Source organism: Triturus cristatus, chromosome 2_2, assembly GCF_964204655.1.
Source record: "Triturus cristatus chromosome 2_2, aTriCri1.1, whole genome shotgun sequence".
NCBI classification, from domain to species: domain Eukaryota; kingdom Metazoa; phylum Chordata; class Amphibia; order Caudata; family Salamandridae; genus Triturus; species Triturus cristatus.
In genome coordinates this window covers 38,421,644-38,493,732 of record NC_140582.1, presented here as the reverse complement: position 1 = coordinate 38,493,732, position 72,089 = coordinate 38,421,644, and positions in this window count along the sequence as shown.

The window sequence follows — 72,089 nt, the reverse complement described above, 5'->3', positions numbered from 1 at the left end:
AGGTGTCAGCATGTGTTCTCTTCCTAAGAAGTACTCACGTCAAGTGGGTCTGATAGCTTAAAGCTATGGAGCTTGCTCTAAGATTCTCCTCCTCCTCCGAAAATAAGCAGAAGACACTCGAATCAGTCCCTGCGCATCATACAAAAAGACAATGATCAACCCACAATACGTCACATGGTGAACTTTTTCAATTGCAGCGTTTTCAGTAGCTTTCCACAGAAGCTTTATTTAATTTTTCTTAGTCTTCCAGTGGCCTTGGGTTTCAGATAGGCCAGGCACGAAAGGAGTCCTCCCTTCTCGACTTCCAGACTTCTTCAAAGACATTCCAGGTATCTCCTTAAATCTAAGAATAACGTGAAGTACTGGGTATTTTAGACCCAGCGGTGCAGGGGCACACACCCTATGACTTCGGGGTTTCACCCTGTTCCGGACCTACAGAAACACAGAGTCTTCTGGGTGAAGTCAAAGAATCGTTTATTGGCTGCAGACCAATGACAGATATCCTAGAAGTACACCAGCGTGTATGTTCTCAGGAGACTGCTGAAAATCATAGGGACGGACTTCTCCTTAAGTACAAAATATCATGCTCCAGGCACACATTCCTTGGTTTACGATATGGTCATATAAAGGCATACATTACAAACGAAAAAGCAGAGTCATGATGACCATCCCACATTCCAGTTCGGCCAGCCCACAATGATTTACACCGGAAGGTTCAGATCCCATGTTTGAAGTAAATAGACCCCCCAATAAACATGAGCATCTCCTGTTTTGGGAAACAAGTCATAAAGCAAGAACAAGCAGGTGTGGAAGAGATTAGCCGGGGGATTGTGTAGAATGAAAGGGTTTTATGACGGGTTAAGCCCTGATACGAATCACAGGTGGACGGAGGAAGGGGAGCTCGTGAGACCGGTTTGACCCGGGGCAGCAGAGCCAGCTGCCCAGGTCACAGAGAAGTCAGAGGGAAAGCCCGTGTACTGTGAGGCCCGTATTAACTCCATCATAGCCTATGTGAGGGCAATGACAAGATGGCCACTGCTTCCAAAATGGAACCCGCGTAGTTGAGCAGAATACGTGTACACAGTGCATTCGTAGCTAGAACGGCACACAAAGCACTCGTACGTGCCGCATTTACCATTTGCGGTTCGCTAATACCAAGATAGACAGGGGTAGGGCCCTGTTCCCTACGCGGTCCCCGAAGATCAAAGTACGACAGACCCTCCTTTTGCCCTTACATAGGCAATCACTATACTCATCTTAATCCGAGTCTAGGTCAATGTTCACGAAGTCATGGAGATGTTGCTGTAGCATCATCCTATTACTTAGCTCGTCCCTCGATACAGGCTTCCTTACACATAAGGTAGTACAGAGGCCACATATCGTAGGAGCACACTGTATACATAGACAGAACAGGAAAAGAATGGCTAAGATCATTCCAATGACCATCAGAACTTTCCAACCCCAGGCAGATATCAATTCCCAGAACCATCCCATCAGTGACCAATCTCCCTTATCCACGTGTATGGCTTCAGATATTTTATGGAGTTTGGAGATGGCTTGATACACTGTTGGAGCATTATCTGGTATGAAAATGCAGCAGCTGGATTGGATAACCCTGCATACCCCACCGCGGTCTGCAAGAATAACGTCTAGGACCATGCGGTTCTGCAAAGTCATAAGGCGATCCGCTTGGAGCTCAGCTGTCAGATTACTAAGGGCACCAGCCGTTACATTGACGGTGGATTCAACCACACAAGTCAGCTGTCTCAGGTTCCTACTATTGACCATAGGTCCCCAAAACGGCAGGAAACCCAAGAAGAAGTCTCCTGCTTCTTGACCGGCAGTGTCCTCCTTACTAATCACACCTCTCACAACTCTGGTCTTGTGATAGTCAGAGGCGGCAGTAAATGTCGGCGGTAGCAAGTTCGCAATATAACATGTGCCCGAGAAATCAGGGGGCAACCATGTATATGCTCGGTCATGACAGATGAAATATGTGCCCTTAGCAGCCAAAAACGCAGGGGAAAACTGTGACGGGAAAGTGTACGTTTCAGTACAGTCACTTCTTCCCAGTTGAGCCCTAGGGTTCTGACCATTACCCTGTAAGCAGAACCGACCCATGTGGGGTACGACCCAGATTGGAGATGAGATTTTTCGCTGTCTTTCACCCAGACTAATACTATACCCCGTCGCGTTCCATCCTACATAAGGTCTCAGCTCTTCTTTGGGAATGGATGAGTATGCATCAATATCTCTACTCATATCGGCAACTCCTTTCATCAAAGCCTTATTATTGGTGATGGGTCTGATGGAACGCGGTGGGCGAGGGGAGTACGTATCTAGAGCATAGAGAAACATGGTCTGGAATGCCCATGACGATCCATTGTAACTGTACGGTAGCACCAGGTAGGGAATACCCTTGTTAGTGGTATGGGGCATTAACCCACAGACCCAGCAATTGGTCGTATTCATTACCAGTTGGTGCTGGTGCAAGAGTTGGATAAACGAGTTATTTACGAACTCTGATCGCCTAGTCTGTTCGTGCTCAGGCAAAGGGTGAAAAGAGTGAGAGGAGGCAGTAGAAAGAAGTATAGGCTGTTGAGTGGGTGCAATGGGTTTTGGAGCAGAGAAAAACACACATCCTACAATAAACATCATGATACTACACAGTGTAAAAAGGCACAAAAAGACAAAACATTTACTTTTTACAATTCTACACATCCTGGCTTGAAAGTTCATTTCCTCAATCGGTCTCTCCATCTTACAAAACTCCATCCTCTACTCGGGCCGCTCGCGGTGGATGAGTTTCTTCTGCTAAGGAGTACGCCTGTCAGTCCAGGGAAACGCCCTAGACCAACCAGAACCGTCGACCTAGCGTCTTCGGCCTGTACCCCAAAGTCTTGGCACCGCGACCCTGCGGCAGAACCCGGATGGTGGTTCGAAAAACAAAAATCAAGAAAGTCCTTCAGATGGGAGAGCAAAAAATGTCAAAAGGGAAATAATGAGGAAATCTTTATTTGTCCATGGGCCTAGGTCTCAAGTTATAACGTAGACGGCCAGGTGCTGTTTGATCTCGAAACAAAAGTTCAGGCTCAGTGGTGTCCAGTCGACCCGATGGCGGCACAGCTTCCTGCAGAATATTGTCACTCTCTTGGACTGAAGCTGTGTCTCTTAGGCGTGCGTCACTGAATGGTACAAAGCGAGGTACAATGTCTGTCTCTGAGTCGGCGATACCTTCTTTGACCCACTGGTCATATGGCAGAGGCAAGGGAACTACCTTGCAGTGAGTACCATGAATCCAGTGCTTCTTCCCTTTCACTCGCACTGCTGATCTTGTCGAAAGAAGAACAAGATGAGGGCCAATCCAGCGAGGGTCCTCGTTGCCCTTACGCTGAAAATTCCGTACCAGGACCCACGAGCCAGGGTTGATGGGGTGTCCAGGAGGTTCAGAGGCTTGGGGAAGAGTATCATGTACCTGTTGGTGCAAAACACGCAGTTTAACAGTCAAATCATACAGGTAATCGAGCAGTACTGGATGCTCTATTTCACTGAACTTCGTAGGCCTTGGCACACCCCATACGTTGGCCGGGCAGCCAAAGACTACTTCATAAGGACTAAGTCCCACTCGTGAGTGTATCGTCATTCTGGTGGACAAGAGTGCTAGGGGCAGAGCGTCAGGCCATTTAAGACCAGTGCTCGCTTGGATTTTGGCCAACTTGAGCTTTAAGGCTCCATTGTAGCGTTCAACTAGTCCAGCTGATTGGGGGTGATTTGCAGCGTGAAATTTCTGCCTTATGCCTAAACCTTCACATACATTCTTCATCACTTTACCCACAAACTCACTTCCATTATCACACCATACCATTCTCGGCATCCCAAACCTGGGGAAAAACTCCTTCACAAGGGCTTTGGCTGTGGATAGGGCAGTGTTATCTTTCAGAGGATAAGCCTCTACCCATTTGGAGAAAGCACAAACAACCACCAATACATATTTCAGGTTGTTGCATCTTTCCATGTGAATAAAGTCCAGCTGCAAAACTTCGAATGGACATGATGGGGGTGCAAAGTGACCGGCCGGAGTTGGGGTTCCCCTACCAGGGTTGTATTTCAAACATACCATACAATTCTTGACCACATTCTCTGCACACTTGGGAATCCCAACATTCTGCCATACTGGAGCCAACAACTTACAGATACCTTTCGTACTGATATGTGCCATTCCATGCGCCATAGTAACCACTGGAAGCACATATGCATCAGGCAACAACCATCGCCTATGTTCTGTCAGGTCGATCCAACAACCATTCTCATCTAACTTACCCATACTCTCTCTCCACTTGCTTAACTCTTCTTCTGTAGCTTCAGCCTGAAGCGACTTCACACTCTCTATTGTGTTCTCACACATTCCCACATCATTAACCCATCTTGCGGGGCCTGCAACATACATTCTAGTCTTCACATTCTGTGCGGTTTCTCTCGCGGTCTCATCAGCAAACGCATTCCCACGTCCAACATCATCTGTGACTTTCCTGTGCGCACTGCATTTCATGATCGCAACTTGCAAAGGTAGGGTCAGTGACTCAAGGAGATCATTCACCAATTTGCCATTTTGAATTTTAGCTCCATGCGACGTCAGGAACCCACGCTCTTTCCACAAACGCCCAAAATTATGAGCCACGCCAAAGGCGTACTGGCTATCTGTGTATATGTTCACTCTCATTCCTTCAGACAACACACATGCTCTCGTGAGGGCGATCAATTCCGCTGCTCCTTGGGCCGAATTATGTGGCACTCGTGCAGTTTCCACGACCGTGTGCAAAGTCGTGATAGCATATGCAGCAGTCGTGTCACCATTAGGGAGCTTGAAACATGACCCATCTACCCATAAAGTGCCATCACATTCAGTTAGGGGAGTATCTTTGAGATCTACTCTCCCTTTCGTCTCTTCTTCTGTTCTGAACAGACAGTCATGTTGCTCAATCTCATCTGAGTCTGCTGGAATCGGCAATAATGTGGCTGGATTCAGCGTATTGCATCTTTTTATGTGTATATGATTAGCTAACAGTGTGAGTTCATACCCTGATAATCGCGCACTAGTCAAGTGTTGTGTCTTGGTTCTATTTAATAATGTGTCTACAGCATGTGGAACCATAACGATCAATGTGTTGTCCATTACCAGACCAGCAGACTGTCGGATAGACATCGCTGCAGCAGCTGTCGCTCTCAGACAGCTTGGCAATGCCCTTGCTACAGGGTCCAAGGTGGATGAAAAATATGCGCATGGGCGCGGTCTGTCGCCAAAAGGCTGTGTTAACACTGACAACGCACAACCATCTTTCTCGTGAACATACAATGTAAAAGGCTTGCTGTAATCAGGAGTGCCCAACACAGGAGCTGAACACAACGCATTGCGCAATTCCACAAAACTTTTCTGGCACTCTTCAGACCATGGGATAGGATTCGGTGTGTCCTTGCATGTTAAAGCTAACAAAGGTTTTGCCAATAAAGAAAAACTTGGGATCCAATGCCTACAGTATGAGGTAATACCCAAGAAAGCACGCACTTCTCTCTGTGTCTTTGGCACACTCAACTGTGCAATGGCTTGAATTCTTTCTGGGGTCAGTCTCCTTCCCTCCTTCGATAAGAGATGACCTAAGTAGGTCACTTCTTGTCGACAATATTGCAGCTTTGAGAGAGACACTTTGTGATGGTAAGCGGATAAATGGCGCAACAGTGACAATGTGGCTTCTTTACAGATCTTCTCAGTATCCGCGGCGATCAGTAAATCGTCCACGTACTGAATCAGGATAGCGCCACTAGGTAAAACAAGTGCATCAAGCTGCGCTTTCAGAGCCTGACTGTATATGGATGGACTCTCGCAATAGCCCTGGGGAGCGCGTTTGAAGCGGAAGCTTCGGCCTCCCAGACTAAAACCAAAAATGTCTCTGCTCTCTTCTGCAATTGGGATACTAAAGAAAGCATTCTTTAAATCGATTACTGAAAACCATGCAGCAGAGGCTGGAATCATCGTTAACAAGGCAGTTATATCGGGGACAACCGGAAACTGAGGCACAACAATCTTATTAACCTCTCTAAGATCAATCACAAATCTGTAAACAGGTGGCTGTGAAGGGTCAGTTCGCTTTAAGACAGGTAAAATCGGGCTATTGCAGACGTTGCCTCTTGTCTCTTCAATCACACCCTTATTAATCAAGTCGCTGACGATGTCTAACAATGCTTTCTGCCCTTCATTAGAGATCTTGTACTGGGGAATACGTGGCAGTCTGACATTAGCCTTTAGAGTCACCACATATGGTGGTATTTCCAAGAGGCCCACATCATTGGGACCAGTAGCCCAAAGGGCATCCGGAAGGGATGACAATTCAGGTGGCATCGTGTTTTTAGACAAATACATTGGGGAAACCACTTTCTTGCCTAATGTAAGTTGTACCCCTGAAGGAGAACAATACAGTGTAGCGTGCAATCTTTTCAACAAATCTAATCCCAGCAAATTCTCACCACAACCTGTTGTCAGGATTAGGGGCGCTTTCAGCTCGCAAGGTCCAACAGAAAGTGACATGGGACTGGAGATCGGGTTCCTAACTGGGGCGCCAGAAAAACCTACTGAAATATTTATATCGCCAGACAAAGGTGCGCCAGGGAGTTTTGAATGCATGATTGAACTCTTTGCAGCACCAGTGTCTAGCAGAAAAGGCTCCGTTACATTTGCTGTAGTCACCTCAACATACGGTCCACTCTGATCCACTGGCACTGAAACAACTCCCTCTCTCTGTCTATGGCTGTCCTAGTAACCATTATTCTCTGCATCACCATCCTCCACATAATAATCATTATTGTAATACTGTGCCGTATTACCAGTCGCGTTAGCTTGCTGATCAAAGCTATTAATTGCGCTTTGGGGCGGAAGAGGACGCGCGTTTTGGGGAACACTTCCACGCCCTCTGCCTCTAGGAGCTTGCTGACCACCTCTACCTCTGGTGCCATACGTATTACCGTTCCGTTGCATTAATTTAGGGCAACTATATTTAAAATGACCTTCCTCTTTGCAGTATGAACATTGGTTGGGACCTACAGGGACACGTGGTTGGTAATACCCGTTCATTTGCTGGTTTGTCTGAAATTGTTGAGGTTGGTGATAGACACCTTGGGGTTGTCTATAATTATTACCACCTCCACGTGGTGGATAGGCCTGCTGTAAAAGGACCTTTGTCTTTAGTTCCTTCGTTTTCTTCTCCGTCCTATCTTTCTCGTCTTTATCTCTATTTTCATAATACTGTGCAGTAGCCAGTATTTGCGCTGACGAGGAAACGGCCCAAGAACTCTCTGAGTCTTTCAACTTTTTACACAGGTCAGGGAGTAAATTCTGCACAAACTTATCCACAAACAACCGTTGGCCACCCTCAGTACTCATATCTTGCCCACTGTGGTCAATAAACGTTTCTTCAAACCTAGTAAAGAAGTCTGACACTGTCTCATCTTTCTTCTGCTTGCATGCAGATAACTTGTCCCAATTTACGCGCATCGCAGGCATTATTGTCTTCATATACGTGATGATTCTACCAGGCAGTTCAGCTACTAAAGGTTCTGGTTTCGCACCACCCGTTTGTCTAGCATCAGCAGCAACAATGTTAGCCCATGTATCCCCTAGTTCTGCATTGTGATCTACATTACGAATTGATCCCCATAAAGGCTGTGGAACAACATTACCAAACAACATGTCTATGTCGGCCAGATTCATAACGCATGACCCTGCCGTCTGTGACAACTCTTTATAATAACCTGCTGGGTTTTTACGGGGATCAGGCAAGGACTGCTTAAGTGCTAATACTTCAGAGCGCTTCCATGGAACATGCACCCAAACACGTTGGAAATGCGCTGGCACAGCAGGGTTATTGCCGACAGCTGCAACTGCTTCTTTCCATACCGGGGGAACTTCTCTCATAGGGTATTGTCGCGCTTTTGTCTTTTTCCCCACAAGGACCTCGTGTTCAAACAATGACTGTTGGCAATCGTCATTCCTTAAGGACAATACAATCGCAACTGCTTTATCTACTTCGCGGTCCACAATTATACCAGTTCCAAAATCGCACCTCACTCTACACAATTCCTGCGGATTCGGATTTCTACCACTATCCTCCAATTCTTCACAGAGAATTTCGCACATTTTCTCAAATACATATCTCTGTTTCGGGGCATCCCATTGATGGAAAGTGTTAACAACCGATTCCACATCATACAGTGAAGGAAAAACGATCCATCTACGCGCCATGTGATCTATTACCTTTTTCTCATCGGGGTTAGGCAATTGGCTGCGCAACTGCTTACGCTGTACACCAGGAGTTGCACCAGATGACCCAAAGAGAGGCGACATTAATGTAGTAACCACATTAGCTAAACGCTGTCGCGCTGAAGGAGAAGCTGAGGCGAGAACAGGGGGAAAAACAAGAGGGAAGAAAAGAGGATGTAGAGACAGGTACTGGAGTGGTGGAAGGAAGAGTATTAGGGGAGGCAGTTACTGGATTAAGCAAAGTCGCAGGAAGTGCGGGGACAGTTGGAAGCACAACTGGAGGCGCTTGAGAGGACTGCGCTACAGGAATAGGAACTGGTTGCAAAGCAACTGGCGGTTGCGGCAAGGCTTGCAGTATATGCACTGGAGGTGGCATATTTACAAGCTGGGGAGGCGCCGTGGCAGTTTGAGCATACGGGGGTGGCGAACTCAACAAATGTGACATCAAGGGATCTTTCTCCTTTTCTTCTGACTCATCCTGCTTAGAATATGGCAAAGCTGGGTAACATTTGTCAATCCCTAACTTACGCTGCCTGTGCATTTGCTCATTCATTTGCTCCTCTTCATTGTCTTTAAATTGTACAGCTGCTTGCATTACTGACATACCTCTCTCTCTCTTATTCTTTTTCGCTAGCTTAATTTCCTTCTGTTTGGCTTCCTTTCGCCATAAGCGGAAAGAGTCAAACATCGCCGGCCGGGCTTTCTTCTTAAACAATTTAATTTCCAGATTATCTAAAATATCAGTATCAAAACTACCATTTTGGGGCCATTTTAAAACACCGTCTTTCCTGGTGTAGTGGATCCACACTTCGTTATATGCAATTGGGCCTACGCCATGTTTTACATAGAGCTCATAAGTTGGAGTTCCAACCGGAGGAACCGGACATGATTCCTCTAGCTGGAAATCTTTTCCACAACCCAAACAGAATAACTTACCAAATAGTCCAGAACCGGGCATCTTCGCTCACTAGTCTAGATCCAAACGTCAAAGGATTATCGATTACGATATTCTCGTGAATACACGAGTCCTCTGGTTTTGGGGTTTGCAAACACCAAATCACCAATTACCAAATCAAACCAAACGATCCCGAGGGATACCAAAACAAATGGGAGACGCTCCACTTATACTTAACTGAATATTGCTGATCGATGACGTCACCAGAAGACTCTCTCGATTGTTTCGCTCTCTCAAACTCGTCAAGGGTCCAAAACAGGTCGATTAATCAGGGCAGCAGTCCTTCGTAGCCGTCGGGACGCGGAGAACCTCGCAGAAAAGACTTTCGGACCACGTCGACATGCAGGGGTCGATGAAGTGGCGGCCTTCCTCCGGAATTTCCACACGAAGCTCCTCACGAACCTCTGGCTTGGACTGGTACCGCTGAAATCGGCCCGAGTTGGGCGCCAAACTGAAGTACTGGGTATTTTAGACCCAGCGGTGCAGGGGCACACACCCTATGACTTCGGGGTTTCACCCTGTTCCGGACCTACAGAAACACAGAGTCTTCTGGGTGAAGTCAAAGAATCGTTTATTGGCTGCAGACCAATGACAGATATCCTAGAAGTACACCAGCGTGTATGTTCTCAGGAGACTGCTGAAAATCATAGGGACGGACTTCTCCTTAAGTACAAAATATCATGCTCCAGGCACACATTCCTTGGTTTACGATATGGTCATATAAAGGCATACATTACAAACGAAAAAGCAGAGTCATGATGACCATCCCACATTCCAGTTCGGCCAGCCCACAATGATTTACACCGGAAGGTTCAGATCCCATGTTTGAAGTAAATAGACCCCCCAATAAACATGAGCATCTCCTGTTTTGGGAAACAAGTCATAAAGCAAGAACAAGCAGGTGTGGAAGAGATTAGCCGGGGGATTGTGTAGAATGAAAGGGTTTTATGACGGGTTAAGCCCTGATACGAATCACAGGTGGACGGAGGAAGGGGAGCTCGTGAGACCGGTTTGACCCGGGGCAGCAGAGCCAGCTGCCCAGGTCACAGAGAAGTCAGAGGGAAAGCCCGTGTACTGTGAGGCCCGTATTAACTCCATCATAGCCTATGTGAGGGCAATGACAAGGTGGCCACTGCTTCCAAAATGGAACCCGCGTAGTTGAGCAGAATACGTGTACACAGTGCATTCGTAGCTAGAACGGCACACAAAGCACTCGTACGTGCCGCATTTACCATTTGCGGTTCGCTAATACCAAGATAGACAGGGGTAGGGCCCTGTTCCCTACGCGGTCCCCGAAGATCAAAGTACGACAAACGAGGCCGAATTCCTGCACCTGCAGTAGGATGAGAACACACTGTCTTCGAGCACAAAAGGTATTCATTTAATTATTTCTTGAGCAACCAAGGAGAAACTAGCCTCAAAACAACTTACAGTTTGGGCCTATAATTCAGGCAACTTAAACTAAACAGAATATACACTGCACGAATATAATGTCATTCTGGTCATTACACATACAGGAATTATAAGTGTCTCTAATACATATAAAATCGCACTTGAATGTGCACACTGCAATTTAGTGCTACTATAACGTGAATAAATGCATCTTAATAATTATGAAGCACTGTAAACGACAAAATACATGTGAGTGCGTTTCAACCATGGGTAAATTGTATGGTGCACCCATTCAATTTAGAGTGCTATAAGCGCTCTATCAATTCCTTAGGTGGTAAACGGGAAAATGATTTTGTGCATTTGCAATGTGGCATTTTGTTGTAAATGGTAATAGGTTCAATTGTATTTTTGTGCCGCTCTGCTGCTGTGTTGTATTATTGCAATGTGACCTTGTTTTGTTTAACCGTGGTTATTGTGCTAAGTTCTGTTTCAACGCTTTTGTTACGATGTGCCCTGTTATCGTTTAATTATGTTGTTTTGTGTATGGTATTGTGTTATGTTCAGTTGTTTCACTTTCACTATGTCAACAACTGGTGCTATATTTCCAGCCAACAGCAGCACAAGCTTTAAAGTTCCTTGCCATAAAATCCAATTCTAGAAGCCACTGAATAGCTTACTAGTTTTAAATATAGAATGGATCTGAGAGAGAAAAATGAATCTGTTCTGGAATGTAGCTGGTTTCGGTGAGCTAGCTGAAGGATCCTTGTGGGAATGATTCGGTAAAACAGTACCATATCGTGTGCATTCAGGGGATCCGGGTCTGCAACACAGAACATATTGATAGTTTTGTTTCTGTAGCAACACCAGCAGCCCTTTCTAGATTGAGTCACCATAAGGAAGGGTTGTTAACTCTGGTCTTTGTTTCATTATGTAGTAGGGTCGTCAGTGTGATTCACCACACTGTCCAATTGGGTCTCCTCTGTCTTGTGCAGACAATTGGGAACTTGTTTTTACCAATTTTTAGCTTAAAATTTTCATTTGCTGCAACACAGAAATAGTTAATTTATTTGATCAAACATTGAGCTAAGTGTTGGGTGAGCTAAAAGGTGAACAAGTGGCAATATGGGGGGAGTTGGGCAGGGGATTTTAACAGCAAACTTTGCTCAATATCGAGTAATTCATATTGCTGAATGACGAGGACTGAGAATGCAAAGTATCTGCATTTTGAAAATAACCTAGGTGGTGATGTTCTGAGTGCAGTTATGTTTTAAGAAAAACAAGGGTACCCCAATACCTGAACCTGGGGTGAAATATGCGGTAAAAAAACAATGGTTCGGGTGTGGCCAAAAAGTCCAATAATAAAGTGATCCTAAGGAGAGCACTTATGGTTAGAGAGTTGAAGATTAATTATTTTAAAGGAGCAAAACAATTAATAATGTACATAGGGACATAAGTCAGTTCATGCGAAACATTTATTTCCACAACAATAGAATTCAGGTGCTCACACAATAAGTGAAAGAGGCGTGACGTGCAGAGTGATGGTGAAGTTTAAAATAACGGCATTGCATTGACAACAATAGTGTAAAACTCCTCAAGCAACTTTATAGAATAGGAAGAGTTTTGTTGTAAAGGGTCAACGGCGTTTCGATCTCAACTGTTCGAGATCATCATCAGGACATATAACGGGTGAGCAAGTTGAATTGATGCAATTATTCGTAGCGCAAGGAAGAGCAATTGAGGGCTTCAGAAAACAGCTGAGGGTAGACGAGTTCACCCAGATTAATTCGCTGAAGGTACGAACGAGAGAATATCACGTGTGTGTAAACTTGAAAGGCAGGGTCAGCTGTATAAATTGCGCTTAATGATTTGCTGCCAATAAGTTTAGTTAAAGTCACTCCCAGTTCATATTTGGAAAGTCTTGGGAGAGGAGCTCAGCACGTCCAGCTGCTTGGGCTGTTCAGGTTTAGTGCAATTATGAGCAAGTATTCCCTTGTGTTTACACTAGACCTTGCACCAGCCCCAGCTCACAAGCAAATCACATTTTCAGGGAAGTGGAATGAGATATTCCATTATGGATTGTTGTGATAACTTTGTATGCGTTGAGTCAATTTATGAAATACTTACATTTCTTGCCGTAATTTTTCTTGATCTGTTTTAATGTTTTTTGTGTTGTGTTCTTTTATTGTTTTAACAAGCCGAATAAAGATTATTAGAGAAAGAAAGAATGACACAAAGACAAAAAGAGATGGGAAAAAGCTATGCCGTTATACGGACTTGCAATGTTATTACCTAAGACTACCATTAGAATACTGACGTTTTTTAATCTAAAAAAAAGTTCTGTACACAAATGTCTCAAATAAACAAGGCACTAACCAATCGTTCGACGGGGACAGTATCAGAAGTTCGGTAAACAGGTGTTCTGGGGCCAACAACTAACTTCTCGAACCGTTCATCCTGTTCTCTTGCCTCCTTCAATGTCTTTTTTACCCTTATGAATTTGTCGTAATGTCTAGGTAGAAATTAAAGAGAAGTAAAAACAAAAATCGATAATGATCGTTTTGCATGGCTGAAAACAAAGACTTAAACACTTGCATTAAAACACGTTTTGTTTTCACTGGACTTATGTGGGAGCAGGGAAAACCAATCTGCATGGACTGACTTTTAAACATTTCATGGGAGTTGCTATAGACAAAAAATACAATATAATGTACAACATACGATTTTATAATAATACACTCATGATTAAAACTTTCAGATCTTACAATTCTAACAGTCAAGCCGTAAAATTACTGTTAAAACCATATGTAACAACGTAAACAATTTGAATACTGTCTTAACATTTCTATGGACGGTGGTCTATAAATTAATACAATCCAACACTTACTATTGAGCAATTGTATTTAAAAATGCACAGTCTTAACGATGTGTTGTAATTATTCTTGCACAATAGCCACAGTCAGCAATTTAACTATTTGAGAGAACTGATTAGGCCCAAGATTACACTCACAACTCAGCCTCCCCGTGACGTAACACGCTAATTTTGGTGAGCTAGATTTATGTTTCTGAAAAATTGTGATTTTACAGAGACGCTCACATTTGTCAATATTGGTAATCTTAGTGTAGAAGCGGTAAGTACACAACATGGAGTCTCAACATGGAGTCTCACAACAGATGCCAGTTAAATGCAATTATAGTCAACAAGGCTAGTATTGGGGTCACAAGCATTTTTAAAAGGAGGTTCTTTAATTTGGATTCCACCACTTCTCTTCCATTTAGCAATTCACTGATACACTTTGCATGCCATGAAGAACAAACGATGGCGCTTTAGGCTTCGTGTACATATTGTAATGGTGGAACGCTGCAGCACAGGTGAGATGATAGCTCTTTGTCAGGACTTATTAGGAATAGAGAGATGAGGGTCTCAAATCAAAATATTTTTAACATGAACTCCTGAATGTCCTATCCCTCAACGAAGCGCAAGGGGCACGTTCAAGATACACTCTACTAAGGATTAAATGGACTTTCAACTCCGTGGCTAGCAAGGGGGGACTCTACTCCATTCCATTCTACTTCCCAGTATGCCACTCCACTCTACACCACTCCATTCTATAATACTCCACTCTGTGATACTGCACTCTACGCCACTCCACGAGACCAGCGCTTCATTTGTAAAAATGTAAGTGCCAAGGCCTCCCGCTCTTACCTAAAGCCGCCGTGGGGCAAACTAATACAGGAATCGCTGCCAGCACCCCCCCTGATACCCCACAGCCACCGGGCGGCAAAAGCAGGTGCCGCCACGAGCGGCAAAATGTCTACCTACACCACTGTTTCAAATGGACATTTGACTGGCATTTTTTTGTAACCACAAGTGTACACAGTGTAGAAGTAGAAATCAGTGCCTTCCTTTGTAATAACACATGTTCGGTCCATTCTACCCTTAAGAAGCACTTAAAATGTCCTTGTTAAAAATGGTCAGATCTAACTGCTGCCTCGGACCTTTAGGGGGTTTAGTTATAAAATATAAAAAAAAGTTTCTTTAAAAATTATAACAATAACTTATAACACTGGCACTGTTAATAAAGAGTGTGCCTTTTCATGCCCTCGTGCATCATGTGAACAAATAGGTTAAAAGAACAAAGCGTCTCTATTTTCATTACGTAACATGACTGCTCATACAATTGACACAGGAGTTTTAAAGTTGCCACCGAAGAGATACAAAAAGCAGCATAGAAGGCCTCCTTCATTTTTTATTGCTAACTTTGATATCGCACTACTCAGATAAAATCAAGCAGGCTGATTGCGGACCCTATACTCAGGGCTTTAAGTGGGATGAAAAAGCTGGGGGGTCTCTCTCAAAGGGAAGTGGCCAATGTACTTAAGGGTGTGGCTTAACAACACGTAAGCCAAAAATCTGTGCTTAGCATAGTGTGCCACCCAACTTGTATTTTGCTGTTTCTGTCATTGCATCCAGATATATGATACAAGTAACATCATACCTACAAGTTAGGACTATAGGCTTTGTCAATGGTTGTTATTTACATAAGATAAATAAGCAGCAACTATGGCTGGTGTATAATATTGAAAAAGCTTTTACTTAAAGCCCTGGTGATACCACAACAATATTTCCGCTCCTGAGTGTCAAAGAGAGAAGGGAAATCCAGAGAGAAACTGACTCTCTTAAAGTGATTTCCCCACAATGCTCACCTGGCATGATGTCATGCCCTAACTTCTCCACTAGTGGTAAGTGAGCAGTGTGAGCACGTGCTGTCACTGCAGTCCGGAAAAAAATAGACCGCCTGTGACAGGGAATAAAACAGAGCCCGATAGAGACTTGTTTCGAGGCCCCCTTTAAAAAACTGCTGGTGCTCAGACCCGGTGAGACCCGGCCCCCTTAAAGCCCTGCCTATACTGAGCATCCCTCCTTGTCCTGCTTGCGACCATCAGCCCTCTTCTTACCCTCCCTGGGCATCCCCTCTTTACTCAAAATTTGTATAGTGCTTTGGTGCTCCGTGGCTGGCTTTCAGTGACATAAATCTTCGTACATACATTATGTGCTAACCACACATGGCAAGAGAGGCGATTCTACTTTGAGATACCTGTAGACAGGGAGAAATTGCATCGGTGCACACGTGAACATGTGGAGGTGTTCTCTACAGCAAAGGCTATTGCAAGTGCTTCGACTTGTAGAGATCTTTGGCTGTTTATGAAGTCTATTCAAGTCAAATATGGAAAAGGAAAAATAGATGATTATGAATGTTTTTTCAGTTGACTTTCAACATAGGATGGCATTGTGTTTTATGATGCATCGAAATAGCATTTATTTTGTTCTTATTTTTCAGCGTGCATGGTAATTCGTTGGCAAGCAAAGCTGCCTTCTCCTCCAAATAAGAATATAAGGTATGAAATATAGTGTACTACCAATTATTAATGACTTTTTACTCTTTTAAATGTGGATGAAAATCATTTCCAAACATTTTCTATCTGTTTCCTTTTAAATAAAAAACAAGTAGTTTATTGGGATATATTTTTAGATTTAGAAATATTATTTTGTCTGCAATAAACTTCTAACTGAGCTGGAGATTGCAGAAGCCCCAGGGACGTCTGATCTAGACCAACTAAGGCACCCGTTAGAAGAGAGACCTGGTACAAGGCCATTTTTTGGGCAATTTGTAGCCTGAGGGTGAGATTGTTGTCCAGGGTAATACCAAGTGACTTAGCATTCAGTGGATGTTGGGGTTTGATGCTTTCAAGGTTCCTGTCACTCAGCCATGTTTGTACTGTGATCTGTTTATTGTTCTAGGCAAATAATTGGAATGCTTTCTGGCTTGGGTTGAGCTTCAAGTAGACACCGGACATCAGGCTCTGGATGATGTGAAAGCAGTGTTTGAGGCATTGGGTGTCTGAATCAGAGGAGACTTTCAAGCAGAGTTGCATGTTATTGGCATATTATTGAATCTTGATACTGTTATCTGTGAGTGGAGCATCCAGCATTCCCATCTAGAGTTTGAAGAAGGCTAATGACATTATGGAGCCCTTGGGGACTCTATATCTGATAGAGATCTTTTGTGATCCAGACATGCCCAATTGAAAAAACTGCTGTCAGTGGAAAGGTAGAACCAGGTCCAGTGAAGGACGATGATCATGAATCCTATTTGAGGCTCCAGGGTACATATGAGGGTGGGATGGTCGGCTGTGATGAAGGCAGCTAAGAGGTCCAGCGATATCAAGACACAAGATTCTTATTCATCCGTAGTCAAGAAGACATTGTTTATGATGTGTAAGGCATGGCCTTCCCTATTGCAGCGAGATCTAAAGCCAGACTGGTAGCCGTGAACAAGATGGTTAGAAGTGGGGTGGTCATAGAACAGAGTAAACATAGAATGCTTTTTCATTTGTGTTGCAGATAACTGGTTACTGACACTAAAACAACACTGTTCTTAACACTGACTTTAAAGACTTGTTTCCAGAGCTTGCTGGATGTGGCTGAAAACTGTGCCAAGTGAGTTAAAAGGGACAGGAACAATGGTACATTGTTTGTTCAAGGCCAGTAAACTGGTCATGAAATTATGATGAATGTATGTCTTTAAAATGTTAAAGAACAAGACAAAGTTGCAGTCTTAATCTAAATGAAAATTTGCAATGCCACTAAACGGTAATGAATATTCATAAAGCTGTTTTAGATGTAGAACGTTACAGTACCACTGGCCATTTTGTGAGGTCCTTGCAGACATTCATAAACAATGAGAATTTATTACAGGATGTAATTGCAATAAGTACAAAAACAGCACCTTATTTTCTCAAAGTTGCTTACTTGCTAAAACTGTGTTTTCACATGTTGAAGATGTGCTGTCATCTTCTTCAAAAGTGGAAGAATATCATAGCTTCAAATCCTTTTAAGCTGTATACCAAAAATTCCATAGCAAGTTATGATTCCATAGGTGGAAATGTAATAAACTTGGCTGTCGCATGGCATGTTCAGTTAGGGTTTGGCAAGTCAATTTTCTAGCAGATCCATGAAGAGGGAAGTAGTTTAAGGAGTTGGTGAAAAAAAGATGTGTTTTCCTGTTTTAGCTCTCATAGTAGCTTCTCCTCTTGCTTACAGGCCATATCACTAAATGGATATATACAGACTTGGCATCAAAGTAGAACTTTAGTCAGAAAGTGTGCTTTAGTTAGTTTGGTGTAAAACCATTCACTAGGTTTTGAAACATAAATGTTTAAAAAGGTGCTGACTGGGCATGAAAAGCTTTTCTCTTTGTATATACGTGCTATTTAAAATCAGAATATGTGACTTGTGATTCATGTCAATCACATTTTGAATTGTTTGCCAGAGGTGAACAAGCGATATCAGGTTTGGCCACTGCCATATGTAGAGTGTGTTGGGTACACAAGGTACATTTTATGATATATATATATATATATATATATTGTATACATTGTTATGTTATGTTATGTTATTTATTCTTTTGTATAGCGCACGGCTACTCAAAAAGAGTGTCCCGGCGCTTTAGGAGAAGGAGGGCTGCAACGTAATAACATAACAACGTTAAAAGAAGAGAAAAAAGACCAAATGCCAGACAAATACATGCAAGAAAAAACAGGCTACTGGGTGAACAGCCAGGTTTTAAGGCCTTTCCTAAACGCTAGTAGGCTGGTAGCTCCCCGCCGAGTGAGTGGCAGAGAGTTCCACAACTGTGGCGCCAGTAGTCCAAAAGAGCGGCCTCCCAGACGAGCTCTCTTCACACGCGGAACAACCGCCAAGAACAGGGATTCCGACCTCAAAGACCGGGTGGGATGATAGAAGACCAGTCTCTTTTGAAGGTACTTTGCTCCCACCGCGTGGAGAGCTTTGTAGGCCAGAGTCAAAGCCTTAAAAACAATCCGTTTCCGGATCGGGAGCCAATGCAAAATTTTCAACAGGCCCGATACACTGGCCCGTCTATTTAATCCGAAGATAGCTCTCGCAGCAGCGTTCTGCACCACTTGGAGCCGCTGCAGCAAATACTCCGGCAGGCCCAGGTAAAGAATGTTCGAATAATCCAACCTGGACCCGATCAAAGCCTGCACTGTCAGCTTTCTATGCTCCTCCGACAGCAGGGGAAGGAATCTCCGCAGCATCCTAAGGATGCCGAAGCAAATGCCCGACACCCCCAGGATCTGAGATTTCAATGTTAATCCCTTATCCATCTTGACCCCCAAGTTCTTGACTACTTGGGAGGAGCAAGACGGGGAAAACATATTAATCGGCCACCAGGCCTGCCAGTCTGGCTCTGTATCACACCCAAAGAAGAGAACCTCCGATTTATCGGAATTGCACTTGAGGCTGTTCCGTTGGAACCATTGAAAAACAGCCCCAAGGCAATCCCGGATGCTCTCCCCATTAAAGTCTCCACCTCTCAAACATGAGAAGAGGAGCTGAGTGTCGTCGGCATAGGATACGATCCGGGCCCCATACGACTCCACCAATGCCGCCAACGGGGCCATGAAGATGTTAAATAGGGTCGGGCTCAAGATAGAGCCCTGTGGGACCCCGACTCCCAGAGGCGGCATCGCGGCGGAATCTGGCGAGGCACAGACCGTTTGCCGGCGTCCGGCTAGAAAGGAGGAAAACCAGCCGAACACCGTCCCCCGCAGACCTATCTCAGAGAGTCTTGCGAGAAGGCCCTCATGGGGGACGGTGTCGAACGCCGCCGACAAGTCCAACAACACCAGCATGGCTTTGCCCCCAGAGTCCAGAACCCCTTTAATGGTTTCTGAGACCTCAAGGAGCGCCGTCTCAGTGCTGAGATGGGGACGAAAACCAGACTGGGTGGCGTGCAAAATCTCATTGGTCTCAAGAAAACTGGAAAGCACAACCTGAACGTGCTTTTCCAAAATCTTCGTGAGAGCCGGCAACAAAGAGATAGGCCTATAATTGACCGGGGCCTTCGGATCCAGACCTGGCTTTTTGAGCAATGGAATCACCATCGCCTGCTTCCAGGCGTACGGGACCACTCCCTGACTCAGCGAAAGATTTAACAGCGGGTTTGCCAGTGGATTAATCACCTCCGCAACTTTCGCTAGAAATTTAGCAGGGCAAGGGTCGAGGGGCGAACCCGATTTAAGATTGCCCATTAGCGCTAAAGAGTCACGGGCAGAGAGCGGAGGAAACACACTCAGCGTCACACCAGGCCCTGCCCGCGGGGGTAAAGTGGCCTCAGGATTAGTTTGGGCCAAAAACCCAGGCGATGGAAAAGAATCCTGTATGCGTTGGATCTTGCTCGTAAAAAAGTCAGCAAGGTCCGAAGCCCAGGTACCAGACGGCTTTTCGTCCAGGATGTTAGACCGTGGGGAAATAAATTCTCTCACAATGGAGAAAATCTCCTTGCAGGAGTTAGGAGCCGCATCTATTCTCCTGGCTAGATATGCTTTTTTTTCCAAGCGGATGTCCCGGTGATAGGCCTTGACCACCGTTTTATAGGTCAGCTTGGCTGCAGTATCATAATGAGCCCGCCACGCTCTCTCGGCCACCTTACACTGCTGCCGCGTAGCCGACAGTGCAGCGGTGAACCAAGGCGCAGAGACCCGTTTAGGTGTCAGACGGGGTGTCAGATCCGGGGCAAGGTCATTCAGCCTGTCTAGAAGCCAAGCTTGCAGGGTCTCCAAGTCCCTATCCAGATCTCCAGAGAGGGAACATGGGTAATCCACAGCAGCCGGGGCCAGCATCTCTGGGGTCACACGATGATATGCCCTATGGACACGACCCTGTTGCAGTGCCAAGGCAGCCACCGATTTGACTGTGCCTTTGATCGTAAATTTGGCAAGCATTGACATTCCTACACACTCACACATATATATATCTCTGAAAACACCAAAGGTACAGGGATGTTACAGGTAGGCTCAGATTTCACTTGTACAAAACCAGTGAAATTCATCAATTATAGTTACCTGAGTTAACTATAACTACGCCCCTCAAAGGCACTGCTTATGATCTCATATATTACATCCCTCATGGCATGGTCAGTGACATCACTGACGACATCACTCATGACATCTCCAATGACGTCACTGATGACATCGTCCAGAGAACCACTCACACACCCATTCACACCCCTATACAACCTCACATACACCCACATCCATTCCCACACAACCATCATGAACCTATTCACAGAATCATACAAGTATTCACACACCCACTCACTGTTTCATCGAGCCACCACACATCCACTCACTCATACAGCCACTCATATAACCACTAACAAACAAGTTACTTACCTTCGGTAATGATATATCTGTTAGAAACATTAGTTAGTTAGATTCCTCACCTTAGAATATCCCCAGACGTCAGGCTGGATCCGGAAAGATTTTTCATCAGGAATACCCTTGCGCGTCGCTAGGCATCGTCTGCGGCTCTGCGTCCGTCGTCGGCGTCGTGATCGCTGGGATGACGTCTTCAGAGTACTTAAACGCCGCCCTAGCGCACTGACGTCAGTTCTTGTACATAGCTTTCCGCACCAGGAACGCAGAGCCATGCAAGAGACCAACACTGGTGCCAAAAAATTCTAGGGCCCTGAACGGGATGACCTCAACCCTAGATATTAGTTCGCAGAACGGGGAGGATGGGTGGGTCGATAAGGAATCTAACTAACTAATGTTTCTTACAGATATATCGTTACCGAAGGTAAGTAATTTGTTTATCTGAAAGAAACATGTTAGTTAGATTCCTCACCTTAGAATAGATACCCCAGCAATACCAACCCCGGTGGTGGGTCTGCAAACCAAGATCACACCAGAAAGTCCTGGAGAACAGAACGGCCAAAGAAGCCATCTCTCCGGACTTGGCTGTCCAGGCAATAGTGTTTGGCAAACGTGTGCAGCGAGGCCCACGTTGCAGCCTGACAGATGTCCTGCAAGGGGACACCCCGGCCCAGGGCAGTGGTTGCCGCTGTGGCCCGAGTGGAATGGGCCCTCAGCCCTAAAGGAGGTTCCTTTTTAGCTAAGGAATAACAGACCTTGATACACAAAAAGACCCACGGAGAGATGGTTCGCTTGTGCACCGCCCGCCCTTTCTTAGCGCCCACGTAGCCAACAAAGAGTTGGTCATCCACCCGGAACTGTTTGGTGCAGTCCAGATAGAAGGACAGCGCCCGTTTTGGGTCCAGACGGTGGAGCCTCTCTTCCTCTTTCGAGGGATGCAGAGGCGGAAAGAAGGTGGGCAGTGTAACAGACTGGCCGATGTGAAAGGCAGTTACTACTTTAGGGAGAAAGGAAGGACGAGTCCTGAGAACAACTTTGTCTGGATGGACGGAAAGGAAAGGAGGCTTAGAAGAGAGAGCCTGGAGCTCACTCACCCATCTAGCAGAGGTGATGGCAACCAGGAAAGCAGTCTTAAGAGTGAGAAGATGAAGGGGACAATTATGAAGTGGCTCAAAGGGAGCTCACATCAGAAAGGTAAAAACAAGGTTCAAATCCCACTGAGGCATTACGAAAGGGACAGGAGGAAACATGTGAGTAATGCCCTTAAAGAATCGAGAAACAACAGGGGATTTGAAAAGAGAAGGCTGATCAGGAAGCCGTAGAAAAGCAGAAATAGCTGAAAGGTATTCCTTGGGAGTGCCCAGAGCAGAGCCCTGCTGGGCCAGGGAAAGAAGAAAGAGGAGAACCTCAGAAAGAGGGGCGGAGAGGGGATCCACAGCCTTTGCTGTGCACCATGCCACAAATTTATTCCACCTGCAGGCGTATACCGATTTTGTGGAGGGACGCCAGGCTGCCAGAATAACATTACAGACTTCAGGAGGCAAGTCAAATGGCATCAACTTCCACCGCTCAATCTCCATGCATGGAGGTGGAGGCTGGACAGGTTCGGGTGGAGGACAGTCCCCTGCTGCTGCGACAGAAGGTCCTCCTGAAGAGGCAGTCATATCGACAGACTAAGTAGCTTGGGATACCAGTACCTTCGTGTCCAATCCGAAGCCACCAAGATGACTTGGGCCCGGTCGCGCCTGATCTTCTTCTGCACTCTGGGCAGAAGTGGTATAGGCAGAAAGGCGTACAACAGACTGCAACTCCACTCACGACGAAAGGCGTCCCCGAGCGAGCGCCGCCTTGGAAACTCCAACGCGCAGAACTGCCGACATTGCGCGTTCTCTTCGGTGGCGAATAGGAATGCCTTCAGTGCAAGTCGGATCGCCCTCAGCTTCCGAAGGTTGATATGGAGCCAGGATTCTGCCGGAGACCAGAGGCCTCTGATCTCCGCCTCTCCCATGTGGCCCCCCCATCCCAGGAGGGACGCATCCGTCACCACTACGTGCTCTGGTTGGGGTAGGGAGAGGGATCTGCCACTGACCCAATCGCGGTCCGTGAGCCACCACTACAACTGTCTCGCAGTGCCCTCTGAGATCAGGATGTGGTCGGACAGGTTGCCCCGATGCTGAGCCCACTGAAACTTCAGGTCCCACTGCAGAGCCCGCATTCACCATCTGGCGTGATGCACCAACAGGATGCAGGAGGCCATCAGACCCAGAACCCGCAGCACCAACCTGACCGAAACCCGGGATAGAGGCCGAAAGATGGGAATCAGAGCCTGAATATCCCAGACCCGCTGTTCCGGAGGATAGGCCCGGAACTGCGCCGAGTCCAGAACCGTTCCGATGAAGAGGAGCTGCTGGGAGGGACTCAGATGCGACTTCGGCACATTGATGGAGAACCCCAGCAAATGCAAGAGGTCGGCCATAGTCTGGAGGTGGGAGACGACCGCCTGGGGCGAGCCCGCCTTCAACAACCAGTCGTCTAGATAGGGGAAGACTGGAACCCCTAATCTGCGCAGATGAGCTGCGACCACCGCCATCACTTTCGTGAACACCCGAGGGGCACTGGTGAGGCCGAAGGGGAGCAAGGTAAACTGAAGATGCTCCTGGCCCACCGTGAACCGCAGGTAACGCAGGTGGGCCGGCAGTACGGGGATGTGGCAATAAACGTCCTGCAAGTCCAATGCTACCATCCAGTCTCCAGGGTCTAGGGCAGCCAGAACCTGAGCTACAGTGAGCATCTTGAACTTCTCCTTCCGGAGGAAGGTGTTGACGCTCCTGAGGTCCAAGATAGGGCGTAAGCCCCCTTTGTCCTTCTTGGTAACCAGAAATTAGTGGGAATAACAACCACGACCTACTTCTGGACCAGGAACGCGCTCGATGGCCCCCTTGGCCAAGAGGGCCGTAACTTCCTCCTGCAGAAGTTGCAAGTGATCCCCCGACATGTGGTGGCATGGCTGGAGGGGTCGCCTTGAAGGGGAGGGAGTAGCCCCTTCGGACGATTTGCAGCACCCACCTGTCCGATGTGATGGTGCGCCAGTGGAGCAGGTGATGGCAAACTTTGCCTCCCACTGGCGTGGAATGGGCCTGAAAGTTCGGACTAGGAGGACTTTGAGGCGGATGCTGCTGGGGTAGATGTGGACGGACTGGCACATTGTCCCCCTGTACCGCCTCGGCGGAATCCACGTCCGTGACCGCGACCGCGTGGAGGTTGATTCTGCAGCCTGTGGCTAGTTGGACGTGAGGGGGCACCCCTTCCTTGGCCACGAAAGGGACAAAAAGCGGAAGTTTGTGGGCGTGGGGCTGAAAGGCCCAAGGACTTTGCCGTAGCCCTGGAGTCCTTAACCGCTCCAGTGCACTATCCGCTTTGTCGCCAAAAAGGCAACTGCCATCGTAGGGCATGTCCATGAGAGTGCTTAGGACATCCCCGGAAAAACTCGTGAACCGCAGCCAGGCGTGGCTACGAAGCGCCACCGTGGTCGACATTGCCCTGCCCAGCGAGTCTGTTGTGTCCAGTCCACATCAGATTGCATGCCGTGCCACATCCCGCCCCTGGGCGAGTCATGCCCGGTCCTCCTCCGGACACTGGGGCAGCAAGTCCTCCAGACACGCGGTGTTGATAGACCGCACCCCCAAACTAAGAGAGGAGAACAGCTTCTTCCCAAACTGTTCTAGTCTTTTGGATTCCCGATCCGGGGGAACGGACAGGAAGGAGGTCTGGGAGGTAGAGGCCTGGATAACCCTCAGCTGAGTCGCGCGACCGGCGAGGGGAGTCAGAAGAGCGATTTTGCTTCTTCGACTTCTTGCTGTGCTTCGACTTACCAGATTTCGAAGACTTGGACCCCGACGAGCAGTGGTGGCTGCGGCTCCGCGAGCGGTCCCTCGACCTCCTCCTCGACCGGGACCTTGAGCGGCTCGGAGCCGACTGCCGGTACTCGAGTAGCTTGCGGGACCGCTCCCGCCTAGCTTTTGAAGTCAAGGCTCGGCAGTCGAGGCATGACTCGGCGTCGTGGTCGGGTCCAAGGCAATAGAGGCCCCGGCGGTGGTGGTCCGTGACTGACATCAGTCAGTGACCGGAGTCACAAGCCTTAAAGCCAGGCATCCCTACCAGAGTCGATGTCGACAAGAATAGAACCAAAAGAGTTCAAAAAAGTTTAGTCAAAAAGTGACTTAAAGGGTATGCTCTTCCCGGATCGGCGCTTACTGGAGCGTAAAAAAGAAGAACTGACGTCAGCGCGTGAGGGCGGCATCTAAGTACTCCGACGACATCATCCCGGCAGACGCGGAGCCGCAGACAATGCCTAGCGATGCGCAAGGGTATTGCTGATGAAAAATCTTTCCGGATCCAGCCTGACGCCTGGGGATATTCTAAGGTGAGGAATCTAACTGACGTGTTTCTTTCAGATTGTCCCATACAGCCACCCATGCACCCCCTCGCTCACAATACGGCCAGTCAAACAGTGATACATAAACTAACATACCCATCATACACCCATACAGCCACTTACACACTGAGTCAGTCACCCGTACAGCTACTCACACACCTAATCACTCACCCATTCAGTCACTCACCCATACAGTTACTCACAAACCCACTCACTTACTCATTCAGATACAAACGCATGTGCTCACTCACCTATACAGTCACAGTCACTGACACAAGCACACACTCATCCATCACTCTCACATTCACTCACCCTCCCATACTGTCACACACACCCACACACTCATCCATACACCCCTTATGCACCCGCTCACTTTCTCATAGTGCCACTCACACACCCCATCCCTCACCTATACAGCTTCTCACATACCCACTTACTCATCTACACAACACTAACCTACCCACTCATTCACCCACACAGTCACTCACTCACCCATACAGCCACTCATGTAGCTACTCACTCATACAACCACCCAAACTCATAGAGCCATTCAGACACCTACTAACACACGGGTACACACAGTCACACAGCCACTCACATAATATGTGTTACAAATAGTATTACTCTTTATTAGAACACTGGAATGCTGGGAGCTCTATTGTAAACAATGGAGTGCTACGGGATTCAAATGGCTGGTAGAAGCCCAGAGCATCATCATTCTAATGTTTAACAAAGGCCTCACGGAGCCCAAGGATAATTCAACCCCCTTGGGCTCTGTGAGGCCTTTGTCTTACACATTATAACATTCTGCCCTCTAGGTGTGGAATATTCAAATAGTCTTAGAGTCCTCCATAGGGGGCTCTACCAGCGATTAAAGGCCCTCTCCCTTGTTAAAAGCCCTCACCTTCGGCAGGCTCTAAGGGTATAGAAGTAAAAAAAAACATACTTATTTAAGTTTTGCAGTATCTTAGTACCTATCTTTAACACTCAGAAACATTTATAAAACACTCGCACTCACTGGTTGATGTCATCAGTGATGCCACTGACCATGTCATGATTGATGTAATATGTGAAGTAATAAGCAGTGTATTGCGGGGGTGTAAGTTACAGTTAGCTCAGGTAACTATAACTGCTGAATTTAATTGGTTTTGTATGAGTGAAATGTGAGCCTAAATATAACGTTCATTTAAACTTTGTTTTTTTCAGTGAGTTTCTTAGTTTTTTTTTATTCGATTTTCTAACTGTAAAGTCCCTGTAACCTTTGTTTTTCCGTAAATTTCTAAGGTTTTTTTAAATTCTGTTTCCTAACTATAACATCCCTGTAACCTTTGATTTTTGTTCAGTGAATATCTAAATGTTTTTAAAATTCAATTTCCTACCCGTAATCTGTAACTTTTGAAAACAAATGTGTGAGTGAGTGCAAGAGTGCTGCAGTGGGTGTGTGACTGAGTGTGCGTCTCAATAGGTGTGTGACTTGAAGTGTGTGTGGGTGCATCCCTTTCTGAGTGAGTCTCTAATTCTTTGGGTAGGTGTCTAAGTGGGTGCATCAGTGTCTGAGAGGGCTAGGTGTATGAGTTTTTGAGTGGATGTGACACTTGAGAAAGACCTATAACATGCCAATTGAAGGTTGTGTCAGTACATGCCTACAAATCTCAGAGACTGTAGGAGTACACCTCTATCAGTGCCATGAGATGTTTAAATAAATGAGCTGGTATGTAATTACCTGCTATATTACCTCTATGGCTGCCTAACTTTATATGTAAGTGGTGCACAAATACTTCAGTGCCTGTGTTAGGCAATAGAGAGCTATGTATGTGTCCCTGCAATTACCTTTGGGTCTGCTGCATGCATACATAGTGTCTGGTGAATGTATAAGTGCTTCTGTAGCTGTCACTGTAACTGAGAGAGAGGCTCTATGCTTTTGTGAACATCTATGTCAAATGTTTCAGGGATGGCATATTATTTGGCATAGAGGCCTGCAAGTGTACAAGTAACTTATTCAACTCAAAAGGAAATAAGTCAATGTCTTAAGCACAAAACAGCACCCTTTATGTAATACCTACAGCATATCTTAGAAGTGTGTTATGTGCATTAAAACGGGGATTTGACATTTAAGAAAGACCTATAAATGCCAACTGAAGCTTGCAGTGAGAGTGCACCGACAGGGTCTGCGCTAGAAGCCATCACCCATGTTTGAGGTACTATGTCTGTACATGGTTGACAAGGTTGTGTCAGTATTTGCCTACATATCTGAGGGAGTGTAGGGATTCACTTATGTCACTGCCAGGAGATGTTTAAGTAAATGTGCTGGTATGTAACTGCCTGCTATATTAACTCCATGGCTGTCTAAATGTGTATGTAAGAATGCAACTACCTTTGAGTTTGCTGCATGCATAAATAGATTCTGGTGAGTGTCTGATTGTATAAGTGCCTCTGTAGCTGTCTCTGTAACTGAATGCCAGGCTCTATGCTTTTGGGAATATGTATGCAAATTGCTTTAGGGATGACATACTCTATGTAGTACTTGGCATAGAGGCCTGCAAGTACACAAGTAACTTTTTCAACTCAAAAAGACATCTCTAAATCTCTTAGGCATAAAACATCATCCTTTATTGCATACCTATAGCATGTCTTAAAAGAGAATTATGTGCACTAAAACATGGGGTTGATACATAAAAAAAGACCTATAACATGCCAAGTGAAGCTTGGAGTAAGGGTACACAGTCAGGGTCTGCACTAGTAGCCATCATCCATGATTCATAGAATATTTCTATGCAAGGTTCAGAAGGTTGTGTCAGTAATTTACTACATATGTGAGTGCAGTAGTAAACCTGTATGAGTGCCATAAGATGTTTAAGTAAATGTGCTGGTATGTGACTGTGTGTTTTAGTAGCTCTATGGCTGTCTAAATGTATATGGAAGTGGCTTCACAAATATTTCAGTGTCTCTGTATAGAGAGATATGAAAACGTGACAGCAACTACCTTTGAGTCTGCTGCAGGTTTAAGTAGTTTCTAGTAAGTGCTGCTATAATACTTCCATGGCTGTCTAAATGTATATGCAAATGGCTGCAGAAATACTTCAGTGCCTGTGTTAGGCAATATAGAGCTACGTAGGTGTAACTTCAAATACCTTTCTGGCTGCTGCATGTATTAATAGTTTCTGTTGACTGACTGCATCTATATATGTTTCTGTAGCTGTCTCCATTGCTGAAACAGAGGCTTTATGTTATTCTGAACATGTATGTCAGTTGCTTTAGGGATGGCATACTCTATGTAGTACTTGGCATAGGGGCGTGCAAGTGTACAAGTTACTTAGTAAAATGAAAAGAACATCTCATATTTTAAGCACAAATCAGCATGCTTTATAGCACACCTACAGCATCTGTCACATGTGACTTGTACATACTGAAACTTGGATTTAGGACTTGACAAACATCTGCTACATGGCAAATCAAGCTCCAAGTGAAAATGAACAGACTAAACCTGTAGTACTAAGCATCATCCATGTTTGAAAGAGCATTTCACACATATCTGACAAATTGTAGGAGTACACCTGTAGACATGCCATGAGACGTTTAAGTACATGTGCTGGTATGTGACTGTCTATTTTTAGTATCTCTATGACTCTTCAAATATCTATATAATTGGCTATAAACAAGCACCTCAATGCCTGTGTTATGGAACAGAAAGCAATATAGATGTGACTACAACTATGTTTAAATCTGCTGCATGTACAAGTCGTTTTTTGGTAAATGACTATATATGTGTTTCTGTAGCTGTCTGACAAAGCAGTGTAACAAAACTACAACACCCAGAGTTCAAAGAAAATACTCTTGGAGAACAGCACATCATATATACACGTCTAAATATTTCCACATCTTCTAATGCCTTGCTAACTAAAAGTTTAACTCTTAAACTACATTTTTGCTGCCTATTATACCATGTAGTAGGTGGTAAATGTACAACATACTAATTCAAAGCAAAAGATTGTGAACTACCTTCTCACAAACTGTCACAATCTCATACACTCAAAAAGTGTCTTACTCATCTGTCATTAAACATATAAAGCCACTCACAAAACCACTCATACATTACCTCATATAGTTCTAATATTTTCTCAAAAATATTTGATACTCTTATAACATTCTCACATACACATATATCTTTTCATTCAATGTTTTCTCCAAATTAGATGTAATTCACATACCAGAAAATTGAGTTTGTTGATCAAATATTAATATTTGCTCTTATCAGATACATACAATACTGTCAGGAAATGTAGAACATGCATTTGCAATGCAATCGGTCTCGCCTTTGGGACCTTATATGTATTTGGCTATGCAGCACATTGGTCTGGGTGCTGAAACATCTACTGATCTTTAACATGGAGGGAAAGTAAGCACCAAACTGCATGACACACCAGGTATGGGAGTACATGGAGAGAAATATTGCCTTTCAGTGGGAAATGGTATAGTTCAAAGCTCTGTTTTTAATATAACATCAGGGCCTTCCGTGGACATATCACTGAAAATACAAGATTTAAATATTGTCTACAGGTGCTCATGGAAGACAATTTCTATGGACTGGAATCTAGAGAATGCTAAAGGGATTCTGGTATTTTACTGACCTCTGCTGATCGTTCTCTATCAAGAAAGTTAAACAGAGGCAGTTGCCAGAAAAATTAAAAAAAGAAAGTCCCTCAGCAGAAAGCAATTCTGTATTTTACTGACCTCTACTGTTCATTTTCTATCAAGACAGTTAAATAGAGGCAATTGAACAGAAAAAAGTCCCTAAGCAGAAGCAGACAAGTCCTAAGGCTGCTCTCCAGAGCCCACAAAGTATATTCACATATAAGTATTTACTAAAGTATATACATGAGGTCTCGAATGCTCAACCTAAACGAAGCATAAGAATGGTACCCCATTCTCACACAAAGCAAACATTAATGGCAATATTTCCAGCTTTGCACCCTAAAACATACCTTTAATTCTTTTTATTTAGGTACTCCATTCCTGAATGGTTAGTCTGTGTTAACCCTTTCATGTTCTTTTATAAAGAACCCCAATATGTGTAGGAGTTCTGCACACTTCTGACATTGGGCTGTATTTGGGCTACATTTGGGTGATGGGTGCTACATTTGGGTGATATGCATGCTACATTTGGGCTCTTTTCTCTCTTGTGGCCATCTTGGGAGACTTATTTGTTATGAAGCTCCCTTTATCTCCTCATTTACAGCAGTATCCTCGGTAGAAAATGCTTTCAGTATTCCACTTCAGTTCCATCAAGATGGTGGTCAGATGTGCCACACTTTGGCAGGAATTCAGAATGTTAGCACTCTAGTTGCTCATCAGAACACTGTAGTAAATTGCTGGTCACCAGGTAGTTAACTTGCAGTCTGCTGCTGGTGTTTAAAGTGCATGTTTTAGTCTAAATGTCAGAATTTGTTTATGAAATAGAAGAGGAAGATGTTTGAGAACTCATTTAGAGGAGTTCGCCTAACGGCTAGGGCGGTCGACCTTGAATCTGGGGAACTGGGTTTGAGTCTCGGCAATGACGCTGAACATCCTGTGATTCTGGGCAAATCACTTATTCTCCCCTTGCCTAACAAAAATGAATGTGTCCTCATGTAATGCAACTACTGCTATGTAAAGCGCTCTGATACCCGATTCGGGTCAAGTTCACGCTATATAAAACTCTGTAAAAACAAACAAACAAATTTAAAATGTGTCTAGTTTTCCTTTCTACAGCACTAACCATGATTTATACGACAAAATGAAACCCCTCATTTTGTTCCTTTCTAAATTAAATGTTTTACGTTTTACCAGTTTGATTCAATCAAGATGGCTTCAGGTGTGCCATACTTTTGTCATACGTAAGGCTGTTAGCACTTTAGTTGTTCGTTAGAACACTCTGGGAGGCTGCAGTAGAAGACAAGGGAATCCACTGACAGGCTGCTCCTGGTGAAGTACAGCAAAAAGATATTTCAGATCTGACTTATTTTTTGGTTAAATCTGTTTTATTGATTTTATAAAGCTAGGTGTAGTGGACAATGAAACATTTGCAAATACATTTCTCCATGCAAAGGCAGTGTAAATCATTTGATAAAGAACCACAAGCCATAAAATGTGGTGTGTAAATATAGGATACGTGAACATGCAAGTAGTATAAAGTAAAAAAAAGGATAAATGAAGGCATTGTCAGACACATAATCAATACAATCAAAGGGGGGGGGCGCAGCTGAATCTAAATCAGTGTGAGAACTTCCATTTGAAAGAATGAGAAAGGAAGAAACAGATGGGAGCAGCATAAACTGGATTTATCCTGGTTGAAACAAACCACATAACTGTTGAACTCTGCATACGGAATGGGGGAGGAAATGAGTGACAGTGCATTAACTAGCACAATGTAAGGCATCATGGGGGAGGTCCTCATTACATATGTGCTGCACAAATTTCATTACAAGACCGAAGGCTGCCATTATGCATTATTCCTTTAATCCAAACTCCACAGCTGATAGAGCCTAAATGTTATCGCTCATCTGGTCTCTATGAATTCACACTGGAAAAAATATTTGTGACAATAATTTACGGATATGACACATGTATGTTGAGTTATCATGTTTTAAGAACAAAATGAAGTTTGCTCTAGATACTGCATTGTAAAAGCATGCAGAATGTTAGACATAGATTTGTGATAACCACAGATGAACTAATGAGAAGATTAATAAAGCTATTGGTATACGTTTCCTTAATGCATAAATGTACATGATATGCAAATGATAACATAGAAATTTCCTTATACTTGTATGAATAAAGTTGTATTAGGTGTTAAGAGAATGGACATTAACATTTAGAATGTGTAATGTGAGCACTGACATTGAGGAGAAAGATAATTGCTGATAATTTGTGCTTCGTAAAGGTTTGCTCTGGCTATGCTTCCAAATACTGAATAGTGAATAGGGACGCCCAGACAGATTCTTTCTGCTCACCTAAATGCCACAAGGACTGCCACGACCAGGGGGCACTGCGGCAGGAGCCGCGTCACACTTGCGCGCCATCAGGCACTTAAAGCTCGCTAGCGCCTCCAGCAGCGCGGGTCGCCTGCCCAGATTCTTTCTGCTCACCTGAACGCCACAAGGACTGCCACGACCAGGGGGCTCTGCGGCACGAGCCACGTCACGCTCGCTCGCCATCCGGCGCTTAAAGCCCACTACTGCCTCCTGCAGCGCGGGCCAAGGGTGGGCCCATCAGAGACCGGAAGAGCCTGGGCTGGACCACCCCATTAACGTCTGAACCGTAAGACTCTGTGACTCATAAGTACTAAAGGTTCATTGTGTACTTTATCCGCCCAGGGGTGGTAACATGAGCAAGCGTAAAGCAGGAGTTGGTATGGGGGTTGTGGGTACACTGGATGCTTTTCTCTCTAGGGCGGATTCAGCGCTAATGCATGAGATCCAACTGACTGAGCTCAGGCTATCACTTGAGCCACCAACCTCACTACCATGGTCACTACCAGGGGTCATAAGTCCAGCCAGGCAATAAATGGCAAACCACCACAAGTAAAAGGAAAGCTCGAGGGCCACAAAAGACAAACCCTTTGCCTCCTAGAGCAGTCAAGCGTAATATAGCTGTCAAAGGCATCACAGGCAATTCACAATCTAAGAATGCACCTACAAGTACATGCCCCCCTACTTGCCCTCCCATTGGTACCACAGACTCACCCTACCCCACTAACGTGGACGAGCTCTGTACACGGATTGAACAGAAACTTTCAGCTTTTATTGACCCACTATATAAGAGGCTGACTTTGATCGAAGACAGGCTCTGTAAAATAGAACAAAATATTTGCAGCAGTCCCCCTAATAATTTTAATTGGCAGAAGGATGGCAGGTCTATAACACAACCAGAGCAGAGAGACATAGCCATGCCAAAGGGTTCCCCTGCTAGTGCATGTCCCCCCCCGCCCTCAGTAGGTAATCCAAAATACCAATTTACCCCAAGGGGGCGTATCACTACCATCGACATCGTAGCAAGGGAAGCAGTGTATTCGCACTTGGCCCTCTGTGCGTCCTGCTGATGGCACTCAGAACAAACATGACTTCCTACATCTCCCACCGGAAGGTACACCACACACAGTTGTTTTGGCCAATGTTCCAGTGCTCCCTGATAATGCCCGGGAGCACTGGTTTACATTGAGAAATAAGGCATTACACTTGCTCAGTAATAGGACCGGCATCAAAGAGCATCTTTTTAGTGAATTTAAAATGGTTCGTAGAATTCCCTGGGTCGGGAAAACTCACAAGTCTCTACCTGGTGACTATGTGGTCTTGAGCTTTCGGTCACCAATGCTGGTTCTGCATATTCTAGAGTGCGCTGGTAATAGTTTCATCAAGGCGGACAATATTATTATCCTTCCCCTGGGTTTCTTTTATCATCAAATAGTATTTGGTGCAGTGAGAGTAGAGAGTTACCCCAAGTATACGGCCATTATAACCAACCTGTTACCACAAGCAATCACTTTGAGATTCTAACTTCATTAGAAGACATAGATTGACTTGCAACATTGGGGTGCACTCCTCCCTCTGGAACCCAAAACAATGGGAGTCATCTATGGACTGACCCAGGTCTGCCCATGTATGACCCAGTTGGTCCGATAATGTATGGGGCCACGGCTGAGGTGAAGGCTGTGTATACCTGTAGTTCAGATATAACTGAGGGAGTGTGCATAATGGAGGTGGATAAGAGAACTGGGGCGGGGGAGATAGGTGCTATTAGTTTCCCACAAGTAAATACCACTATACCATTTAGTACTTCTGGCTCGATATCACCAGCTAATGATCATTTATCTGATTTGCAGGGGAATAATAGTAATGTAATCCAAGGACCTTCAAACCCACACATGTCAATAGTTTCCTGGAATATAGCAGGCTTAGCTCCAGAAACCATCTCGACTGATTGGTCAACTTTTATCGACAGCCACGATGTTTGGGTATTTCAAGAAACTTTGTCCCTGGCCCAAATATACCATCCAGGTTTCCTAAACTCTTCCAAAGCAGCAGCAGGGGGACAGAAGGGTAGACCCAAGGGTGGTCTCACCTCCTGGGTCAGACAGAAAGCGGGTTATATGGTGGAAGAAGTATACATTGATAGCCCGGACATTATGGCCATGCGCCTACGGAAGGCGAATGAGCTTGATGTTCTGATTGTCAATGTCTACGTCCGAGGGTTGCCTAGGGGGAGGAGATCCAACGTAGTTACCCACCTTGATGGCTTTCTTGAATGCAATCGGGGAAGCTGTAATTTGATACTAGCCAGTGATTTTAACTGCTCTTTTGAGCCACTGGATAATGATGACAGCTTGCTTAGCGCTGAGGAGGATGCTCAATGGAACACCCCGCAATTAGAGTTATGCCCTATTAGTAAATGGACTGAAGCAGTGCTTCAATTAAAAGGGCTGTGCTTGGAAAGGGGACTGAGGGCAATGAATGAGAGGTCACAGTCTGATAGAAAGGGCGTACACACCTTTAACAATGGTCTGAGAAGCAGCCGTATAGATTATATATTTTTAAATGTCGAATTCTAGTCCTCTCTCTTAGATATGGTGGTGCAGGAGCGGACAGAAAGCGATCATAATCCGCTGGTACTTCACTTATTGACACCAGGTCTAAGAGGTTGAAATGATAGTGCTGTTGAGTATGTTACAGCTGATACCAGGCTCACAAATGACATGAGGGGAGTTAGATGGGCTAGGATTTCCGACAATGTCAGGGAATTGGAACAGATGAAGGCATTGGTAGTTCGCTCTATAAACATTCTTTATAGTTGCGACTCTGAGGAGGGCATCAACCAGACTATTGTTCAGACCCATAATAAATTGTTTTTCCTATTAAATAATTTTTTTATAAAAACGTATAAACCTTGGAAAAATTCCTGTGCTACGGCAGCTTTCTGGTATAATAAATCCTGCAGAGAGGCCTATAAGCTACTATCAAGGGCGGTTAAATCAAAAGCTATGGGCGACATTAAAATGGCTAGAGCCAGGTACAAGACAACCCAATTGCAAGCTAAGAAAGATTGGTATGAGATACGTTGGCGAGATTTACTTGATGCCAGCGAAGGGAAAAGCATGGTCACATTTTGGCAACTTGTTAAAGGGGGTAGTGGCAAACTAAATCAGACTCCTATTAATCATGTCCCTCCTGAACGGTGGGTTTCTCATTTTGAGGCACAGTTCACTACCATTAACCTTAGCGACAAACCACTCCAACGGGCCACTTCAAGTACCACCTTATGTTTTACCGGTGCTGAGCTAGAATCTGTACTTTGTTCGATTCCGAGAGGTAGGGCCCCAGGTCAAGATTGTATACCTGGGGACCTGTTCGTATTTGATAGGGAACACTGGGTTACCTATATAATGTTACTTGCCAACGCTATCGCCAGTAGTGCTCCTATTCCCGATACTTTGGCAGGTGCTGAGATCCTACCTATATATAAAAAGGGCGATCGCTCACTACCAGGCAACTACAGGCCAATAAGCCTCATAGACTCAATTCAGAAGGTAGTGGCCAGGATGGTTTTAGGTAGAATCCAGGCCTGGATGGAAGAGTTGGATATTTTAACACCATTGCAGGCGGGGTTTCGAGCTCATACAAGTACTATAGACCAGGTTTTTAGGTTCGTGCTTATTTACTGGAGGGTAGGTATTATTGGAGGGGGCTCAATCTACGCGGCATTTCTTGATCTCATATCCGCATTTGATTTAGTCCCTCGTACCAAAATGTGGAGAACTTTTATGGAAATAGGGATGCCGTTGGAACTGCTGTCCTTCCTTGTAAAACTGCACGAATCAAACTACGCGCTGGTTCGCTGGGGAACGCAGGGGAAGGTCACTGATAGGTTTGCTGTCAACAAGGGGTTTAGACAGGGGTGCGTTTGAGCGCCAAACTTGTTCTCTCTATTTGTAAACAGAGTTGTTCAGTATTATACCAACTATCCTACAGATGCTCCAAAGTTAGCGGGAATGAAGATACCACTACTCATGTTCGCGGACGACACCTTAATTATATCTAAGACCCAACAGGGTCTCCAAGCACCACTAGCTCGCTTTGAGGTGTTCTGCCAAGATCATGAGTTAGCGGTAAATGTGGAAAAAACAAAGTTTATGGTGCTCCACAAGCATAAAGTAATTAAAGGGAGAGTGTAGATCAGTGGTACTCATAGTACGGCCCGCGGGCCGCCAGCGGCCCGGCAAGCCTTTCTTGGCGGCCCGCGGACCTTGCAGATATCGTACTCAGACATGCCAACCCTCCCCATTCAGGCGGGAGACTACCGATTTCAAGGCTAGTCTCCCGCCTCCCGATTCAAGCATCCCGAAACCCGATTCCTCGGGGGGTTTCAGCTGACTGTGTAGAGCGCTAATTCTTCCAGCAATAATCAGAGTGGCGATGCAGGGGCTCTAGAACGGGTGAGGAAGCAAAACAAAGCCTCATCAACAAGCGGATGGTCTTTTAAAGACCTGTGAAGTACTCGGGGCGGCTGTGTGTGTACCTGGAATCTGTTTCAGCCAGCCGGGCTGCCACGGGGGGGGGGGGGGAGGGTGTTGTATGCATGCCAGCAACTTGCCAGGCCAGTGCACAGCACTTGCATCACCCTCTCTCTGCCTGCCACTGCGCCCGATTCAAGGCCCCATTCACCCGATTTTTTTTTCAGAGAGGGAGGGAGAGAGAGGGAGGGAGAGAGGGAGGGAGGGAGACGGAGCTTGCACTCCGTGTCTTAGAAGAATCGAAAGTCACCTTCATAATAGCTAAGAAATATGGTATTGTATGGCAGGACTGGAGGTGAGGATCAAGCTACTTCAAAGACTGCCTCGAAATAAAACTACTTGAAAATGTAATCAGAAGATCATTATACCGTCCTTAAGAGATCCAGCGACCTAGGCTATAAAGAGAAAACCTTAAAAACCATCACCCCTCTTGACAAGTCTGCCCCAAACCAAATGTGACCGAAGCCTGCCTCCTGAATCTTCTGCCTTGCCGATATTGCTAATGTTGATGAAGATACAACTGTAAAGGGGCTGCCTCACAACTCTGGAACGTAAAGGGCCCCATTACGAGTTATGCAGAGAGGAATGAACAGATTTTTAAAAATTGTTAATTTGGAGAGGGAAGGAGAGAGGGAGAAAGGGAGACGGAGGAGGGAGGGAGACGGAGGAGGGAGGGAGGGGGAGAGAGAGGGAGGGAGACAGGGAGGGAGGGAGACAGAGGGAGGGAGGGAGACGGAGGAGGGAGGGAGACGGAGGACAGAGGGAGAGGGAGGGAGATGGAGGACGGAGGGAGATGGAGGACGGAGGGAGACGGAGAGAGACTGAGAGGGAAGGAGAGGGAGAGAGGGAGAGAGAGAGGGAGGAAGTGAGGGAGACAGAGGAGGGAGGGAGGGAGACGGAGGAGGGAGGGAGACGAAGGAGGGAGGGAGACGGAGGACAGAGGGAAAAGGAGGACAGAGGGAGAAGGAGGGAGACGGAGGAAGGAGAGAGACGTTGAGGGAAGGAGAGGGAGAGAGATGGAGAGGGAAGGAGAGGGAGAGAGGGAGGGAGAGAGGGGGAGATAGGGGGAGGGGGACATAGAGGGAGGGAGACAGATGTTTCGAAAGGTTTTTTTTTTTACTCTAGCTCCGCCCCCCACTGATCCCGCCCCCACTGACTCCACCCCTACCAGTGCGGCCCTCGGGCACTAACCACACTGTAATTTTGGCCCCCGACAGAAAGTTTGTGAGTACCCCTGGTGTAGATGAACAACGTCCCCTTGGAACAGACAGATGTATTCACATACCTGGGGATAACGCTAGGTAGGAGACTGAACTGGCAGTCCCAGATTGATATGCTGCCCTTAAACATGCTCAACTGGCTGGTGTATTAACAAAAGAACTTTCACAGTCAAAACCTATCGCCCCAGCCCTGAAGATCTACAGTTCCAAAATCAGTTCCTCAATATTATATGGTGCTGAACTTTGGGCTCATGAGAACATATCATCCCTGGCCCGTGCACGGAACAAATTTGCCAGATCTTTAATAGGCCTCCCACAATCCACCCCACTCATGCCTTTATCCCTAGATCTGGGTTGTGATAGTATAGAGGACCTAGCCCGTTTTAGACCTATTGCATATTGGAGAAGGCTTTGGACAACTCCAGAGCTCTCATTACATGCTAAGGCCTTTACTGAAGTTAGGGCGTTGGGCTGTGCATGCAAGATATCTTGGTTAACCAACTTAAAAACCACCCTGACCAATATGGGGATGAGTTCTCTATGGGTGGCCCCTGAGGACAACCTATTTCCATCTAAAAGGGACCTCAAGGAGAGCTTATTGGAATATGGTTAACACCAAGTGTCTTTCATCAGTCGTGGGGCCAACTATGGTGAGAGAATTCTTGGAGCATAAAGACGAGTCCAAGCTTGAGTCCTATTGGGATCTTATCACCAGGCCGAATGATAGGAAGTTATACCATCAGTTCAGAGCGGGCTCGCTTCCAATTAAAGCTCTCACCAGCAGATGGTAGCCCCCAATGGATGACAAATGCTCTTTCTGTCCAGCCCAAATTAAGTCACTTGCCCATATCCTGTTTGTATGCCCAGCGTATAAATCACCCAGGAATAAATGGCTTAACCCAATTTGTATGAATTTGGGCACCAGAAGTGCCATGGTTGCACTTAGGATCTTAAAGACCAACACTGAGGAACCCATTGTGATTGCAGTAGCCAAAGTTTTGAGTTGGATGTGGGTTATTCAAGCTAATAAACTAATTGCACTTTAGCCTTGTCAGATCGTCCATAGGCGGTCAAGAGGACTATGTCCAGGTTTGGTAGCTCTATTCCTTGTATTGGATGGCAAGTGCTCCCTGTAGAACTATGGGCCTGGCAGTTTTTGTATCAGACAAGTTGTACGTGGTTGTCTCTTATTTTTCGTTTTTAGCCTTTTTAACATTCAATCAAACCATTTCATCATATATTTTATCTTGTTGTGATTTTATTGTAATAATGTTTTAAAATGTGTGAACATTATATGATGTTAATGGATTGAAGCCTTGATGGTCGCTGATCATTGTATTATGATAATTCTTTTATATAGATGTACATTGTCTTTTATGATTGAAACAAATCGAAATAAAGACTATATTGATTGATTGATTGAATAGTGTAATAAGCCTGTAACATGAGAAGAGTATTGAAAGATTAGATGCGATTTGACTATAAGGTGTTTTTTTATGGGTATTTCATACTTACATAATGTAGATACAATTAATAATTGACCTGAATGAAGAACTAATAGATTGTATTTCAATAATGATAAATAAATATTTTAGCACAACCTCAGCACGCACAGGCTGCATTTCATAAAGGCCTAAACTTCTCCTACCTAGCATGAACTAATAAACTGAATAGTCTGAAGCCTATGAGCACTTTTTGTAAAGTTTCTACTTGTGTTCTAACACTCAATGATTCCTTTCAGGTTTTTACCTTACTTGATCAGACTTGCAACAAACCTGTTACTTCCTGGAGTACACATGCTAGGGCATGGACTGACAAAAGATGAGAGCATGGACTCGCCTACTTCCTAGATGTCATAACCAATCGATAGTGGTCTTATGGAAAATGCAAAGTAATGTATTACTTAATCTTCCGGAGGTATATACTTTTACCTGCTACATCATCTCATCCTGTTAAAACTGTGCAGTGGGACAGATTGGTCCCACAAATTTGGTGATGTCAAGGGATGCAACCATGAATTGATGAAGTTTAATTACCTAAATTGTGGAAGGAGAAGCCCCTTATCTTGTTCACCTTCTCGACCAACTTTGTGATACAGAGACTGATGATTTGGTCTTCCGAAAACAAACGCAAACTGCGACATATTACTGCGTTTGCTGCCAGCTGGTATGCTTGAGTAAGTGGAACCTTTCCAGCTGGAAGGATACCGATGACAACTGTGGCATTGACGTTGCAGTGCGGACAGGGGCAAATAATCGTACCCATGAACTGGAACCGGTCATTTGGCAATTTGGCAATTCCTGAACTTATACCTATAGGGTTATATTGCTTTAAAGGACTCACTTCTTATAATATAATCTCTCCCTGCTGAGGAAGGGAAAAAGCCTTTTCAAACTAGATTCCTACAGCTTTATTAATGCTTAGTAAATCTCTATAAGTCATATTTTAAGATTGGCACAGGAATTTTTTTTAATGCAATAAAGATATCAATCTGAGAAAATTAATCTGCTGATTCCGTTTCATTCATTGGTGTGGTCAATATATCTGTTCCAAACGCATTAACTTAAATAGATTCTGCCTAGGTAACATCCATTTGATAATGAATGAATACTAACTATTATCTTATTTTAGGTCCTCATTTGATATTAGTTCATCCCCTAACTATTTTTGTCCCTTTCAGCACAGAACAGGATCCATTGGAGAACCTAATGAGACCGATGTGGTAGCTGAGGTTATTCTGAGTAAAATATGGTTGACGTAGCGAGTTACTGAGGCCCAACATGTTCAGCTGCAACTGTTTTTCTGGTAGTGTGTCGGATGATTTCTTGTCTGACAAAACTGGCATATAAGGGTGATATGTAAAAAGAGTATCACAGATTCATAAGTTTAGTGATTCTTAAGCCGAATGGCAGTTACGAAGAAAGACGTTGAGACGACAAGACAAGTGGTGTGAGTATTAAAATGGCTGTCAGAATATTTTATTTGTATGTCATACTAATGATAGTTAGTAAAAGTCTATCTTAGTTTTGATATAGATTGAAGTTGTTGTAGGTTGAAGTTGTTATCTAGTCCGAAGTGGCCTAAGATCACGGGATATACACCTAAGGGTGGTCTCAGTGTGGCATACACTGATTAAGTATGTCTGCTGTTTCAAAGGCACTGTACATGAGATGTCATTGGCAGTACCACCCGAGAAGGGAACTTTGTGAGAGTGTGAGAAGCTAAAATCATTAGATCAATCGTAAGGATTTTTTCAGGTGAAGTCACGCTGGTTTAGATTTTGCTTTAGATTGAATGAATAATGCTTGGTTGTGTGGGGATCTATAATTTATTTTAGTGCAGCAGACAAGAATTTATCTGTGATTAGTAGTTTAAAACCGAATTTGAAAAATGTGGATTGTAAAGGGAGGGTCAGTCGCTGCGAGGAGTTGGTCTGATGTCATAGAGTGCAGCGCTGTGATCGGACGGTTGGTGTGGAGCCACGCTGGGATTGGTTGGTAGAGTTAGAGAAAAGTTGCACAGTGATTGGAAGCTAGAACGATAATAAGGAAGTGGATTGCTCTCGAAAATAAAGTGGAACAATTATGATAGACATTAAAAGTATTTGACCAGAAAATATGAAGATCTCAAAGGGTTTAAAAACATTGATACATGGGGATGTGACTGTCCCTACCAGAGAAGAAGTACTAGTAGCACACCTGAAAGCACTCCTGCACTGTACATGTCTTTAGAGAAAGGATATCATACATGTAAATGGCAAGACAATTTGCTGAAATATACTGAAAGTGATGAACCTTTAGCTTTCTCTCAATGTGTTAATTGTTCCCTGAAGGTACAAATTCTTGAAAATTTGAGGAGACAGATTAATCATATTAAGCCATCACCTAGACCAATGCAATTTAAAGCCCTCAAAGAATGGAAACATGTGGCTCGTCAGAAAGAAATGGAAAAATATCAGGGCTGATATAAACATACATTAAATAAATATGTGGAGGCTAAGTGGGACTCACAATGGAAAATATGGAGACAAGACATTACAGAGGGAGCACAAATGTATCCTATATTGGTTGCCAATAAGGGTGAGGGAGAAAAGCGCAAGGAAAAAAACCATCTAAAAAACACTCAAGCTCTCACGTTAGGTGAGGACAGTGGGGAGAAGCTAGAAGATGAGTTTTTGAGCAAATTAATAATGAATCGACCTCCACCATATAATGAAGAACAGTTACAATCAGGGACAAATCCCTTTGTGAGAATTCAATCAGATGCATCTGCCATACCAAATAGTGTAAATTCTGTAAATCCCTTTTTGGCCGAAGAGTAGGAATTAATAACTCCATAATATAAAATCCTTCAGATGCCCTTCCCGTACCAGTACCCATAGGACCTATGGTTCCTTTAAATCAGACAGGCATGGGCAGATAGCAAATGCACACGTTAACTGGTCCTAGTGGTGTGGGAAGAGTTCAAGAATTTACATAAGGACAAATTATTCCTAATTTAGCATTTCCCAAGGAAGGTATTTCTCAGCAGGGGAACGAATCAGGAGTTAGAGAAGGGACAATTCAGACAACTGTAGCCCCAAAGCAAGAAAGACCAAATTTATTGATCGATACTGCAGAAAAGTTTATGTAAACTCCCAATAGAGAACCGCAGGTTCCAACAGTTAGAGCCCTACAAATGGGAGCTCGAAGTTCCGAAGCCTATGTCACTTCACAAATGGAGGGAGCTAGTGAGGGATCTCAAGAGGGTGTGATAAGTAAAAAAGAGTAGGACCCACCCCACAGGAACTGTATGATTGGATCAAGGAGATAGCACCTTCTACCTTTGATGAGAATGTGGCAGAAAAGGGGATTTCGGAAGCAGGAAATGCAAACAAACACTGGACATGGCTAAATTTAAAGTGGAATTGAAAGAGAGGATTTTGGGAACTATTAGTCCAGGGACAATTGATAATTGTCTGCTGCTGCGAGACATGGGGCATCTGTTGACCCATGTCCCTTTGTTCCTGCCCGCTGGTTATTATTTGGGGCCGTGTCTTTGTTGGAGCTTGCTTGGGGCTGCCTGCTTGTTGCCTCCCCCGCCGCCGCTGCCTGAACACCGGAAGGCGCGGCCGCAGAGCGGGGAGACTACATTCCCCAGAGACCTTTGAGCCCAGGATGCCGCGCACGACATCCTCGCGCCTGGTGGCGCTTAAAAGTGACATCAATCTCCGACGGAGCTGAGGCTCAGCTGCTGCGAGATGTGGAGCGTCTGTTGACCTCTGTCCCTTTGTTCCTGCCTGCTGGTTATTATTTGGGGCCGTGTCTTTGTTGGAGCTTGCTTGGGGCTTCCTGCTTGTTGCCTCCCCTGCCACCGCTGCCTGAACACCGGAAGGCGCGGCCGCAGAGCGGAGAGACTACATTCCCCAGAGACGTTTGAGCCTAGGACGCCGCGCACGACATCCTCGCGCCTGGTGGCACTTAAAAGTGACATCAATCTCCGACGGAGCTGGGGCTCTGCTGCTGCGAGACGTGGGGCATCTGTTGACCCCTGTCCCTTTGTTCCTGCCCGCTGGTTATTATTTGGGGCCTTGTCTTTGTTGGAGCTTGCTTGGGGCTGCCTGCTTGTTGCCTCCCCCGCTGCCTGAACACCGGAAGGCGTGGCCGCAGAGCGGGGAGACTACATTACCCAGTGACCTTTGAGCCCAGGATGCTGCGCACGACATCCTCACGCCTGGTGGCGCTTAAAAGTGGCATCAATCTCCCACGTCGCGGGCAGCATGCAGGCAGCGCCGGGAGAAGCCCGGGACAAGGGTGGGACCGTCCTAGGCTGTCAGAGGACGGAGGAGGCTGGGCGGGGCACCCCCCTAACAAGGTCAGAAGATTGTATGTGTGACATTTCAGAACCTACACTCCTTCCATCATTCTAGCAGTTGTGTACCAACAAACAGTGACATTGGGTAATTTGTGGCAGGGGGAATTTCAGGTTATTACCTGGCCATGGCACGACGCCGTGCCAAAGTATTAGATGGAAATGCGTGTAATACGATCAAAAACTTATCTGGTAAAAGCAGTTAGCGCCCTTACGCAAGAAATCGATCGCACTGAAAGGCGACTGTCCATGGGATCAAGTGTACTACAGGTAGACCAGGACAATCCAAGTAGACCATTGAGCCCCAATTGTATTAGAGGGTACTAACAATAATGATACTAATCATTCTTGCATTTCGATTAAACCTCGACTGTTTGACACGGAGAGTAGTCCCATTCCCTTATCATCCCCTCCGGCCAAAACAAAAAGTCTACGAAAGAAAATAATAGGGCAGGATAAAGTGAAGGCGAAACAGGATAGAAGAATTACCACAGTAGGGAATATGGTCACCACTCAAACAAGGGCTAAACAAATTCCTGACATATCGCTCAGTATAGCAGCGGTTTTTGATAAACTAATTTGCGCTGATTAGGCCCTTACATGAAAAAGTGGACAATCTGGCTAGGGAGTTCCATAAATTAAGTGGGAATTTAGACAAAATTGGTTCTCGGCCATATAAGGAAATAAGAACAAGCACAGAGGTAAATAATGTAAAAGAGGGTAATAATGTGGAAAATAAGGGAACCTCAGTCATGACCAATCCTATGGCCTTAAGTCTTAGTAGTGTTCCCCTAGGAAAGCAACATGATAAACATTACACATGTGGAGATCAGATTAAGAATCCCCGTCTACCCACAGGAAGAAGCACATCAATTCTTAGAAATCAGGGCTTACAGTTAAATGAGAAACCTGCATCTGCAGAACAACTCAGCAAAGAAAACAAAGATTTAACGACAATCAACACTAGGCAGATCCCGGCTTTCATTAATTTACCCCCGGAATGTAGTTCCTATGTTGCGGTACTCGCAAACGTCCCTAAATTAAGGTACGGCCGTAGAAAATCACGATATGCTTAATATATAAAACCTTACACTGGCTGTCCAATAACTGCAACTTACCAACGGAGGGCGCAAATCAGATTATTTTAACACAAAGGGTGGGATGGGTGGGCCCCCTCAGGGGACTGCATCATTATAAATTTTAAATCCTGCTCATGGGCTCAAAGTACTCTTACCAATGCTCCACCCCCATCAGTATGGGAATTTAATACAATCCTTTTACCTTTAGGGTATTTCTACAGGCACCTACTGGAACTCGGTCACCATGGCAACTTTAACCATACTATAAATAATTTGGCAACATTCCAGAGGCCTCGTCCTTATTTTTCAACACCAACTTATAATAGATTCCAGGTATTTGAATCATTAGAGGATAACGACTGACATAAGCTGCCAATGGGTATAAATAAGGCTAATGCCATCATAGGGGCCACAAAGAATGTCTCATCTGAAGTATTTAAAGAGCAATTGGGACATGATACCCAGCGACCCCATGTTTCACCTAAGGTAGTGACTCGATTACTTAAACCTACCGTATTTAATATCTCTGAGGATGATAGAGTCACTGTAACAATGAGAGTGGGAGCGAAATAATTATTAATTAATCTAGAAACTCAGCATATGATCTCTCATGTAGAAACACCAGCACTTCCCCATAACGAACCTGTAGTTGTTAACACAGGTATAGTTACGGGATACAGCGTAGTGACCTGGAATATAGCAGGCCTTAACAGAAAACTGGATACACCTTTCTGGGGGGGTTTCATCAGTGCAGGATATGACATCATCTGCCTCCAGGAAACTTGGTGAAAGGAGCCCATTTTTATAGAGGGCTATACTTCTCATTGGCTAAATGCTGTTAATTCCGCAGCCGGCAGGGCTAAGGGTGGCCTTCTATTGTTAATATCAAATAAATTGGCCAATTGTAAAATCAAAAGTTGTACCCCAGTGGATATTTATAGTCAGGTGCTTACTAAAGGTAAAGATTTAATACTGGTCAACTATTATAATAATGTTTTTACCAACAACAGAGGGAACATTTTAGCCCCACTTATAAATGAAATTGAAAGGATTTTGGCGTTATCACGCAAGCAGACCATCATCCTCTGGGCAGGTGATTTTAATATTAGTTTATGTTCATTGGCTATGAGTAATTCATGTGGCTTTAGAAGGGAGACTGGTAATGATGAAGTTGTTGATCATTTACATTTCCCTCATTGCAGCTATGGTACAGCTTTGAACAAAATGATAGTAAAGCTAGATTTGGAATTACTTAGCTGCACTAAGAATAAGGACAATATAAACTGCCCAACTTTTACAGGGAGGAACGCCAATACATATATTGACCATATTTTGATTTCCAGCAATGCTGACTACTCGAACCTAAGGGTTAATGAGCAAGTGTCAAGCGATCACAATAGCATATCTATCTCGCTATTGTGTTGGGGAAACAAACATATAGTGGAAACCGACTGCATTAATAATATCGAAGCCTTGAGATCAAACGGCATGAGAATCAAATGGGCTGGGATTGACCCACATAAAAGGCATAAGGAGGTGGTAAGGAAATGTAGTACGGAGATAGATTACTGTTTTAGAGAAGAAGTTAATCTTAACACTCTTTTTACTAGATTTCTCAGGATCAGTGAAATAATAGAAGGCTTATTTACCAAAAGAAGCAGCGGGAAAAAGATAGCAAGCATAGGTTGGTTTGATAAAAGTTGTACTCGGGCCCAACATGAAATAAAACAAGCCCTGAGCATCAAACCCCGGAATAACATCCTTATTAAAACCCTACGTGGAAATTATAAAACAACACTTGCCTTTAGGAAAAGAGACCTCCAAGAAGAGGCTTGGAATAATCTTAATTTAGCTGCAGCTACAAATAATTGCAAACTGTATTGGGAGACTATAAATAATCCCTTTTTGAAGAATGATAGTGTGCCTGAAATGACTTCGTATATAGATTGTAATTCATGGACCGAACATTTTTTTAATATTTTTAATCCGGAAAGGTTAGTTTTAGATTTAATTCTGAGTAATGATTCCTTATGGCTACCACTACCACTGCAAATAAGTCTAGATGAGGTATATGAGGGCCTAATAAACAGCAAAGGAGGGAAAGCCCCTGGCCCGGATGGGGTTCCGGTGGACTTATATAAAACTGAAATAAACCTCTGGGCCCCCATTTTAGCGAGTTTTTTTAATGCGACTGCAGAAGGACAGCTACCGACATCATGGGGCCAATCTTTTATTATTCCCCTTTTTAAAAAAGGATCTAAATCCGAGGCATGCAATTATCGCCCCATTTCCCTACTAGATTCCTCGATTAAAATAATGAGTAGAATCATGCTAAAAAGGTTGGAAGCATGGGCTAAAGAGAATGCAATTTCATCAAAGGCACAGTACGGTTTTAGAAAAGGCCGGGGGACTCTGGAGCAGTGTGTCAACCTTGACCTCCTTATTAATAAATACACAACTGTCAGGGAGGGCAACCTGTTCCTCTGTTTCGCGGACCTGAGTAGTGCCTTTGATCTTGTAGATCACACTATTTTGTGGCAAATTTTACTTGATCTAGGTGCACCTAAGGAAATTGTACATTTTTTAGCAAGACTCTATTCGATGTTGTCATGCAAAGTTCGCTATGGACCGTCTGGCGAATGCACCCCTTTTTTTAAGGTTGCGAGAGGCATACGTCAGGGTTATGTTTTGGCGCCTTTTTTATTTTCATTATTTATCAATCAAGTCGACTCTTCCCTAAGTGAGATTTCATTGGATGCCCCTCTTATAGATGGGAGGGCAGTTCCAATTTTGTTATATGCAGATGACGCTGTTTTGTTATCCCGCACACAGACTGGATTGCAGCGTCTTATTGACAAGTTCACAAAATTTATTGAGTAGGAAACTTGTAATTAACAAATCTAAGATCTTTGTGATGACTTGTGGAAGGAAAGTTAAGCCAGCTAGTACCTTCTACATAGAAAAGGCCAAGATGCAATCTGTCAAAACGTTTTGTTACCTTGGAATAACATTTGCAGGGGATGGGAAGTGGACAAACGAACATGATAATGTGAGCCTTAAGATGAGTAGGAATACTAATAGTATTTTTAGATTTTCAGCTAAACTGGAGGACAGAAGAATAAAAGAAATGATGGCTATTTATACTGCAAGGTGTGTATCATCTGCATTATATGGGGCAGGAGTATGGGGCCATCAATGTGCCAAAACGCTCCAGCATGACGAAAATAAGCTTCCCAAACATTTATTGTGTGTTCCCCCCTCAGCATCAACAACACTAATTCATGAGGAAGTAGGAATTGAATATATTTCGGATTTAGCTGCATTACGCCCTTTGACACTCTGGCGTTCTATTTGGTCCAAAACTGAAACTTTATTCACACAAAGTATCATTAAAGATTGCTTGAGGCTTGATCATTTTTTGCGTATACCATGATTTAAATATATCTATTACTGGTATGACCTTTTATTTGAATGCAATATCTTTTTGAACCCTGAGTTTGCAGCATCAATCCCAAGGAAAGAGTTAAAAACAAGGTTTCTATTATATAAAAGGGAGGCTAGAGAGAGGTTGTTTAGGAATTCACCAACCTCTGTTTTTTATTATGACAAACCTAAATAAAGGTTTTCAGGCATATTTAACTATAGTGACACGCAACTCCCATCAATTCGTTTTGACACACCTTAGGTTGGGAATCGTTCACCATCTAGTGTCATTTCCGCACATGAAAACTAGATCCAATTCCGTATGCCCATGTGATAATACCTCTAGACAAAGTTGTTGCCACTTTTTTATGTTTTGTAAATTTTATTACTTTTATAGGAAATTTTATTTGAAACCCATTTAATGTGCGCTCTACTAAAATGGCAATGACGTTTTTATCATCTTTAGGAGATGCAGAAATTTGTTTTTATTTTGCATCGTATATATTGAAATGTATTGCTGTAAGGAAATTAATTATTCTTTCTGTGTAGCATACAATTCTTTACTGCTCAATTTGCACATATCTTCTAAAACGAAGCCTGTACATGCACTTTATTAATATTACGCGACACTTTCGCGAACATTGCACAAAATATATCATTTAGAATTACAGAATAATCTTTAGTATTGATATTGCTGGAATATATGTATAGTACTGTAGTAGGTTGTATTATACATTACATGTTTTCCATTGATTTTATTTCATAATTTTGTGAAGGCATTGTTTACTGTTCTGCTTATATGGTTGTGTTTAACAAACCGAATAAAGCTTTTTGAACTGAACTGATAATTATATTGATAATGTATTACTGTTTATTTGCAAGGATATCACTGGGAGAGCTAGAACTACACATGAGAAGTTTGCTGAGGTGGCACAAAAATATGGGGTGAATATATAGAAGTCCAAAGCATTACAAAAAACCTATTGACTGCATTTTAGCAATAAGAATTTGGAAAGTCTAAACCTGTCAGGGAAAAGATTACAGATTACAGAATTATTGACAACACTCAGGAAATGGGGTGAGTTAGAGAGACGGAAAGGGTCATGGACTACAAAGAAGGAAACAATAAAGACAACCATGCTATGTACCCAATGTTTGAAGGAGATTATTAACATTTTGAAACGAAAATATTCTCAATGCGAGAAGTGTCAAGAGGAGAATAAGTTCATGTGCCTTGGACTAGACATTTTTGTCCTTGGCAAATGATTTTCCAAAGTTGAGAGAAAAGCCAGTTGAATGGTACAGACAGGTTGAGAGAGATTTGAGGACTGATGAACAGTCACCTGAGGTAATGAGAAAATACAATCAGGTCATTACTTATTTAAAAGGGACCATTTCTCCAAAGGAAACCAACTGGGTAAAGACTGACAGGACAACACAAGAGCTGAAAGAGGCAGAGCATGCATATTATGAAAGACTCCTGCAGGCATTTAAACAATATAGCAGAATGGAGAACGTGACTGGTAAAGAAATGGGAAATTTTGTCTACCTATTTGTGTATGGATTTAGACCTGAGATAAGTGTAATGATCCAACAGCATTTAATTTAGTGGCAGAGTAAGCACATAGAAGAAATTCTCAGGGTATACAAAGTATTTCAGAGATGAAGTGGATTCCAAGCATAAATGATTTAAGGAAAAGTTGATGTTAGCTCAAATGAGGGCTGCAAAGAAAGGTTATATGGGAGTTGGTACTGATTGTTCTATGATAGTACAGGGAAATACCCAAACAAACACTGGCCTGCGGGGAGTAGCAGGGGGACTGCAACAAAATGTGACAACACAGGGCAGAGGAAGAGGGGTTGCGATTGAAGTATTGAAAATGACTCATCTATGTCATATTTGCGGCAAGTTCGGGCATTGGAAGCACGAGTGTAGGTTAAATCCACTGAATCAAATGAATGGGCAGGGAGCACAGGGTAAAATTATACAAGCCCAGACAGGTGAAATGATGCAGAATCAGCAGACTCAGAGGCAGGAAAGTTTTAATTCGAACATACCACAAGCTCCTATGCCTCAGTTTAAAGGTCAGGTGCAAAAGTATAACCTGGACATGGGATTTCATACTAACGATCAAATTGATTTCAATTCGAATGTAGCCTAACAATACTTGATACGGATGGATGACCGTGATTCAGATTTGAACCAATGATGGTCCCTGACAGGGAAGAAAGGATGTGTGCGTGGAGCATCCTTTGAGGTAGACCAAAGCGGCCCTTTCATAGATGGCAAGGTAAATGGAACAATATCCACTAAAACAACCTGGGTCTGATGCTGATTCACAAAGCTAAACCAGGAGATATTATATATACCTATTCTGACATCTCTTTAAGAGAGAACCCTTCTCGGACAGGACCCATCAATCACAGAAGGTGGTGAATTTGTCATCATTTGGGTCTGTATTTCTCAGTGTAACGAACCAGGTCTTGACATATTGACTAGGTAACGTCCAGAGAGAGTACAACAAAGAGGGTTGCTGTCAGATCTCAAAGAATGTCAAAAGCGACAGTATGCCCAAAAGTTGTGAAGGGGATCCTCGAATAAGCAGCACTAAATAATAAAGGTGAAAATAAAAATGACTAGAGGAGCTCAAATGTTCTTTATTTAGCAGAGTGCCCGTCATAATTAAAAAGCAGTATGGCAATTTAGCACAAATATTTTGTTATTATGCTAATGTCCATATCGGTAGGGTCGACATGTTTCTGCCCACTATGATCTGCGAGTATCAGGGCTTTCCTCAGGACCTTAGATGCTGCTGTTTAAGTGAAAAAATGTGACAAAATTTTTTTTTGTGAAAAATATTTGAATAAAAGAATCCTACCGCACCGGTCAATTCTTAAGCTATCGACACCGGATACCTAGGAAAACAGAAGAACAATTGGTAATAACATTCAACCTGGTATACTTAGATTCAGCAAACGGTCATATCTATTCGATGACTCAAGCAAAGGCATTCAATGATGCTTCAAAAGCGTTTAATAATTGAATTAAATTGCACTTACCCATAATCATTGGGTTGCGCCCTCACCTCAACCTGGTCCTTACTCAGGGAAGGGGGCCCGCTCTATTTAAAAGGAAGATAAATTCAGGCTCCTAATTATAATGCCCAACATATAGCCTCCCAGTAAATATGGCTCAAAAAACGAGACTTAGATAGTGTACTCTCACAAGGGATGGAGAAACATGGTCGTGGTCTATACATTAGATTCTCTTAAGCTATGGAGTATTGCAGAGAAGCAAATTGTTTTTATGTTTTTTACTGAAATAACACCCACTGTCTGACAAAAATTGTTTCACACGGTGCATCGTTTATTAAAAATGCCCACGATGGAGTATCAAATGGTCATACTTGCTAAACTCTCTCACAACAGCTGACTTAGTTGTTTGCAAGGAACCAAGCAAACAGCCAGAATCTCGCACTCTAGTATAGTTAGAGAGAAGAGAAGAGAAAGGACAAGAAAACGAGTGCTAAACTTACCTCTCCGTCGGTACCCCAGGGTGGTCTTGAAGTAAAGACCGGAGGTGCCGGCGAGAAGGTCTACGCGCTCTTTATGGCCCAGGAAATTGAATTGATTGCAGGTTCGCCTGTTCGGGAAGGTGGCCAGATTAGTGCCTGTTCCGAATCCTGCTTTAGCGCGCATGTGTAAAGAGACAAACGCTAGATAATGAAAGAACTTGTTCTCACACGCATGCGCGAGACAGGGTCACTAAACAATATTGGTGTGTGATCCTAGATAGTATTAAAACGCGCGCATGCGTCTATGAGGGACAGAATAGTGCACAAGCTATCCTTATGTCCTGAATATTACCGGACATTTCAAAAACGAAGAGTGGCAGAGACTGTTAAAGAGTAGTGCACGAGCTACCCTCATGTTCTGAATATTACTGGACACTTTAAAAACGAAGAGTGGCAGAGACTATTAAAGGGACAGGGCCAGGCTCTATCTGGCTCTCATATGCTCAAGTATGCACTGGGTCTATAACAACAGCCAAGGAATCTCGTCATTCAACCCCATGGTGTCTGAATGTAATCGATGTACCCATCGTTGTTCTCTGCGTAGCAGAAAACGTTGGACATCTGTTAAGTGTGAAGGAATATAAGGTTGTTCTAGGATAACCCAATGTAGGTCAGTTTCTTTGTGGCCTGCTGCAATGAAGCAGGCCACAACAGAACATAACAGATGTCCAACGTTTTCTGCTACGCAGAGAACAACGATGGGTACATCGATTACGTGCACTATTCTGTCCCTCATAGACGCATGCGCACGTTTTAATACTATCTAGGATCACACACCAATATTGTTTAGTGACCCTGTCTCGCGCATGCGTGTGAGAACAAGTTCTTTCATTATCTAGCGTTTGTCTCTTTACACATGCGCGCTAAAGCAGGATTCGGAACGGGCACTAATCTGGCCACCTTCCCGAACAGGCGAACCTGCAATCAATTCAATTTCCTGGGCCATAAAGAGCGCGTAGACCTTCTCGCCGGCACCTCCGGTCTTTACTTCAAGACCGCCCTGGGGTAACGACGGAGAGGTAAGTTTAGCGCCCCCTTCCCTGAGTAAGGACCAGGTTGAGGTGAGGGCGCAACCCAATGATTATGGGTAAGTGCAATTTAATTCAATTATTAAACGCTTTTGAAGCATCATTGAATGCCTTTGCTTGAGTCATCGAATAGATATGACCGTTTGCTGAATCTAAGTATACCAGGTTGAATGTTATTACCAATTGTTCTTCTGTTTTCCTAGGTATCCGGTGTCGATATCTTAAGAATTGACCGGTGCGGTAGGATTCTTTTATTCAAATATTTTTCACCCAAAAATTATTTTGTCACATTTTTTCACTTAAACAGCAGCATCTAAGGTCCTGAGGAAAGCCCTGATACTCGCAGATCATAGTGGGCAGAAACATGTCGACCCTACCGATATGGACATTAGCATAATGACAAAATATTTGTGCTAAATTGCCATACTGCTTTTTAATTATGACAGGGGCACTCTGCTAAATAAAGAACATTTGAGCTCCTCTAGTCATTTTTATTTTCACCTTTATTATTTAGTGCTGCGTATTCGAGGATCCCCTTCACAACTTTTGGGCATACTGTCGCTTTTGACATTCTTTGAGATCTGACAGCAACCCTCTTTGTTGTACTCTCTCTGGACGTTACCTAGTCAATATGTCAAGACCTGGTTCGTTACACTGAGAAATACAGACCCAAATGATGACAAATTCACCACCTTCTGTGATTGATGGGTCCTGTCCAAGAAGGGTTCTCTCTTAAAGAGATGTCAGAATAGGTATATATAATATCTCCTGGTTTAGCTTTGTGATTCAGCATCAGACCCAGGTTGTTTTAGTGGTTATTGTGTTGACAAGTGAGGGAAACACAACCTGCAGGTCTATAAATGTTTCCCTTGGACCTCCCCTTAGTTAGAATTGTGTTACCAAGGTAAATGGAACACCTATTATTTTCCTTGTTAATACTGGTGCTTCCCGTCCCACTGTGAGAACAGCAGAATAGCGGAAGTTTCTAACCTACCCCTCTCTGGAGAAAGAATTCAAGTTGTAGGAGTTTCAAACAGATTAATGTCAGTAACTGTATCAGAACCTGTTACAGTACAAATTGGACTATTTGAGGATTTACACAAATTTGTGATATGTGATTGCAGCCCTTTGAACCTTTTAGGACGAGATTTATTGTAAAATTTGAATTGCTCCATTTATTGTTTTCCTAAAGGAATAGAATTACATACCAATGATGAAGCTATTGTATTCAATATGTCAAAACAAAGGACAGGAGCTGAGGGATTATTTTCTTTATAAACAAGAATGATTTATCCTTAGAATTGAGAGATATGTTTCCAGAGGTTTGGCGTCTTACAGCAAAATATGTTGGGTTGATCAAAGGAGTAGCCCCACTACGAATGACTGTGAAACCAAACATTGAATTCACTCGGACTCCATCATAAATTCTGAGTCCTGAGACCATTGCAGGTAGAATAACCCCTTTGATCGAGTCACTAATTGAGCAGGGGATTTCGAGAGAAATCATGAGAAGCCCACTTAATTCACCTATCATGGGAATTCAGTAACCCAATGGTATAGAATTGTGCAGGATTTGCGCCAAATTAACCAGATTGTGGTACCATGCTGTCCAATAGTGCCAAATCCCACTGTGATACTGTATCAGACTCCTTGGAAAGCTGAATGGTCTTCTGTCATCGACTTATGTCAAGCCTTTTTTTCCTTCCCTCTGAACCCAGATAGCCAATTTTTATGTGTGTCCTAGTTCGGAAACTGTGTCTTGGCATGATGCCGAGTTCCAGAAAGGTATACAGAGAGTCCTTCCATTTTCAATCAAATATTGAAAAACAATTTGGAGTCATTGGTAATGCCAAACCACTTTGTTTTGGTATAGTACATTGACAACTTGTTGGTAGTGTGAGGTACTCAGGAGGATTGCATATTTGACAATATTGCATCATCTGGCAGTGAGTGGACATAAGGTGTCACCTACTAAGATACATTTTAGCAAGAAGGAGGTCCTTTACCTAGGACTTTCATTGAGAAAGGAACTATAAAAGTGTTACAAGTTCGGATTACTGTCATCTTGCAGGTAAACCCGCCGAGAACTCAAAAGGAGGTTCACATGTTTCTGGGAATGGTTGGCTATTGCCGGCAATGGATTCCACATTTTTCACTGACTGCTAAGGTACTTCAGAGGCTTACACACACGGATGTGCCATATCCACTTACATGGAGTGATCAATGCATGCACTCTCCTAATGAATTGCAGAGTCTGTGTCGAGCTCCAGCATTGGGAATGCCCGAATTCAATAAAGTTTTCCTCTGTTCTGCAGTGAGCACGAAGGCTGTGCACTGTCGGTTCTAACTCTGATGCATAGAACAGCTCGCAGACCTGTTGCATACTTCTCAGCTACATTAGACCCTGTGGCTAAAACATTGCCTGGATGTCTAAAGGCACTTACTGATACATGGGTGAGTCTGGAGCAATGTGAAAGCATTGTGATGGGTCACCAGCTGTTGTAGTGTAGTTCCTATTTCCCTTATAGGCTCTGCAATTGGAATAATATACACTATAGTTGTGGAATAGGACTGAGGTCAGTATGCATCTATCGAGTACATTAAACTTAATTACTTTGTGTGCCAGCTTACTCAGAGGCCACTAGAAACTCCTTGAATAAACAAGAAGGGAGTTGTTTCTGGCAACCGCATAAACATGACAACTTTGTTTCCCTGAGGATCGGAACATGTCTCAGAATCGTGGAAACAACAGATAACAGTTTCACTCAGTCAATCGTGCATGCTTAGTTTCTTCAGAGTAACACAGAAATAGATAGACGGGTGTTTCAATAAAAGGATTTATTGAACAGTCTTGTTTCTCGTGTAAGAGATATGAGCTGTTACAATTGCAAGACAGTATGTGAGATATAATAAGCACAGCGTAAGCAGTAAGAAGAAATAATACTGCAACAGCATTGTCTTCTAGCTATGGCATATATTCATATACATATATATAAATAACATAGACTAAAAAGTGGATACTCGTTTGATGCTTTTAAATAGTTCTACCCCAGTGTACCTAACCTATGTGTAGTACAATGTAAGAAGTAGGTGCTGTATTCTATAGTATGGTATGCTATAGTTTTGCATATGCTAAGAGTCCCTCTAGGTTCTAGTCAGCTCCATACCTTAGAATGAGAGAGGTGGGAATCTCTTTCCAGGTCTCAAACTCTAACACCCCGTGAAGGGAGTCAGAACACTGGAAGCTGGATTCTCTGCGAGCAGGGATGATAGCGTCTGGTCAGTCCGTCAGGCGGGGACTCAAATTCTTCCGAACTTGCCGTGGCGAGCCGTATCGAGCTGTGCAGCCGAGCCATGGTTTGCCATGGTAAGGGAAGGTATATTTATACCTGGAAAGTGCTTAGGAATGTTAGCATTGAAGTAAAGTCAGGCAGAGGAAGACGTAATGAATGAACCCCTAAGGAACAGTAGTTCTTGCATAATAGATGAGTTCTTGGAGAAATCAATAATCCTAGTTAGGGAAAGTCCCAAAGGCTTAATGGTCTGGTTTCTAATGACTCTTTGTGACGTTGGGATGGACGGATGTAGGTGACCATGCCTGTATTTGGATAGCATGGCTAATGCCTAAATAAAGACTGGGATTCTATGCCTAAATAAGGGCGATACGAATTGTGCCTATATGAGGACATGATTTAGGAAAACCTATATACGGACATCTAAATCGAAAACCAACACCCACTCCACTTTTGAATGAACAATAATACTAAATGCTAAACATGAAATGCTAAACATTTAAAACTGAGTACCACATGTTGCTAAAAACATTTGTAAAAGTATACTAAAATAAGTCGTTGTTAGAAACTTTTGCTAGACATGACATGCAAAGGTGCTGTACATATTAAAGCAATGTTTCAATCTAAGCATATGTTTACAGTAAATGCTAAATGAATGTACATAAATATATACATATGATGAAATTGTTCACGATTACATGAGAAAGTTTCAAAGCCATTTCATGTCATGGTACGTAAATGAAATTGTTGTGAATAAGGGTGACAATGTGTCCCTGGAAGTGTTCAAAGAAGTCTGTTCTCTATGAATAGTTTCACTTTAAGCATAATACTTTGCCATAAAAAGAAAAATTCAAATTTAGAAAAAAAAAAACATTGAAAAAAAAAAGTCAGTGTAAGGAGCTGGTGAAAACATGAACTACTCTATTCCTGTAGACAAAAGATCATCTACCGATGTCGGTGATAGTTGGATTATCTCGTTTAGAAGATTAACTGCACATAGATGTGAAGCATCGCCAGTGGCAATGTTTGCTTCCGATGTTACCTGTGTGCCTGTTGATCCATCTCGTACCTCAGCAGTAGCATGTTGCGTCTGTGAGATCTCAACAAATGCCGTCATCAGGATTGGTAGCCTCTGGGGACAACACAGAGCATTGGCCGTTATCGGGTCCAGCAGAGTATCGATATCCGTTGGCATGACTGATGGGAGTGTTAGACAGATGTCTAGCACGCATTCTTCAGCGCAAATAAGGGGCAGCGTAGAACAGGTAAGATGCAATCTTGCCAGATTGGTCTGAATAACAGAAACCATGTGGTATTTAATTCTTGTAGACGAGGTAAGCCCAAAGTTGTACTATGCGCTCAAGACACTTCCTTTCCAGGAGAGCTTTCTCCATGGTGCTGGGAGTGACGCTGGTGGATTGGCTTGCCATAGCATAGTAGTAGGAATAAAAACAGGATTCCTGCAACGAGTGCTAGAATTAGCGGCCGACCACCAAACACCAAGTGCACGAAGTTTGGAATGATTCCGAGGACTGCTTGAAAAGGTGGTAACAGTCCTGAACATATGGTCTTAAATACATGCACAATACCGCTTGTATCAGACATGTTTAAGATATGTCCCAACATTTCTGTGAAATGTGTAGGGCAGTTTGTATGTAACAGAGCCTGTATCTCAGCCGAAGTCCTTGCAATTTGTAAATCATATGTTTCTTTGGCCGAGGTCAAAGGTACGGTTTTTTGTAAAAGAATGGCTTTCATTCTGCTTAAAGTATCAATTCGTTTAGAAGAGATGTTCAGTGAAGGCCATAAAGGTGACTCCCTGAATGTGTCTATTTGGGGGAACAAAATTTGCATACAGCAAGTGACCCTGGAGCCAACCGTTCCAGATATGGGATACCTGGCAAAATGCCACAACAGCTCTGATCATTCAACATGAGTAGACATTCCTGTTTTCAGTTTCTATTTTTGGTAAATTCTGGTAGTGTATTTTCAGTGTTTTCAATATCTTAAAAAACAGTGGTTATCAGTGGTTATGCATTTTCGAGCCATTAAAAACGAAAGAAACAGTGTTATTCTGGTGTTTATGGAATGTTAGTGCATGTGTCTAGACAACGTGTGTACACGTTATGTGAGGTCCAAATAAATTTTTGCAGATCAAACGTATTGTAGTACATCCTACAATACTTTTTTAGTGAGTCTTTGGCCATGCACACTCACTCTTTCCTTCCTATGTAAAGGTTTACCTGTGAAAAGACCCTCTCAACATTGGCATTTGAGATGGGCAACACCAAAACAGCCAGTACACAATTTGCTAACTCTGGCCAATGACTTAGCTTTCCATGCCAATACTGGAGCACCTGAAGATTGTGATTCTCTAGGACATGTTATGCAACATATGCATAAAATTGGGTGCATATGCCCTCCGTTATTGAAGAAGTCAAAAATGAAGCAGTACTTTTTAAATTCTGGAAAAAATTCAGAAGGGATCCAGAACTTGTGCAGAGTACCTCATTAACTTCAAATGCCATGGTTGGTGAAGGGACATTTCTATGCATCATTGTAGGCCATTTCCCATAGACTTTCAAATAAAATTTCCTGAATTGCTTATCAACATTTCTCTGCTTAAAAAGTGGCAAGAATTCTAACATGGAGCATGTTGCAGTGCCAAAGTCACTAAAAATGTTGCCCAGCCTACTCTCTAGGTGATGTTTCACATCTTCACATATTACTCTGAACATTTGGTAGACAAGGGTGTTTTCAGACTCTAGTATTTTGATTATGTCCACTACAGTAGTCATGTTTTCCTGTAAAAACTTGAGCATGCAGTATACTGTACTTTTTCACATCACGATCAATATGTGGCCAAAGATCATCACATTTCTTGCCTTTGGCATCATCACTAAGCAAAGATTCTGTAAACGGTCTCTACATGGATAATATAGCATTCACAGCCTTTAGGACTTAGAACCACTGACTAAATGATGCCACACAAAGCACAAAATGAGAAATATTTACATTTTTGTTCCTGGGCATAATGAAACAGTGCACCAGAATGGACAACAAAGCCAAAAGTATTCTTCATTAACTGTGAAGACTGTAAAGATGCTTTCAGCATACCATCTAGCATGTGACAAGGATCTATTACAGGGAAGCACTTCAGCTCAGGTAGCGATTTTCATATACATAGCTGAATTACTGCAAATATAAACAATATCACTCCAATCTTTATTGAACTTGGTAGGAACTTTTGGCAGTAGCATTCCAAGTGACACTGTGTCCCATGTTTACCAAACGTCTGGTTTCATGCTTTCACCACTATCTCAGATGCTTGGTGACCCACTCTTTTCACAAATATACTTGTCACTACACCTTTCTTTGAATGTTTAAAGCCAGGGGTGTTTGGCAATTCACCTACAATCAATAAAGACTCACTAGAAAAGGGGGCTGATGTATCAAAGGATTTCACACATTCTCTCTCTGTGGGTAAAAGTGATGGTCCATATTGGGAAAGATTCTTATGAAACCAGCCATTTTACCTATCAGTGAAATCAAATGTAGACATAACATCAAATATGATTTTGATATTTTCTGATCCTCTACAGTTTATAAAATAACTAAATAAGACCGAAAACATGCTTCTAAACACTGCATCTTTAGACCAAAGAGCACAAAACTGAAAAAAGCAGAAGAAGAAACAATATTTTAGTGACATCCCTAAATAACGAAAACTCAAACAGAATAATGTTAGCCCAGCTGCCTTGTATAACAAAGTTACATTGTATTGGCCCCTTCAGGAACAAATAAAAATGACTCTTTCACTCATCTTTTCCTTTATTAGAATGGCACTTAGTTTGTGGTTGTGAAGGTGTTTTTTCAGTGTTTATATGTTTACACTGATGATGGCTATGTTCCTTTTGGTGGGGTTTTATCAGTTCATATAGGTTTAAACCTAAAACCAGATAGCCTAAACAATGAGGGAACTTCCATTTGAAAGTTGGCCAAACGTTGGATTTATCACAGCGGCTGGTGAACCCTGCAGGTGACAGGATAAATTTGCAGTAGAACCGCTACAGGCCCATGTAAACTAATATCCTGACATATGAGTGAACCGTTCAGTGCATTTTCACAGTGTGTACTGCTCAGAAACACATCCCAAATCCAACATCTGTGTGTGTAAGGTAAATCCCAGGATGTCTTGATGTATTCTTTACCCAACCTTTCATATTTGCCTGATTGCATTTGTTTGAGGCAATACTGAAAATGGAAAGTTGGAACAGGCAGAGTTATTTTGCTATGAATGATCCATTCTGTAGCTGATTTTCTGCTACTCTAACTGGCAATTTTTCCAGTTTTTCAATGCTCAGCACTGTATACTTTGCTCCCCTTTGTGCCAGTTCGATCTGTTTTTCAAGTCAAAGTCCAACTTTATTTGATTGTTGTACAATACAATCATAAAAGCATCCCAAGAAAACAGAATTACAATAAAAATAATATATATACAGATTTAATTAATTATTAATGCCCATAAGAGTAAAAATTAGATAAAAAACGAGATAAAATCATAGCATGTAAGACACATTTAAAATATGACAAGAGAATGCTACATGGATCAGTTAATTAACAATAGATTTTCTGAAACTAACCACTTTAAAAAAAAAAAAAACATTGCAACTCCCCATATCACTTGCACGTTATCCAAAGACTGTAGGGTAATGAACGCTGGGTGGCACTGTCTAACCCCCATAGATTTCAGAATAGGGATAATCCACACTTTCCTAATTTGACAATAAAATCTGCAGAAAAAGACAACATGGATGGTAGATTCTTTGGAGGAAGTGTCACAGGGACATAAAACCATTGTTCGTGACCAATCATTCATGGTGGGAAAACTAACCATTCTGTATTCCAAACCTGAATCTTGTTAATAAAATTCTATCATAAACTCCAGGTACAAATGGTAAATATGGATGAATGGTAAAGACACTTAAAACAAGTTGATTATCTTGTACTGTGGGTTTCACAATTTCTGCAGTCAACCGTGACAAGTCCAACATCATTATGGCTTCCTTCTTTAGATCTTTCCTACATACCTCTCGCAAGGTAGACAGTTCAGTAAAATACTATGGGTGGCCTAAATTCTGCATAAAATCCTAGACATATCTAACCCAGGGAATCATCAAAGCCTTTTCCATCTTTAAAATATCAGTTAAGATGTCCCTATTTAATTTGGTCTCGTCATTGGTCCATACCCGATGCCATAAAAGACCCGGCTCAAGTTTTATGAGATCTGACAAATGTGTTAGGCCCAGTTCTGCATGGCAAACAAATGACGAGGTGCATTTAGGTACTGATAAAATATATCTCAAAAAATTGTTTTCCACGATCTGAAGTGGTTGAGTATTAGCTAGGACCCATACCATACATTGCGGTCAGAATACTTTTAGCTTGCCAAATCCGCAGTAGCTCTACAGGGGGTTTTCTCCCTAGTTTTTTCGAGAACTGGGCAAGTGCAATGGTACTTCTTAGGAAAGCTAACTTTTTTGATAGGACGGCCTGGGTCCACAGGTCGTCCTCATGGAATAATATTCCTAGGTACAAGAAAGTCTTAGTTGCCTCCATTTTTTTGCCATCCATGAACATATCCCGACATTTTTGACTCCCTTTGCCACATCTCATTATGAACGTCTTGAAGGTATTCACCATTAGTCCTAAATTACTCATAAAGTCCATAAAACCATTTCAAACCTTTTGTAGATCTATTTGTGTCCGTGACATTAGGACTGCGTCATCGGCATAGAGAAGGGCAGGTATCGGGCACCCATTTACCCAGGTAATCATTCTGTTCCTTAACCAATGCCACTTTCAAATCATTTATATAAAGATTAAAAAGAAAGGAGGCCAAGACACAGTCTTGTCTGACCCCCCACTTCGAATTAGAATTGGCGCGGTACAACCACCGCTGACACTAAATCATACTCTTGTCCTAGCGTTGCAATAAAAACGTCTCAGAAAGTGGATAATATGTGGATCTACACCGATCTTCTTTAAAATCTCCCAGAGTTTAGTGTGTCTGAGTCAAAAGCAGCGGTGAGGTCCACAAATGCTAAAAATAATCTTCCTTCTTTTACCCGTGAGTATTTACCCACTAATAGTGCTAAGTTTAAGCCCTGCTCAGTGGTTCCCGCATCTACTTGGAACCCAAATTGAAGATCAGAAAGAACGTTGTTGTCCTGTGTCCACACATTTAAACATGCTAATACAATGCGACCCACTACTTTAGTGAGTGAGTCCAACAACGAGATAGGTCTATAGCATCCAGGATCCTGGCTGTTACCCTTTTTAAAAATGGGGACAATAATTGACTCTACCCTGGTAGACAGGAAAGGTGTAGAACAACTTGCATTAGCTACCTGCGTAACCACTGGTCCCCATAAATCCATGTTTGATTTAAATAGATCTACTGGGACACCATCGGGTCCTGGGGCTTTACCTCCTAGAGTGGCAGAAATGGCCCTTTTCACCTCCTCCAGAATAAATTGGAGGTCGGAATGTTGATTATTATAGGCTAGCAAAGTTTCATCTAAATTATCATTAGGAATGCCCTCCCCATTGAAGACCATGTTAAAACGTTGGATCCACTGTTCTTCAGTAATGGCAATCTCTATTGTTGAGCCCCCTTCCGGCTTTAGAAAAGTAGCTCTGACCGCTTTCCAGAAGGCGCTGCTATCATGGTTTAAAGCAGCCATATGGAGCGACTCCCAGGTTTCATTTCTCAGGGTTTTCCTTTCTTTGATTGCCAATTTATACATCCCTCTTGTGTGTCTTATGGCATCCTGATCTTTAGGGATAGTATGAAGAGAATGTTTTAGATTTGAAGAAGCCTTAGTACACTTCGTGTTGAACCAGCCAGATGATTTAGGTTTACTTTATTTCTGTACATGTAATATCTCCCTCACCGAACTGGATATAGATGAAAAAGATCCCCAAATATTTGTGGGAGTAGATGTCTCACTCAAACAGACTTCAAGTGCATTTTTACAATTATCCACCACCTGTTTGATAACACATTCTGGGTCAACCATAGACCATTTCAACGTGTAACCATTATGCTTATCAAGGACAATTGGATGTAAAATATGATCAGATCTATTACTATTAGTTAAATGGTTCAACCATAAGGTGACTGTCAGACATAACAGGAAATGATCACTCAAAGAAATATCATCAATAAGAAAAGTACAAACTCTCGAAGCATAGTTATTTGACATAAGTATAAAATCTATCGTAGAGCACAAACCCCTACCATTAAAAGTATGGCCCATAGTAACAGGATCCGGGCACATGTCATTTACAAAGCCTAAATCTAGAGAACATTACATCTCATTAAACATCTCCCCCTTATTAGAATGACAGAAATGGGTAGTGTTAAACCCCTCCTCTGCTTCGCAGCCACAAATGTTGCTATTAGAATGCGAACATTAAACACAATTAAAATCCCCACCAAAAATAACAACTGTTTCTTTGGCAGAATTTCCCCATAAGGATTGTACATCACTACATAGCTTTTTAATAACATGATTAATGCTAAGTACTCGGATGTTGTTGAATGAATGAATGAATGTGAACTTTATTCGGATATGCATTATATCCATAAAAGTGCAATAAAAATAGAACACAATATAAAAACACAGTTAATATAAGCATATCAAATAGCAGAATTATATCGAGTACATAGTATTACGAGTGCGTACCGCCAATTTTAAAAAGGATCCAACTCTAAAACACAATTCATCATTATTGATAGCGAGCACCATATCATAAGCAGTCTTATAGTCCGAAACACATTGTGACTTAAAGTATGGGATTAAAAAATGTTTTGTGGGGAAGGAATAGAAAGAACAGAAAAATAAAAAATGTAACATTGATTGTTTCGAGCTATTATTACATGGGCAGAAGGAGGATTCAAGGTTAGCAGTATAGCCAGTAGGAAAAGACAACAGGTATTTCATTGTATCTGTTCTCAGCCTGAAGAATAAGCCCCTTTCCCATCGACCAACAGGATTTAATAGATATTTAGGCAAGTCTGGGGTTACGAGCTCTGCTTGCATATATCTAGCAACTGAAGTCTTATTATATTCAGTTGCTAGTCTAGTTTTTTTAAAAGATGCATAAAGTGAGCTTTCTATAGTTTTAATATTAGCAGGGCTATAATCTAAAGGATTTAGGAACAAATGTTCCATATTCAAATTAATCAAGCTTTTATGGACTCCTGCCAGCCACGGTATATCCATCCCTCTGTCACAATTCAAACAATCCGTAATTATCTCTCTGGTCAATTGTGCAGCCTTATTCTTCCAAATTCTTAACCAAAACAATGTCGGGCGAGCCTTTATAAAATCTTCTATATACGGCAGATGTAATTCGCTATGGCTAGCATATGTGGAAGAGAAGAAAGGGGCTCCCAGAGTTTTACGACAAAATCTATTCTCTTCACACTGAATAGATGTGCAGGTGGAATACCCCCACACCTCCGCGCCATATGTGGCAGTTGGCACACATTGTAATCTGTAAATGTTAATGATAGAAGGAACTACCCCTATGTTTTTTGGCTTTGGTAGCCTCAAGATTGTGTTAATAGAATTGGTAAATTTCCTTCTGCAGTGAGCAATGTGATCATTCCATAAACCATTTGATGCTAATACCAGGCCTAAATAAGGGAAAGTGCACGTGCTTATCAATTGGTTAGAGTTTAGAATAATAGAAAAATTAGAATATTTCTTGGACCCACATGACATTAAAAATTATTTTTTAAAATTAGTACATAGGCCCAAAGTTGCCATGAAATTCACAAAACCGTGTACCAAGGCACGCAAAGCTTTAGGGGTGCGCCCCATTAACACGGCGTCATCGGCATAGAGCAGTGCGGGGATCTTGTTTCCCTTGATAATTGGGACGTCTTCAGTTGTAAACAAAAGTGATTTAGTTAGATCATTAATATACAGTATAAAAAGAAGCGGGGCCAGGACACAGCCCTGTCTGACCCCCCTGCCAATTTTAATAGCCTTCGAGATCTCGCCATTCTTTCCTATACGCACCCTAGCTTTCAGGTCTCTATGTAAATATGCCAAAAAGGAAACCAGTTGGTCGTCTAGCCCAAAATTCAGAAGAATTTGCCACAGCCGTGATCTGTTGACAAAGTCAAAGGCTGACGTGAGATCCATGAATGCTAGGTACATTGGTGTTTTTTTAGCTATTGTATATTTACTAATGATCAGGTGAAGGTTGAGGCATTGTTCAACCGTTCCGACATTACTCCTAAACCCCAGCTGGGACGAGTGCAAGACCTTATTTTCCTCTGCCCATAAGTTGATCCTATTAAATAATACCCTACCCAAAATTTTTAGGGTATTATCGATCAATGAAATTGGCCTGTAACAGCTGGCATCCGTCCGGTCCCCCTTCTTAAAAATTGGGACTATAGTACTATATGACCAAGAGTCAGGAATAAATTAATCAGTGAGATTATTAAAAATGTTGGTGAGAAGTGGTGCCCAGAAGTCGGGTTTATTCTTAATTAAGTCAATCGGGAGCCCATCTGGACCCGGTGCTTTGCCTCCTAAACTTTGGCTTATAGCATCTTCAACCTCAGTTAATTCAATCTGTATTCCAGAGGTAAAAGTATATACTTTTTCAGGTTCATTAGGGATTGGGGAGGCATAGATCTTAGTAAAATGGGCCTCCCAAGATTCGCTGGATATATTACATCCAAGCGGTGAGGAAATAGTACCCACGTTTTTCATATCTTTAACTGCCTTCCAAAAGTTCTTTCCGTTTTTTAGGGCATTTGCCCGCAGAAGGTTTGCCCAATGGTCATTAATAAGCTCCTCCTTTCTACGTGTAATAGCTTTCTTGTAACTACTCCTACACGAGGTCACGAGGGAGCTTACTCTTGGTTTACTTAAGAGGGCCTTTCTTAATTCTCTATTGGCCACTGAGCATTCTGTGTTGAACCAACCGGGTTCGGAATTAAATATTCTGAATGGTTTGGACAGTATTTGTTTAATCCCATTACATAACTTAGAAAAAGCGGCAACTACCTCTATATTTCCAGTACTAAACATCAGACATGTTTTAACTAAGTTAGGATAAGATTTTATCATTGTTTCAAAAAGGGCGTTGTTGTCGATGTTACGCCAGACAATTCTAAGATTATCTGTAGTTGTCGTTAAATCACAAGCCCCAGGTGTACGGTCGTACACTGGACGACGCGAGAAGCTCAGAATAGTGTTGATGGGGTTATGATCCCCTTGTATAGTGGGGATAACTTCAGCCTTTAAAACATGGTCTTCTAGAGGGGTGTTAACAAATATATAATCAATAGTAGAAGTAGAGCCTCGACTTCTATAAGTTGGAATCACGCATTCGTCTGGTGGCGGGATAGCAGCGATTTGCATAACATTCACAAAGTTATGAGTTATTAAAAGATTCATTAACTGTTCCCCTCTTTTACTTAATGATACATCAATGGCAAGCCGTATGGCGGAGTGAATGTCCTTTGGGATTTTAACATTAAAATCTCCGCCTAAGCATATACCCTTGGTTTGGGTACCACAGTTAACTAATTGTAATTTTAAAATGAAATTAAACAACAGAGAAAAGTTCACGTTAGGGACAGAATTAAAATCGTCGTTATAAAAATTAATCAAGTAAATGGAATCCCCCCGAGTGTAGAGGGTTACTTGAAATTTGTCACTATTAGTGGGTAAAATTTTAGAACGTCCACCTGACTTAATGTTTATCCAGGTTGAAAGGCCGCCAACAGGTCTGCCGGATGTGGGAATGGGGGACAGGATGTTAATACATTCAAAGCCCTCCATGTACAAATCTTGAGTGGCCCAGGTCTCCTGAAACATGACAATGTCCTGAGAATTAATTAATGCTTTCCAATCTGGTAAGTGTAACTTAGATTTCAAACCGGCTATATTCCAACTCAATATTTTTAATAGGTGATCCTCCTTTGTTTTAATTAAAGGGTCAGATTTAAGAGGTTGGGAACTGCACGTAATTGGTGCTAAAGTAGATACGTCCATGCTTTCTACTTCGGTTACCTGTGTGGGCAGTCAATCTTGACAGTCCAAGCCAGATAATAATGAGAATTTGTTCGAAGTCGGGATAGGACTATACAAATTACAGGGCATTGACTCAAATACAGGTTTATAAAAATAACCCAGGGGTAAAGTGCATATGCTGGTACTATGACTAGTCTGATCCCTCTGTAGTGTCAAGATATTTTTGGCTACCGATTGCCTCCGAAAATTAATAACGATGCAATCACCCTTAATGTTTTTATGAGATTTTCCTAACCAACCCACTCGTCTTACCATGATGATTTCTCCTATTAATGAGGGTCTGAATCTCCTGTGTTTAGTGAGCCAATCAACGCATTTACAGCGTAGTTGCTCCCAGGACTCTGTTTGATCTTTTCTCAAAGGGGGAACCCCTGCTAAAGTCACAACATATGGGCATGCCTCAGGGGGCAAATTTAATACCACATTGTTACCCTCAGTGTTATTTAAAAGGTCAGGGTCAATTTCGACTGCTTGCTCTGTCCCAACAAGATTGTCGCTAAAGGGTCTAGTTGAGGGGACATTAATGGCAGAGTTACTTATTAGTTTGCCATTGATATAGTTGGATGTATGATCCGATGGCCCCTTAGCGACCCTGGTTTCCCTTAATTCAAAGCAAGAACGAATCCTATTACAGGTTACACAATCATTGGCTCCCTGAATTGGAGATTGTGGTACGTTGATGTTTTGGGGTGGGATGGGCACGGTTGACCTACTGCTAAGATTGGGGTCAGGTATAATATCAATGACCTGGGACACTTCATTCAAATGCTGAAGTGTAGGAGGTACTTGCTGGACAGGGAAAGAGTTAACAAAGCGCTCATATAAGGAAGGAAGTAAATTATCTAGAGCCGTCTTAACACAATCAGTGATAACAGTTGATAAATAACTGATATCGATAGCACCATTTAAGTTAGCATTTTCCATAAAAGGAAGCAAATGTTCGCTCTCAGTTTGAGTTCCGATTGTGTGAGTAGATAAATCAATCGGCGGGGCATGTACAAGAGCCTCTGTTGCTTTTAACGTTGTTGGTATGGGATGAATCCATGACTTTAAGGTTGATCGGGTAGAGCAGGGACGAATGGGTTGTTTCCTCTTCACATTTACTGGTTTCCCGACTTTCCTTTTGCGCTTAGCCCCTAAAAGAGGAGTATTGTTAGGGGTGTTATTAGTAGCAGAATTCAGTTCAGTAAAGTCAGATGTTATGGCATCACGGACTTCCTCACAATTCACGGCAGGAATAACAGGGACGCATACAGTAGCTTCAATAAATTCGGAAATATGCCCTAGGGGTGGTGCAAGTTGTCCTAACCCGAGGGATAAGCGTCTCTCAGTGAGCTCGATTTCATTACTCACGATGCTAACAGCCCTCTCCAACATGTTTTCAATACACGTTGTTGTCGATTTGGTTACAGGTACATTTGTACGCCTCCCCATTATGTTTATGAGCGGGAGGTAACAACAATAATGATGGCACAGTTATTGAGGGATCGGATGTGACACAATAGACAGAGCTCACCTATCCTTAGTTGAAGAGGGTATGGCCCAGTCCAGTCTCTTCCGGTCAGTGACGGGCAAGGACGGGCCCGCCCTTGGCCCGGGCTTTGCCCGGGCACGGCCCGCGCAGCGTTGGTCTCCCGCGCTTATGAGCGCATCAACAGGTGATTCTCCTCCCTCCTGGGAGTCCGGTATTCTGGGCAATATAGTCCCCAGTTCTCCAGCAGTGCAGAGGCAGAGTTCAACAGGTAGGTTTTTCAGGCGCGTCCCGCGCAGCGTTGGTCTCCCGCGCTTATGAGCGCGTCAACAGGTGATTCTCCTCCCTCCTGGGAGTCCGGTATTCTGGGCAATGTAGTCCCCAGTTCTCCAGCAGTGCAGAGGCAGAGTTCAGCAGGTAGGTTTTTCAGGCGCGTCCCGCGCTGCGTTGGTCTCCCGCGCTTATGAGCGCGTCAACAGGTGATTCTCCTCCCTCCTGGGAGTCCGGTATTCTGGGCAATGTAGTCCCCAGTTCTCCAGCAGTGCAGAGGCAGAGTTCAACAGGTAGGTTTTTCAGGCGCGTCCCGCGCAGCGTTGGTCTCCCGCGCTTATGAGCGCGTCAACAGGTGATTCTCCTCCCTCCTGGGAGTCCGGTATTCTGGGCAATGTAGTCCCCAGTTCTCCAGCAGTGCAGAGGCAGAGTTCAACAGGTAGGTTTTTCAGGCGCGTCCCACGCAGCGTTGGTCTCCCGCGCTTATGAGCGCGTCAACAGGTGATTCTCCTCCCTCCTGGGAGTCCGGTATTCTGGGCAATGTAGTCCCCAGTTCTCCAGCAGTGCAGAGGCAGAGTTCAGCAGGTAGGTTTTTCAGGCGCGTCCCGCGCAGCGTTGGTCTCCCGCGCTTATGAGCGCGTCAACAGGTGATTCTCCTCCCTCCTGGGAGTCCGGTATTCTGGGCAATGTAGTCCCCAGTTCTCCAGCAGTGCAGAGGCAGAGTTCAGCAGGTAGGTTTTTCAGGCGCGTCCCGCGCAGCGTTGGTCTCCCGCGCTTATGAGCGCGTCAACAGGTGATTCTCCTCCCTCCTGGGAGTCCGGTATTCTGGGCAATGTAGTCCCCAGTTCTCCAGCAGTGCAGAGGCAGAGTTCAACAGGTAGGTTTTTCAGGCGCGTCCCACGCAGCGTTGGTCTCCCGCGCTTATGAGCGCGTCAACAGGTGATTCTCCTCCCTCCTGGGAGTCCGGTATTCTGGGCAATGTAGTCCCCAGTTCTCCAGCAGTGCAGAGGCAGAGTTCAACAGGTAGGTTTGTCAGGCGCGTCGGATGTTGTTGTAGAAGTTAATCAAAATCAAACGCTACTTACTGTCTAGTTCAATCCTGATTAACTGATAATAAGTATCCTCAATATAAAGATCCGCCTTAACATTTAGACTAGTAGATATATAAGTACAAAGCCCACCTTTAGGTCTTCCTCTATGTCCTTCGATTGCCCTGGTATGTAATGTTTTAAACCCATTGATGTGGATCACATCTCTAGCCCATGTTTCCTGGAAACAGAGGAGGTCTTGATTTAATATGAACTCACACCAAATGGCTCACTTAGCTTTGAGCGCAGGCCAGCAATATTCCAAGATACCAGGTTACAGGGGGCTTTCTTATTAATGACATGTGGACACTTGCACAGTGTTGGGGTATTTACCGGAGTATCAGCATTGTCTGATACTAGTGCTGTAATTGTGTTAGGAGTTCTCCCTCTGAAGTCTTCCTTATTCTCAATAATCAAACTAGTGCAATCTATCTGTGGTGTTGACTCGCTATTCGGGATATCTATGGTAAGATAGACTGGGATAACATTATCAGATAAGGATAGCTTTGGGTCAGGAAGTCAGTCAATATCTTCCAAGGAGTTAAGGATTTCATAGCGGTTGTTTGTTGGCACTGCGTAAGGATTTCTCCTTTTCTTTGGAGCTGACCTTCCTCCCTGATCCCAATCTGAAACAAAGGCAGGTTGATAAAAGAACCCCAAGGGTAAGATGTTAATACCATTTGAATCAACCTGCCAGTTCCCTGCCCTGTCAAAAATAAGCTAAACCTGTCTAGGAGACCCCAAGGTTAGGATCACACAGTCACCTTGTAGGTGCTTTGTGGACCTACCTATCCATGATATCCTATGGCCTATTTAAAATTCTGAAAGAGAATATTATTTAGCCCAGTTCTAGAGCTTATTAAATGAACTGCTTTGTTACGTAGTGTAGACCAATGTTCATGGTCATTTGAGACTAGAGGGGGGACATTTGCCAAAACAACAGTAAATGGTATGGCTTCCGGGGGGGGGGGAATAAAAGCTCGTATTATTCGAAAAATCATTCACTCCTCTTTGTTTTGCACCCTGCATGTCTGGCTCTGCAATGTCCCTTATCGCTACCCCATCCCTAGAGCTTAGCCTATGATTTACTAAGGATGAGTGCTGAGTGTGTGATATGGGACGAGGTCTCCATTTTAAATGTAGGGAGCTGATATGCGCTGGGTCAGTTGTAGTGGAGATGACAGGTTGAATGTTCGGGCAGGGCTCATTAATTATAGGGTCATTCCTTGCGTTACTCAATGTCCTTATTGGTTGAGGCATAGGCCGAGTAGTTGCGGCCCCACAATTACAAGTATCAGATTTAACTGCCCGTCCTTTAGAGCTAATTTTCTCTAACTTATTCATCCTATCTTCTATTTGACATAATTTCTGCAGTAGTGGATATAGCAAAGTAGATATCATTAGCTCCAGTCTTTTACATATATCGTCCTCATTTGTCCATAGCATGCTTGTATTAGTATTGGTGGAAGAAATCGCGGGCACTGACGTACTGCTTGGTATTTCACTACTATCGGAGGTACTAACATGTCCTTCATGTTAACGATTTATCCGCTTTGGTTTCTGAGCCAGACTTGTTTTCATCCTGGTGACAGGGTCCTGCCCTTTTAATAAGCTTGCCTTCTGCCCTCTCGTGCTGACTCCATGCTTACATGCTATGAGTTGGTGGTCTTCAGTGGGCTTCACAATGAGGTTGGTTTCATTATTTTGCAGTTCATTGGGCGTTGCACATGAGGAAATTGAGGGGCCCTTTTCTAAATCAATGACTATGTCGGGACGCTGACCGAGCAGGGAT